This window comes from Chiloscyllium plagiosum, unplaced genomic scaffold, assembly GCF_037043375.1.
Source record: "Chiloscyllium plagiosum isolate Xiang-an unplaced genomic scaffold, Cpla_swu_hap1 HiC_scaffold_21, whole genome shotgun sequence".
In the NCBI taxonomy this organism is placed as follows: Eukaryota; Metazoa; Chordata; class Chondrichthyes; order Orectolobiformes; family Hemiscylliidae; genus Chiloscyllium; species Chiloscyllium plagiosum.
The window spans coordinates 60124270-60196358 of record NW_028270159.1 but is presented as its reverse complement, the minus strand read 5'-3'; positions in this window follow the sequence as shown (position 1 = coordinate 60196358).

The following is a 72089-nucleotide window of genomic DNA, read 5'->3' as shown; positions in this document are numbered from 1 at the left end:
ATACACAGATACTCCTATACACACACATACACAGATACTCCTATACACACACACACACACACACACACAGATACTCCTATACATACACACACACACAGATACTCCTATACATACACACACACACAGATACTCCTATACACACACACAGACAGATACTCCTATACACAACACACACTCCTATACACACACACAAACAGATACTCCTATACACACACACACACTCGTTTGCACACACACACACACAAAGATACACCTATACACACTCACACACAGATACTCCTATACACACACACACGCAGATACTCCTATACACACACACACGCAGATACTCCTATACACACACACACGCAGATACTCCTATACACACACACAAAGATATTCCTATACACACACACATACTCCTATACACACACACACACATACTCCAATATACACACACACACATACTCCTATACACACACACACACATACTCCTATATACACACACACACTCCTATACACACACACAGACGCACACATACTCCTATATACGCGCACACACACACACATACTCTACGCGCACACACACACACAGATACTCTTCACACACACAGATACTCCTATACACACACACACAGATACTCCGAGACACACACACACACACAGATACTCCTATACACACACACACAGATTCTCCTATACACACACACACATATACTCCTATACACACATATACACATATACTCCTATACACACACATGCACAGATACTCCTATACACACACATACACAGATACTCCTATACACACACACACAGATACTCCTATACATACACACACACAGATACTCCTATACACACACAGATACTCCTATACAGACACACGCACACACACAGATACTCCTATACACACACACACAGATACTCCTATACACACACACGCACAGATTCTCCTATACACACACACACACACACACAGATACACCTATACACACACACACACAGATACACCTATACACACACACACACACACACAGATACACCTATACACACACACACAGATACACCTATACACACACACACACACACATACTCCTATACACACACTCACACACACACAGAAACTCCTATACACACACAGAGATACTCCTGCACTCACACACACGCACAGATACTCCTATACACACACACATACGCACAAATACTCCTATACACACACACATACACACAAATACTCCTATACACACACATACATACACACAGACACTCCTATACACACACAAACACTCCGATACACACACACACCAACAGATACTCCTATACACACACATACTCCTATGCACACACACACCCACAGATATTCCTATACACACACACACTCCTATACACACACACAGATACTCCTATACACACACACACACACACAGATACTCCTATACACACACACAGATACTCCTACAGACACACACACACAGATACTCCTCTCCACACACACACAGATACTCCTATACACACACACAGATACTCCTACAGACACACACACACAGATACTCCTATACACACACACGCACAGATAATCCTATACACACAGACACACTCCGAGACACACACACACACACAGATACTCCTATACACACACACACACAGATACTCCTATACACACTCACACACAGATACTCCTAGACACACACACTCACACAGATGCTCCTATACACACACACACCCACACAGATACTCCTATAAACACACACACACACACACACAGATACTCCTATACACACACACACACACACAGATACTCCTATACACACACACACACACACAGATACTCCTACACACACACACAGATACTCCTATTCACACACGCAGATACTCCTATATGCACACACACACACACTCCTACACACACACACAGATACTCCTATATACACACACACACAGATACTCCTATACACACAGATACTCCTACACACACACAGAGATACTCCTATACACACACACACACTCAGATACTCCTATACACACACAGATACTCCTATACACACCCATTCACACACACACACACACACAGATACTCCGATACACACACACCCACCCACACAGATACTCCTATACACACCCACAAACACACAGAAACTCCTATACAAACACACACAGATACTCCTACACACACACACACAGATAATCCTATCCACACACATACAGATACTCCTATACACACACACACACACACAGATGCTCCTATACACACACACAGATACTCCTATACACACCCACTCACACACACACACACACACAGATACTCCGATACACACACACACACACACACAGATACTCCTATACACACCCACAAACACACAGATACTCCTTTACAAACACACACACACATACACTCCTATACACACACACATACACTCCGATACACACGCACACATACACTCCTGTACACACACACACACGCAAACTCCTATACACACACACACTCCTATACACACACACACAGATACTCCTATACACACACCCACACCCACAGATACTCCTACAGACACACACACACAGATACTCCTATACACAAAAACTGATACTCCTATACAGACACACGCACACACACAGATACTCCTATAAACACACACACACACAGATACTCCTATACACACACACACACAGATACTCCTATACACGCACAGACAGATACTCCGATACACACACACACACACACTCCTATACACACACACAAACAGATACTCCTATACACACACAGATACTCCTATACAGACACACGCACACACACAGATACTCCTATACACACACACACACACACAGATACTCCTATACACACACACACAGATACTCCTATACACACACACAGACAGATACTCTTATACACAAACACACACTCCTACACACACACAAACAGATACACCTATACACACACACAGATACACCTATTAGCACACACACACATACTCCTATACACACACTCACACACACACACTCCTATACACACACTCACACACACACAAAGATACTCCTATACACACACACAGATACTCCTACACTCACACACACACAGATACTCCTATACACACACACATACACACAAATACTCCTATGCACACACACACACACACACAGATACACCTATACACACACACAGATACACCTATTAGCACACACACACATACTCCTATACACACACTCACACACACACACTCCTATACACACACTCACACACACACAAAGATACTCCTATACACACACACAGATACTCCTACACTCACACACACACAGATACTCCTATACACACACACATACACACAAATACTCCTATACACTCACACATACACACAGATACTCCTATACACACACACACATACTCCTATGCACACACACATACTCCTATACACACACACACACAGATACTCCTATACACACACATACACAAATACTCCTATACACACACATACACAGATACTCCTATACACACACACACACACACACACAGATACTCCTATACATACACACACACAGATACTCCTATACATACACACACACACAGATACTCCTACACATACACACACACACAGATACTCCTACACATACACACACAAACAGATACTCCTATACACACACAGATACTCCTATACAGACACACGCACACACACAGATACTCCTATACACACACACACACACACAGATACTCCTATACACACACACACAGATACTCCTATACACACACACAGACAGATACTCTTACACACAAACACACACTCCTACACACACACAAACAGATACTCCTATACAGACACACACACTCCTATGCACACACACACACAAAGATACACCTATACACACTCACACACAGATACTCCTATACACACACACACGCAGATACTCCTATACACACACACACGCAGATACTCCTATACACACATACACACACACACACACATACTCCTATACACACACACACGCAGATACTCCTATATGCACACACAGACACACTCCTACACACACACACAGATACTCCTATACACACACACACACACAGATACTCCTATACACACACACACACAGATACTCCTATACACAATCACACACAGATACTCCTAGACACACACACTCACACAGATACTCCTATACACACACACACACCCACACAGATACTCCTATACACACACATACTCCTATGCACACACACACACAGAGATATTCCTATACACACACACACTCCTATACACACACACAGATACTCCTATACACACACACACACACACAGATACTCCTATACACACACACAGATACTCCTACAGACACACACACACAGATACTCCTCTCCACACACACACACAGATACTCCTATACACACACACACAGATACTCCTACAGACACACACACACAGATACTCCTATACACACACACACACAGATAATCCTATACACACAGACACACTCCGAGACACACACACACACACAGATACTCCAAAACACACACACACAGATACTCCTATACACACTCACACACAGATGCTCCTAGACACACACACCCACACAGATACTCCTATAAACACACAAACACACACACAGATACTCCTATACACACACACACACACACAGATACTCCTATACACACACACACACACAGATACTCCTCTACACACACACACACACACAGATACTCCTATACACACACACACACACAGATACTCCTACACACACACAGATACTCCTATTCACACACGCAGATACTCCTATATGCACACACACACACACTCCTACACACACACAGATACTCCTATATACACACAGACACAGATACTCCTATACACACAGATACTCCTACACACACACACAGATACTCCTATACACACACACACACACTCAGATACTCCTATACACACACAGATACTCCTATACACACCCATTCACACACACACACACACACACAGATACTCCGATACACACACACCCACCCACACAGATACTCCTATACACACCCACAAACACACAGAAACTCCTATACAAACACACACAGATACTCCTACACACACACACAGATAATCCTATCCACACACATACAGATACTCCTATACACACACACACACACACACACAGATACTCCTATACACACACACAGATACTCCTATACACACCCACTCACACACACACACACACACACAGATACTCCGATACACACACACACACACACACAGATACTCCTATACACACCCACAAACACACAGATACTCCTTTACAAACACACACACACATACACTCCTATACACACACACATACACTCCGATACACACGCACACATACACTCCTATACACACACACACACGCAAACTCCTATACACACACACACTCCTATACACACACACACAGATACTCCTATACACACACCCACACCCACAGATACTCCTACAGACACACACACACAGATACTCCTATACACAAACACTGATACTCCTATACAGACACACACAGATACTCCTATAAACACACACACACACAGATACTCCTATACACACACACACACAGATACTCCTATACACGCACAGACAGATACTCCTATACACACACACACACACTCCTATACACACACACAAACAGATACTCCTATATACGCACACACTCCTATGCACACACACACACACACACAGATACACCTACACACACACACAGATACACCTATTAGCACACACACACATACTCCTATACACACACTCACACACACACACTCCTATACACACACTCACACACACACAAAGATACTCCTATACACACACACAGATACTCCTACACTCACACACACACAGATACTCCTATACACACACACATACACACAAATACTCCTATACACTCACACATACACACAGATACTCCTATACACACACACACATACTCCTATGCACACACACATACTCCTATACACACACACGCACAGATACTCCTATACACACACACACACAGATACTCCTATACATACACACACACAGATACTCCTATACATACACACACACACAGATACTCCTACACATACACACACACACAGATACTCCTACACATACACACACAAACAGATACTCCTATACACACACAGATACTCCTATACAGACACACGCACACACACAGATACTCCTATACACACACACAGATACTCCTTTACACACACACAGATACTCCTATACACACACACAGACAGATACTCCTATACACACACACACACTCCTATACACACACACAAACAGATACTCCTATACACACACACACTCCTATGCACACACACACACACAAAGATACACCTATACACACTCACACACAGATACTCCTATACACACACACACGCAGATACTCCTATACACACACACACGCAGATACTCCTATACACACACACACACACACACAGATACTCCTATACACACACACACGCAGATACTCCTATATGCACACACACACACACTCCTACACACACACACAGATACTCCTATACACACACACACACACACAGATACACCTATACACACACACACACAGACACTCCTATAAACACACACACACAGATACTCCTATACACACACAACACACACACACAGATACTCCTATACACACACACACACAGATACTCCTATACACACACACACACAGATACTCCTATACACACACACACAGATACTCCTATACACACACACAGATACTCCTATACACACACATACACAGATACTCCTATACACACACATACACAGATACTCTTATACACACACACACACACACACACACACAGATACTCCTATACATACACACACACACAGATACTCCTATACATACACACACACAGAGATACTCCTACACATACACACACAAACAGATACTCCTATACACACACAGATACTCCTATACAGACACACGCACACACACAGATACTCCTATACACACACACACACAGATACTCCTATACACACACACACAGATACTCCTATACACACACAAAGACAGATACTCCTATACACACACACACACTCCTATACACACACACAAACAGATACTCCTATACGCACACACACACTCGTTTGCACACACACACACACAAAGATAGACCTATACACACACACACACAGATACTCCTATACACACACACACGCAGATACTCCTATACACACACACAAAGATATTCCTATACACACACACATACTCCTGTACACACACACACACACATACTCCAATATATACACACACACATACTCCTATACACACACACACACATACTCCTATATACACACACACACTCCTATACACACAGACAGACGCACAGATACTCCTATATACGCGCACACACACACACATACTCTTCGCGCACACACACACACAGATACTCTTCACACACACAGATACTCCTATACACACACACACAGATACTCCGAGACACACACACACACACAGATACTCCTATACACACACACACAGATACTCCTATACGCACACACACAGATACTCCAATACACACACAAACAGATACTCCTATACACACACATACACAGATCCTCCTATACACACACATACACATATACTCCTATACACACATATACACATATACTCCTATACACACACATGCACAGATACTCCTATACACACACATACACAGATACTCCTATACACACACACACACACAGATACTCCTATACATACACACACAGATACTCCTATACACACACAGATACTCCTATACAGACACACGCACACACACAGATACTCCTATACACACACACACAGATACTCCTATACACACACACGCACAGATACTCCTATACACACACACACACACAGATACACCTATACACACACACACACAGATACACCTATACACACACACACACACACACAGATACACCTATACACACACACACAGATACACCTATACACACACACACACATACTCCTATACACACACTCACACACACACAGATACTCCTATACACACACACAGATACTCCTGCACTCACACAGACACAGATACTCCTATACAAACACACACATACGCACAAATACTCCTATACACACACACATACACACAAATACTCCTATACACACACATACATACACACAGACACTCCTATACACACACAAACACTCCGATACACACACACACCAACAGATACTCCTATACACACACATACTCCTATGCACACACACACACACAGATATTCCTATACACACACACACTCCTATACACACACACAGATGCTACTAGACACACACACACACAGATACTCCTATACACACACACACACAGATACTCCTATACACACCCACTCTCACACACACACAGATACTCCGATACACACACCCACACAGATACTCCTATACACACACACACACACACACACAGGTACTCCTATACAAACACACACACACATACACTCCTATACACACACACACACAAACTCCTATACACGCACACACACAGATACTCCTATACACACACACACAGATACTCCTATACACACACACACAGATACTCCTATACACACACACAGACAGATACTCCTATACACACACACACACTCCTATACACACACACAAACAGATACTCCTATACACACACACACACTCGTTTGCACACACACACACAAAGATACACCTATACACACTCACACACAGATACTCCTATACACACACACACGCAGATACTCCTATACACACACACACGCAGATACTCCTATACACACACACACGCAGATACTCCTATACACACACACAAAGATATTCCTATACACACACACATACTCCTATACACACACACACACATACTCCAATATACACACACACATATACTCCTATACACACACACACACACATACTCCTATATATACACACACACTCCTATACACACACAGACGCACACATACTCCTATATACACGCACACACACACAGATACTCTTCGCGCACACACACACACAGATACTCTTCACACACACAGATACTCCTGTACACACACACACACAGATACTCCGAGACACACACACACACACAGATACTCCTATACACACACACACAGATACTCCTATACACACACACACACACACACTCCTATACACACACACACAGATACTCCTATACACACACACACAGATACTCCTATACACACACATACACATATACTCCTATACACACATATACACATATACTCCTATACACACACATGCACAGATACTCCTATACACACACATACACAGATACTCCTATACACACACACACACAGATACTCCTATACATACACACACACAGATACTCCTATACACACACAGATACTCCTATACAGACACACGCACACACACAGATACTCCTATACACACACACACAGATACTCCTATACACACACACGCACAGATACTCCTATACACACACACACACACAGATACACCTATACACACACACACACAGATACACCTATACACACACACACACACACAGATACACCTATACACACACACACACACAGATACACCTATACACACACACACACACACATACTCCTATACACACACTCACACACACACAGATACTCCTATACACACACACAGATTCTCCTGCACTCACACACACACAGATACTCCTATACACACACACACATACGCACAAATACTCCTATACACACACAATACACACAAATACTCCTATACACACACATACATACACACAGACACTCCTATACACACACAAACACTCCGATACACACACACACCAACAGATACTCCTATACACACATACTCCTATGCACACACACACACACAGATATTCCTATACACACACACACTCCTATACACACACACAGATGCTCCTACACACACACACACAGATACTCCTATACACACACACACACACACAGATACTCCTATACACACCCACTCACACACACACACAGATACTCCGATACACACACCCACACAGATACTCCTATACACACATACACACACACACAGGTACTCCTATACAAACACACACACACATACACTCCTATACACACACACACACAAACTCCTATATACACACACAGATACTCCTATACACACACACTCCTATACACACACACAGATACTCCTATACACACACACACACAGATACTCCTATACACACACAGATACTCCTATACACACACACAGATACTCCAATACACACACACACAGATACTCCTATACATACACACACACAGATACTACTATACATACACACACACACAGATACTCCTTTCCACACACACACACACACAGATACTCCTACACACACACACAGATACTCCTACACACACACAGAGATAATCCTATCCACACACACAGAGATACTCCTATCCACACACACACTCCTATACACACACACAGATACTCCTATACACACACACACACAGATACTCCTATACACACACACACAGGTACTCCGATACACACACACGCACACACACATACACTCCTATACACACACACACACAAACCCCTATACACACACAGATACTCCTTTCCACACACACACACACACACACACACACTCCTATACACATACACACAGATACTCCTATACACACACACAGATACTCCTATACACACACAGAGATACTCCTACAGACACACACACACACAGATACTCCTACACACACACACACACACACAGATACTCCTATACACACACACAGATACTCCTACAGACACACACACACAGATACTCCTATACACACACACACACAGATAATCCTATACACACAGACACACTCCGAGACACACACACACACAGATACTCCTATACACACTCACACACAGATACTCCTAGACACTCACACTCACACAGATACTCCTATACACACACACACACCCACACAGATACTCCTATAAACACACACACACACACACACAGATACTCCTATACACACACACACACACACACTCCTATACACACACACAGATACTCCTATACACACACACACACAGATACTCCTATACACACACAGATACTCCTATACACACACACAGATACTCCAATACACACACACACAGATACTACTATACATACACACACACACAGATACTCCTTTCCACACACACACACACACAGATACTCCTACACACACACACAGATACTCCTACACACACACACAGAGATAATCCTATCCACACAAACAGAGATACTCCTATCCACACTCACACTCCTATACACACACACAGATACTCCTATACACACACACACACAGATACTCCTATACACACACACACAGATACTCCGATACACACACACGCACACACACATACACTCCTATATACACACACACACAAACTCCTATACACACACAGATACTCCTTTCCACACACACACACACACACACACACTCCTATACACATACACACAGATACTCCTATACACACACACAGGTACTCCTATACACACACAGAGATACTCCTACAGACACACACACACACAGATACTCCTACACACACACACACACACAGATACTCCTATACACATACACAGATACTCCTACAGACACACACACACAGATACTCCTATACACACACACACACAGATAATCCTATACACACAGACACACTCCGAGACACACACACACACAGATACTCCTATACACACTCACACACAGATACTCCTAGACACTCACACTCACACAGATACTCCTATACACACACACACACCCACACAGATACTCCTATAAACACACACACACACACACAGATACTCCTATACAGACACACACACACACAGATACTCCTATACACACACACACACACAGATACTCCTATACACACACACACAGATACTCCTACACACACACACAGATACTCCTATTCACACACGCAGATACTCCTATATGCACACACACACACTCCTACACACACACACAGATACTCCTATACACACACACACAGATACTACTATACACACAGATACTCCTTCACACACACACAGATACTCCTATACACACACACACACACTCAGATACTCCTATACACACACAGATACTCCTATACACACCCAATCACACACACACACACACACACAGATACTCCGATACACACACACACACCCACACAGATACTCCTATACACACCCACAAACACACAGAAACTCCTATACAAACACACACAGATACTCCTACACACACACACACAGATAATCCTATCCACACACATACAGATACTCCTATACACACACACACACACACACAGATACTCCTATACACACACACACAGATACTCCTATACACACCCACTCACACACACACACACAGATACTCCGATACACACACACACACACACAGATACTCCTATACACACCCACAAGCACACAGATACTCCTATACAAACACACACACACATACACTCCTATACACACACACATACACTCCTATACACATACACTCCTATACACACACACACACGCAAACTCCTATACACACACACACTCCTATACACACACACACACAGATACTCCTATACACACACCCACACCCACAGATACTCCTACAGACACACACACACAGATACTCCTATACACAAACACTGATACTCCTATACAGACACACGCACACACACACATACTCCTATAAACACACACACACACAGATACTCCTATACACACACACACACAGATACTCCTATACACGCACAGACAGACACTCCTACACACACACACACTCCTATACACACACACAAACAGATACTCCTATATACGCACACACTCCTATGCACACACACACACTCACACACACACAGATACTCCTATACACACATACACAGATACTCCGAGACACACACACACACACATAGATACTCCTATACACACACACAGATACTCCTATACACACACACAGATACTCCTATACACACACACACAGATACTCCTATACACACACATACACAGATACTCCTATACACACACATACACATATATTCCTATACACACATATACACATATACTCTTATACACACACATGCACAGATACTCCTATGCACACACATACACAGATACTCCTATACATTCACAGACACAGATACTCCTATACACACACAGATACTCCTATACAGACACACGCACAAACACAGACACTCCTATACACACACACACAGATACTCCGAAACACACACACGCACAGATACTCCTATACACACACACACACACACACAGATACACCTATACACACACACACACAGATACACCTATACACACACACACACACAGATACACCTATACACACACACACAGATACACCTATACACACACACACACATACTCCTATACACACACTCACACACACACAGATACTCCTATACACACACACAGATACTCCTGCACTCACACACACACACAGATACTCCTATACACACACACATACGCACAAATACTCCTATACACACACACATACACACAAATACTCCTATACACACACACATACACACAGATACTCCTACACACTCACAAACACTCCGATACACACACACACCAACAGATACTCCTATACACACACATACTCCTATGCACACACACACACACAGATATTCCTATACACACACACACACACACTCCTATACACACACTCACACACACACAGATACTCCTATACACACACACACCCAGATACTCCTTTACACACACACACACACACACAGATACTTTTATACATGCACACACACACACGCAGATACTCCTATATGCACACACACACACACACTCCTACACACACACACAGATACTCCTACACACACACACACACACACAGATACTCCTATACACACACACACAGATACTCCTATACACACTCACACACAGATACTCCTAGACACACACACTCACACAGATACTCCTATACACACACCCACACCCACACAGATACTCCTATAAACACACACACACACACAGATACTCCTATACACACACACACACACACACACACACACAGAGATACTCCTATACACACACACACACACACAGATACTCCTACACACACACACACACACAGATACTCCTATACACACACACACACAGATACTCCTATACACACACACACAGATACTCCTATACACACACACAGATACTCCTATACACACACATACACAGATACTCCTATACACACACACACACACACACACACAGATACTCCTATACATACACACACACACAGATACTCCTATACATACACACACACACAGATACTCCTATACACACACACACAGATACTCCTATACACACACACAGACAGATACTCCTATACACAACACACACTCCTATACACACACACAAACAGATACTCCTATACACACACACACACTCGTTTGCACACACACACACAAAGATACACCTATACACACTCACACACAGATACTCCTATACACACACACACACGCAGATACTCCTATACACACACACACGCAGATACTCCTATACACACACACACGCAGATACTCCTGTACACACACACAAAGATATTCCTATACACACACACATACTCCGAAACACACACACACACATACTCCAATATACACACACACACATACTCCTATACACACACACACACATACTCCTAAATACACACACACACTCCTATACACACACACAGACGCACACATACTCCTATATACGCGCACACACACACACATACTCTTCGCGCACACACACACACAGATACTCTTCACACACACAGATACTCCTATACACACACACACACAGATACTCCGAGACACACACACACACAGATACTCCTATACACACACACACAGATTCTCCTATACACACACACACATATACTCCTATACACACATATACACATATACTCCTATACACACACATGCACAGATACTCCTATACACACACATACACAGATACTCCTATACACACACACACAGATACTCCTATACATACACACACACAGATACTCCTATACACACACAGATACTCCTATACAGACACACGCACACACACAGATACTCCTATACACACACACACAGATACTCCTATACACACACACGCACAGATACTCCGAGACACACACACACAGATACACCTATACACACACACACACAGATACACCTATACACACACACACACACACAGATACACCTATACACACACACACAGATACACCTATACACACACACACACACATACTCCTATACACACACTCACACACACACAGATACTCCTATACACACACAGAGATACTCCTGCACTCACACACACACACAGATACTCCTATACACACATACATACGCACAAATACTCCTATACACACACACATACACACAAATACTCCTATACACACACATACATACACACAGACACTCCTATACACACACAAACACTCCGATACACACACACACCAACAGATACTCCTATACACACACATACTCCTATGCACACACACACACAGATATTCCTATACACACACACACTCCTATACACACACACAGATACTCCTATACACACACACACACACACACAGATACTCCTATACACACACACAGATACTCCTACAGACACACACACACAGATACTCCTCTCCACACACACACACAGATACTCCTATACACACACACAGATACTCCTACAGACACACACACACAGATACTCCTATACACACACACACACAGATAATCCTATACACACAGACACACTCCGAGACACACACACACACACACAGATACTCCTATACACACACACACACAGATACTCCTATACACACTCACACACAGATACTCCTAGACACACACACTCACACAGATGCTCCTATACACACACACACCCACACAGATACTCCTATAAACACACACACACACACACAGATACTCCTATACACACACACACACACACAGATACTCCTATACACACACACACACACACAGATACTCCTATACACACACACACACACAGATACTCCTACACACACACACAGATACTCCTATTCACACACGCAGATACTCCTATATGCACACACACACACACTCCTACACACACACACAGATACTCCTATATACACACACACACAGATACTCCTATACACACAGATACTCCTACACACACACACAAATACTCCTATACACACACACACACTCAGATACTCCTATACACACACAGATACTCCTATACACACCCATTCACACACACACACACACACAGATACTCCGATACACACACACCCACCCACACAGATACTCCTATACACACCCACAAACACACAGAAACTCCTATACAAACACACACAGATACTCCTACACACACACACACAGATAATCCTATCCACACATATACAGATACTCCTATACACACACACACACAGATGCTCCTATACACACACACAGATACTCCTATACACACCCAATTACACACACACACACACACAGATACTCCGATACACACACGCACACACACAGATACTCCTATACACACCCACAAACACACAGATACTCCTTTACAAACACACACACACATACACTCCTATACACACACACATACACTCCGATACACACGCACACCTACACTCCTATACACACACACACACGCAAACTCCTATACACACACACACTCCTATACACACACACACAGATACTCCTATACACACACCCACACCCACAGATACTCCTACAGACACACACACACAGATACTCCTATACACAAACACTGATACTCCTATACAGACACACGCACACACACAGATACTCCTATAAACACACACACACACAGATACTCCTATACACACACACACACACACACACAGATACTCCTATACACGCACAGACAGATACTCCGATACACACACACACACACTCCTATACACACACACAAACAGATACTCCTATATACGCACACACTCCTATGCACACACACACATATACAGATACTCCTATACACACACACACACAGATGCTCCTATACACACACACAGATACTCCTATACACACCCAATCACACACACACACACACACACAGATACTCCGATACACACACGCACACACACAGATACTCCTATACACACCCACAAACACACAGATACTCCTTTACAAACACACACACACATACACTCCTATACACACACACATACACTCCGATACACACGCACACATACACTCCTATACACACACACACGCAAACTCCTATACACACACACACTCCTATACACACACACACAGATACTCCTATACACACACCCACACCCACAGATACTCCTACAGACACACACACACAGATACTCCTATACACAAACACTGATACTCCTATACAGACACACGCACACACACAGATACTCCTATAAACACACACACACACAGATACTCCTATACACACACACACACACACACAGATACTCCTATACACGCACAGACAGATACTCCGATACACACACACACACACACTCCTATACACACACACAAACAGATACTCCTATATACGCACACACTCCTATGCACACACACACACACACACACACACACAGATACACCTATACAAACACACAGATACACCTATTAGCACACACACACATACTCCTATACACACACTCACACACACACACTCCTATACAAACACTCACACACACACAAAGATACTCCTATACACACACACAGATACTCCTATACACACACCCACACCCACAGATACTCCTACAGACACACACACACAGATACTCCTATACACAAACACTGATACTCCTATACAGACACACGCACACACACAGATACTCCTATATACACACACACACACAGATACTCCTATACACACACACACACACACACAGATACTCCTATACACGCACAGACAGATACTCCGATACACACACACACACACTCCTATACACACACACAAACAGATACTCCTATATACGCACACACTCCTATGCACACACACACACACACACACACACAGATACACCTATACACACACACAGATACACCTATTAGCACACACACACATACTCCTATACACACACTCACACACACACACTCCTATACAAACACTCACACACACACAGATACTCCTATACACACACACATACACACAAATACTCCTATACACTCACACATACACACAGATACTCCTATACACACACACACATACTCCTATGCACACACACATACTCCTATACACACACACACACAGATACTCCTATACACACACATACACAGATACTCCTATACACACACATACACAGATACTCCTATACACACACACACACACACACAGATACTCCTATACATACACACACACAGATACTCCTATACATACACACACACACAGATACTCCTACACATACACACACACACAGATACTCCTACACATACACACACAAACAGATACTCCTATACACACACAGATACTCCTATACAGACACACGCACACACACAGATACTCCTATACACACACACACAGATACTCCTATACACACACACAGATACTCCTATACACACACACAGAGAGATACTCCTATACACACACACACACTCCTACACACACACAAACAGATACTCCTATACACACACACACACTCCTATGCACACACACACACACAAAGATACACCTATACACACTCACACACAGATACTCCTATACACACACACACACAGATACTCCTATACACACACACAGATACTCCTATACACACACATACACAGATACTACTATACACACACATACACAGATACTCCTATACACACACACACACACACACACAGATACTCCTATACATACACACACACACAGATACTCCTATACATACACACACACACAGATACTCCTATACACACACACACAGATACTCCTATACACACACACAGACAGATACTCCTATACACAACACACACTCCTATACACACACACAAACAGATACTCCTATACACACACACACACTCGTTTGCACACACACACACACAAAGATACACCTATACACACTCACACACAGATACTCCTATACACACACACACACGCAGATACTCCTATACACACACACACGCAGATACTCCTATACACACACACACGCAGATACTCCTATACACACACACAAAGATATTCCTATACACACACACATACTCCTATACACACACACATACTCCAATATACACACACACACATACTCCTATACACACACACACACATACTCCTATATACACACACACACTCCTATACACACACACAGACGCACACATACTCCTATATACGCGCACACACACACACATACTCTTCGCGCACACACAGATACTCTTCACACACACAGATACACCTATACACACACACACACAGATACTCCGAGACACACACACACACACACAGATACTCCTATACACACACACAGATTCTCCTATACACACACACACATATACTCCTATACACACATATACACATATACTCCTATACACACACATGCACAGATACTCCTATACACACACACACACAGATACTCCTATACATACACACACACAGATACTCCTATACACACACAGATACTCCTATACAGACACACGCACACACACAGATACTCCTATACACACACACACACACACAGATACACCTATACACACACACGCACAGATACTCCTATACACACACACACACACACAGATACACCTATACACACACACACACAGATACACCTATACACACACACACACACAGATACACCTATACACACACACACAGATACACCTATACACACACACACACACACATACTCCTATACACACACTCACACACACACAGATACTCCTATACACACACAGAGATACCCCTGCACTCACACACACACACAGATACTCCTATACACACACACATACGCACAAATACTCCTATACACACACACATACACACAAATACTCCTATACACACACATACATACACACAGACACTCCTATACACACACAAACACTCCGATACACACACACACCAACAGATACTCCTATACACACACATACTCCTATGCACACACACACACACAGATATTCCTATACACACACACACTCCGATACACACACACAGATACTCCTATACACACCCAATCACACACACACACACACAGATACTCCGATACACACACACACACACACAGATACTCCTATACACACCCACAAACACACAGATACTCCTTTACAAACACACACACACATACACTCCTATACACACACACATACACTCCGATACACACGCACACATACACTCCTATACACACACACACACGCAAACTCCTATACACACACACACTCCTATACACACACACACAGATACTCCTATACACACACCCACACCCACAGATACTCCTACAGACACACACACACAGATACTCCTATACACAAACACTGATACTCCTATACAGACACACGCACACACACAGATACTCCTATAAACACACACACACACAGATACTCCTATACACACACACACACACACACAGATACTCCTATACACGCACAGACAGATACTCCGATACACACACACACACACTCCTATACACACACACAAACAGATACTCCTATATACGCACACACTCCTATGCACACACACACACACACACACACAGATACACCTATACACACAAACAGATACTCCTATATACGCACACACTCCTATGCACACACACACACACACACACACAGATACTCCTATACACACACACACAGATACTCCTATACACACACACGCACAGATACTCCTATACACACACACACACACACACAGATACTCCTATACACACACACAGATACTCCTACAGACACACACACACAGATACTCCTCTCCACACACACACACAGATACTCCTATACACACACACAGATACTCCTACAGACACACACACACAGATACTCCTATACACACACACACACAGATAATCCTATACACACAGACACACTCCGAGACACACCCACACCCACACAGATACTCCTATACACACACACACACAGATACTCCTATACACACTCACACACAGATACTCCTAGACACACACACTCACACAGATGCTCCTATACACACACACACCCACACAGATACTCCTATAAACACACACACACACACACAGATACTCCTATACACACACACACACACAGATACTCCTATACACACACACACACACACAGATACTCCTACACACACACACACACACAGATATTCCTACACACACACACAGATACTCCTATTCACACACGCAGATACTCCTATATGCACACACACACACACTCCTACACACACACACAGATACTCCTATATACACACACACACAGATACTCCTATACACACAGATACTCCTACACACACACACAGATACTCCTATACACACACATACACACTCAGATACTCCTATACACACACAGATACTCCTATACACACCCATTCACACACACACACACACACAGATACTCCGATACACACACACCCACCCACACAGATACTCCTATACACACCCACAAACACACAGAAACTCCTATACAAACACACACAGATACTCCTACACACACACACACAGATAATCCTATCCACACACATACAGATACTCGTATACACACACACACACAGATGCTCCTATACACACACACAGATACTCCTATACACACCCACTCACACACACACACACACAGATACTCCGATACACACACACACACACACACACAGATACTCCGATACACACACACACACACACACACAGATACTCCTATACACACCCACAAACACACAGATACTCCTTTACAAACACACACACACATACACTCCTATACACACACACATACACTCCGATACACACGCACACATACACTCCTATACACACACACACACGCAAACTCCTATACACACACACACTCCTATACACACACACACAGATACTCCTATACACACACCCACACCCACAGATACTCCTACAGACACACACACACAGATACTCCTATAAACACACACACACACAGATACTCCTATACACACACACACACACACAGATACTCCTATGCACGCACAGACAGATACTCCGATACACACACACACACACTCCTATACACACACACAAACAGATACTCCTATATACGCACACACTCCTATGCACACACACACACAGATACACCTATACACACACACAGATACACCTATTAGCACACACACACATACTCCTATACACACACTCACACACACACACTCCTATACACACACTCACACACACACAAAGATACTCCTATACACACACACAGATACTCCTACACTCACACACACACAGATACTCCTATACACACACACATACACACAAATACTCCTATACACTCACACATACACACAGATACTCCTATACACACACACACATACTCCTATGCACACACACATACTCCTATACACACACACACACAGATACTCCTATACACACACATACACAGATACTCCTATACACACACATACACAGATACTCCTATACACACACACACACACACACAGATACTCCTATACATACACACACACAGATACTCCTATACATACACACACACAGAGATACTCCTACACATACACACACACACAGATACTCCTACACATACACACACAAACAGATACTCCTATACACACAAAGATACTCCTATACAGACACACGCACACACACAGATACTCCTATACACACACACACACAGATACTCCTATCCACACACACACAGATACTCCTATACACACACACAGACAGATACTCCTATACACACACACACACTCCTATACACACACACACACACAAAGATACACCTATACACACTCACACACAGATACTCCTATACACACACACACGCAGATACTCCTATACACACACACACGCAGATACTCCTATACACACACACACACACACACAGATACTCCTATACACACACACACGCAGATACTCCTATATGCACACACACACACACTCCTACACACACACACAGATACTCCTATACACACACACACACACAGATACTCCTATACACACACACACACAGATACTCCTATACACAATCACACACAGATACTCCTAGACACACACACTCACACAGATACTCCTATACACACACACACACCCACACAGATACTCCTATACACACACATACTCCTATGCACACACACACACAGAGATATTCCTATACACACACACACTCCTATACACAAACACAGATACTCCTATACACACACACACACACACACACAGATACTCCTATACACACACACAGATACTCCTACAGACACACACACACAGATACTCCTCTCCACACACACACACAGATACTCCTATACACACACACAGATACTCCTACAGACACACACACACAGATACTCCTATACACACACACACACAGATAATCCTATACACACAGACACACTCCGAGACACACACACACACACAGATACTCCAAAACACACACATACACAGATACTCCTATACACACTCACACACAGATACTCCTAGACACACACACCCACACAGATACTCCTATAAACACACAAACACACACACAGATACTCCTATACACACACACACACACACACACAGATACTCCTATACACACACACACACACACAGATACTCCTATACACACACACACACACAGATACTCCTATACACACACACACACACAGATACTCCTACACACACACACAGATACTCCTATTCACACACGCAGATACTCCTATATGCACACACACACACACTCCTACACACACACAGATACTCCTATATACACACACACACAGATACTCCTATACACACAGATACTCCTACACACACACACAGATACTCCTATACACACACACACACACAGATACTCCTATACACACACAGATACTCCTATACAGACACACGCACACACACAGATACTCCTATACACACACACACAGATACTCCTATACACACAAACACACAGATACTCCTATACACACACACACACACACACACAGATACACCTATACACACACACACACACACACACAGATACACCTATACACACACACAAAGATACACCTATACACACACACACACACATACTCCTATACACACACTCACACACACACAGATACTCCTATACACACACAGAGATACTCCTGCACTCACACACACACACAGATACTCCTATACACACACACATACGCACAAATACTCCTATACACACACACATACACACAAATACTCCTATACACACACATACATACACACAGACACTCCTATACACACACAAACACTCCGATACACACACACACCAACAGATACTCCTATACACACACATACTCCTATGCACACACACACACACAGATATTCCTATACGCACACACACTCCTATACACACACACAGATACTCCTATACACACACACACACACACAGATACTCCTATACACACACACAGATACTCCAACAGACACACACACACAGATACTCCTCTCCACACACACACACAGATACTCCTATACACACACACAGATACTCCTACAGACACACACACAGATACTCCTATACACACACACACACAGATAATCCTATACACACAGACACACTCCGAGACACACACACACACACACAGATACTCCTATACACACACACACACACAGATACTCCTATACACACTCACACACAGATACTCCTAGACACACACACTCACACAGATGCTCCTATACACACACACACCCACACAGATACTCCTATAAACACACACACACACACACAGATACTCCTATACACACACACACAGATACTCCTATACACACACACACACACACAGATACTCCTACACACACACACACACAGATACTCCTACACACACACACAGATACTCCTATTCACACACGCAGATACTCCTATATGCACACACACACACTCCTACACACACACAGATACTCCTAAAACACACACACACAGATACTCCTATACACACAGATACTCCTACACACACACACAGATACTCCTATACACACACACACACACTCAGATACTCCTATACACACACAGATACTCCTATACACACCCATTCACACACACACACACACACACAGATACTCCGATACACGCACACCCACCCACACAGATACTCCTATACACACCCACAAACACACAGAAACTCCTATACAAACACACACAGATACTCCTACACACACACACACAGATAATCCTATCCACACACATACAGATACTCCTATGCACACACACACACACACACAGATGCTCCTATACACACACACAGATACTCCTATACACACCCACTCACACACACACACACACACAGATACTCCGATACACACACACACACACACACTGATACTCCTATACACACCCACAAACACACAGATACTCCTTTACAAACACACACACACATACACTCCTATACACACACACATACACTCCGATACACACGCACACATACACTCCTATACACACACACACACGCAAACTCCTATACACACACACACTCCTATACACACACACACAGATACTCCTATACACACACCCACACCCACAGATACTCCTACAGACACACACACACAGATACTCCTATACACAAACACTGATACTCCTATACAGACACACGCACACACACAGATACTCCTATAAACACACACACACACAGATACTCCTATACACACACACACACACACAGATACTTCTATACACGCACAGACAGATACTCCGATACACACACACACACACTCCTATACACACACACAAACAGATACTCCTATATACGCACACACTCCTATGCACACACACACACACACACACAGATACACCTATACACACACACAGATACACCTATTAGCACACACACACATACTCCTATACACACACTCACACACACACACTCCTATACACACACTCACACACACACAAAGATACTCCTATACACACACACAGATACTCCTACACTCACACACACACAGATACTCCTATACACACACACATACACACAAATACTCCTATACACTCACACATACACACAGATACTCCTATACACACACACACATACTCCTATGCACACACACATACTCCTATACACACACACACACAGATACTCCTATACACACACATACACAGATACTCCTATACACACACACACACACACACACAGATACTCCTATACATACACACACACAGATACTCCTATACATACACACACACAGAGATACTCCTACACATACACACACACACAGATACTCCTACACATACACACACAAACAGATACTCCTATACACACACAGATACTCCTATACAGACACACGCACACACACAGATACTCCTATACACACACACACACACAGATACTCCTATACACACACACACAGATACTCCTATACACACACACAGACAGATACTCCTATACACACACACACACTCCTACACACACACAAACAGATACTCCTATACACACACACACACTCCTATGCACACACACACACACAAAGATACACCTATACACACTCACACACAGATACTCCTATACACACACACACGCAGATACTCCTATACACACACACACGCAGATACTCCTATACACACACACACACACACACACACACAGATACTCCTATACACACACACACGCAGATACTCCTATATGCACACACACACACACTCCTACACACACACACAGATACTCCTATACACACACACACACACACACAGATACTCCTATACACACACACACACAGATACTCCTATACACAATCACACACAGATACTCCTAGACACACACACTCACACAGATACTCATATACACACACACACACCCACACAGATACTCCTATACACACACATACTCCTATGCACACACACACACACACAGATATTCCTATACACACACACACTCCTATACACACACACAGATACTCCTATACACACACACACACACACAGATACTCCTATACACACACACAGATACTCCTACAGACACACACACACAGATACTCCTCTCCACACACACACACAGATACTCCTATACACACACACAGATACTCCTACAGACACACACACACAGATACTCCTATACACACACACACACACAGATAATCCTATACACACAGACACACTCCGAGACACACACACACACACAGATACTCCAAAACACACACATACACAGATACTCCTATACACACTCACACACAGATACTCCTAGACACACACACCCACACAGATACTCCTATAAACACACAAACACACACACAGATACTCCTATACACACACACACACACACACACATACTCCTATACACACACACACACACACAGATACTCCTATACACACACACACACAGATACTCCTATACACACACACACACACAGATACTCCTATACACACACACACAGATACTCCTATACACACACACAGACAGATACTCCTATACACACACACACACTCCTACACACACACAAACAGATACTCCTATACACACACACACACTCCTATGCACACACACACACACAAAGATACACCTATACACACTCACACACAGATACTCCTATACACACACACACGCAGATACTCCTATACACACACACACGCAGATACTCCTATACACACACACACACACACACAGATACTCCTATACACACACACACGCAGATACTCCTATATGCACACACACACACACTCCTACACACACACACAGATACTCCTATACACACACACACACACACACAGATACTCCTATACACACACACACACAGATACTCCTATACACAATCACACACAGATACTCCTAGACACACACACTCACACAGATACTCATATACACACACACACACCCACACAGATACTCCTATACACACACATACTCCTATGCACACACACACACACACAGATATTCCTATACACACACACACTCCTATACACACACACAGATACTCCTATACACACAAACACACACACAGATACTCCTATACACACACACAGATACTCCTACAGACACACACACACAGATACTCCTCTCCACACACACACACAGATACTCCTATACACACACACAGATACTCCTACAGACACACACACACAGATACTCCTATACACACACACACACACAGATAATCCTATACACACAGACACACTCCGAGACACACACACACACACAGATACTCCAAAACACACACATACACAGATACTCCTATACACACTCACACACAGATACTCCTAGACACACACACCCACACAGATACTCCTATAAACACACAAACACACACACAGATACTCCTATACACACACACACACACACACACATACTCCTATACACACACACACACACACAGATACTCCTATACACACACACACACAGATACTCCTATACACACACACACACACAGATACTCCTACACACACACACAGATACTCCTATTCACACACGCAGATACTCCTATATGCACACACACACACACTCCTACACACACACAGATACTCCTATATACACACACACACAGATACTCCTATACACGCAGATACTCCTACACACACACACAGATACTCCAGTACACACACACACACTCAGAAACTCCTATACACACACAGATACTCCTATACACACCCATTCACACACACACACACACAGATACTCCGATACACACACACCCACCCACACAGATACTCCTATACACACCCACAAACACACAGAAACTCCTATACAAACACACACAGATACTCCTACACACACACACAGATAATCCTATCCACACACATACAGATACTCCTATACACACACACACACACAGATACTCCTATACACACACACAGATACTCCTATACACACCCACTCACACACAGATACTCCGATACACACACACACACACACAGATACTCCTATACACACCCACAAACACACAGATACTCCTTTACAAACACACACACACATACACTCCTATACACACACACATACACTCCGATACACACGCACACATACACTCCTATACACACACACACACGCAAACTCCTATACACACACACACTCCTATACACACACACACAGATACTCCTATACACACACCCACACCCACAGATACTCCTACAGACACACACACACAGATACTCCTATACACAAACACTGATACTCCTATACAGACACACGCACACACACAGATACTCCTATAAACACACACACACACAGATACTCCTACACACACACACACACAGATACTCCTATACACGCACAGACAGATACTCCTATACACACACACACACTCCTATACACACACACAAACAGATACTCCTATATACGCACACACTCCTATGCACACACACACACACACACAGATACACCTATACACACACACAGATAGACCTATTAGCACACACACACATACTCCTATACACACACTCACACACACACACTCCTATACACACACTCACACACACACAAAGATACTCCTATACACACACACAGATACTCCTACACTCACACACACACAGATACTCCTATACACACACACATACACACAAATACTCCTATACACTCACACATACACACAGATACTCCTATACACACACACACATACTCCTATGCACACACACATACTCCTATACACACACACACAGATACTCCTATACACACACACACACAGATACTCCTATACATACACACACACAGATACTCCTATACATACACACACACACAGATACTCCTACACATACACACACACACAGATACTCCTACACATACACACACAAACAGATACTCCTATACACACACAGATACTCATATACAGACACACGCACACACACAGATACTCCTATACACACACACACACACAGATACTCCTATACACACACACAGATACTCCTATACACACACACAGACAGATACTCCTATACACACACACACACTCCTATACACACACACAAACAGATACTCCTATACACACACACACTCCTATGCACACACACACACACACAAAGATACACCTATACACACTCACACACAGATACTCCTATACACACACACACGCAGATACTCCTATACACACACACACGCAGATACTCCTATACACACACACACACACAGATACTCCTATACACACACACACGCAGATACTCCTATATGCACACACACACACACTCCTACACACACACACAGATACTCCTATACACACACACACACACACAGATACTCCTATACACACACACACACAGATACTCCTATACACAATCACACACAGATACTCCTAGACACACACACTCACACAGATACTCCTATACACACACACACACAGATACTCCTATAAACACACACACACACACACAGATACTCCTATACACACACACACACACACAGATACTCCTATACACACACACACACACACACACACAGATACTCCTATGCACACACACACACAGATACTCCTATACACACACACACACAGATACTCCTATACACACACACAGATACTCCTATACACACACACAGATACTCCTATACACACACATACACAGATACTCCTATACACACACATACACAGATACTCCTATACACACACACACACACACACACACAGATACTCCTATACATACACACACACACAGATACTCCTATACATACACACACACACAGATACTCCTACACATACACACACAAACAGATACTCCTATGCACACACAGATACTCCTATACAGACACACGCACACACACAGATACTCCTATACACACACACACACACAGATACTCCTATACACACACACACAGATACTCCTATACACACACACAGACAGATACTCCTATACACACACACACACTCCTATACACACACACAAACAGATACTCCTATACACACACACACACTCGTTTGCACACACACACACACAAAGATACACCTATACACACACACACAGATACTCCTATACACACACACACGCAGATACTCCTATACACACACACAAAGATATTCCTATACACACACACATACTCCTGTACACACACACACACACATACTCCAATATACACACACACACATACTCCTATACACACGCACACACACATACTCCTATATACACACACACACTCCTATACACACACACAGACGCACACATACTCCTATATACGCGCACACACACACACATACTCTTCGCGCACACACAAACACAGATACTCTTCACACACACAGATACTCCTATACACACACACACAGATACTCCGAGACACACACACACACACACAGATACTCCTATACACACACACACAGATACTACTATACGCACACACACAGATACTCCAATACACTCACACACAGATACTCCTATACACACACACACGCAGATACTCCTATACACACACACACGCAGATACTCCTATACACACACACACACACAGATACTCCTATACACACACACACGCAGATACTCCTATATGCACACACACACACACTCCTACACACACACACAGATACTCCTATACACACACACACACACACAGATACTCCTATACACACACACACACAGATACTCCTATACACAATCACACACAGATACTCCTAGACACACACACTCACACAGATACTCCTATACACACACACACACAGATACTCCTATAAACACACACACACACACACAGATACTCCTATACACACACACACACACACAGATACTCCTATACACACACACACACACACACACAGATACTCCTATGCACACACACGCACAGATACTCCTATACACACACACACACAGATACTCCTATACACACACACAGATACTCCTATACACACACACAGATACTCCTATACACACACATACACAGATACTCCTATACACACACATACACAGATACTCCTATACACACACACACACACACACACAGATACTCCTATACATACACACACACACAGATACTCCTATACATACACACACACACAGATACTCCTACACATACACACACAAACAGATACTCCTATGCACACACAGATACTCCTATACAGACACACGCACACACACAGATACTCCTATACACACACACACACACAGATACTCCTATACACACACACACAGATACTCCTATACACACACACAGACAGATACTCCTATACACACACACACACTCCTATACACACACACAAACAGATACTCCTATACACACACACACACTCGTTTGCACACACACACACACAAAGATACACCTATACACACACACACAGATACTCCTATACACACACACACGCAGATACTCCTATACACACACACAAAGATATTCCTATACACACACACATACTCCTGTACACACACACACACACATACTCCAATATACACACACACACATACTCCTATACACACGCACACACACATACTCCTATATACACACACACACTCCTATACACACACACAGACGCACACATACTCCTATATACGCGCACACACACACACATACTCTTCGCGCACACACAAACACAGATACTCTTCACACACACAGATACTCCTATACACACACACACAGATACTCCGAGACACACACACACACACACAGATACTCCTATACACACACACACAGATACTACTATACGCACACACACAGATACTCCAATACACACACAAACAGATACTCCTATACACACACATACACAGATACTCCTATACACACACATACACATATACTCCTATACACACATATACACATATACTCCTATACACACACATGCACAGATACTCCTATACACACACATACACAGATACTCTTATACACACACACACACAGATACTCCTATACATACACACGCACAGATACTCCTATACACACACAGATACTCCTATACAGACACACGCACACACACAGATACTCCTATACACACACACACAGATACTCCTATACACACACACGCACAGATACTCCTATACACACACACACACACAGATACACCTATACACACACACACACACAGATACACCTATACACACACACACACACAGATACACCTATACACACACACACACACACATACTCCTATACACACACTCACAAACACACAGATACTCCTATATACACACACACAGATACTCCTGCACTCACACACACACAGATACTCCTATACACACACACATACGCACAAATACTCCTATACACACACACATACACACAAATACTCCTATACACACACACATACACACAGATACTCCTATACACACACAAACACTCCGATACACACACACACCAACAGATACTCCTATACACACACATACTCCTATGCACACACACACACAGATATTCCTATACACACACACACACACACACACTCCTATACACACACTCACACACACACAGATACTCCTATACACACACACACACACAGATATTCCTATACATGCACACACACACACACAGATACTCCTATACACACACACACACACACAGATACTCCTACACACACACACAGATACTCCTATACACACACACACAGAGAGATACTCCTATATACACAGATACTCCTACACACACACACAGATACTCCTAAACACACACGCAGATACTCCTATATGCACACACACACACTCCTACACACACACACAGATACTCCTATACACACACACACACAGATACTCCTATACACACAGATACTCCTACACACACACACAGATACTCCTACACGCAAACACACACACACACAGATAATGCTATCCACACACACAGAGATACTCCTATACACACATACACTCTTATACACACACACACAGATACTCCTATACACACACACAGATACTCCTATATACACACACACACACAGATACTCCTATACACACCCACTCACACACACACACACAGATACTCCGATACACACACCCACACAGATACTCCTATACACACTCACACACACACACACAGGTACTCCTATACAAACACACACACACATGCACTCCTATACACACACACAAACTCCTATACACACACACAGATACACCTATACACACACACACACACACACTCCTATACACACACACACAGATACTCCTATACACACACACACACACAGATACTCTTATACACACACAGATACTCCTATACACACACACACAGATACTCCAATACACACGCACACACAGATACTCCTTTACATACACACACACAGATACAACGATACATACACACACACACAGATACTCCTAAAAATACACACACACACACACAGATACTCCTACACACACACACAGATACTCCTACACACACACACAGAGATAATCCTATCCACACACACAGAGATACTCCTATCCACACACACACTCCTATACACACACACAGATACTCCTATACACACACACACACACACAGATACTCCTATACACACACACTCACACACACACACAGATACTCCTATACACACACAGACAGGTACTCCTATACACACCCACTCACACACACACAGATACTCCGATACACACACGCACACACACATACACTCCTATACACACACACACACAAACCCCTATACACACACAGATACTCCTATACACACACTCACACACACAGATACTCCTATACACACACACAGATACGCCTGCACTCACACACACACAGATACTCCTATACAAACACACACATACGCACAAATACTCCTATACACACACACATACACACAAATACTCCTATACACACACATACATACACACAGACACTCCTATACACACACAAACACTCCGATACACACACACACCAACAGATACTCCTATACACACACGTACTCCTATGCACACACACTCACACAGATATTCCTATACACACACACACTCCTATACACACACACATATGCTCCTACACACAGACACACACAGATACTCCTATACACACACACACACACAGATACTCCTATACACACCCACTCACACACACACACAGATACTCCGATACACACACCCACACAGATACTCCTATACACACACACACACACACAGGTACTCCTATACAAACACACACACACATACACTCCTATACACACACACACACAAACTCCTATACACGCACACACACAGATACTCCTATACACACACACACACACAGATACTCCTATACACACACACACAGATACTCCTATACACACACACAGACAGATACTCCTATACACACACACACACTCCTATACACACACACAAACAGATACTCCTATACACACACACACACTCGTTTGCACACACACACATACACAATGATACACCTATACACACTCACACACAGATACTCCTATACACACACACAAAGATATTCCTATACACACACACACACTCCTATGCACACACACACACACACACACACACAAAGATACACCTATACACACTCACACACAGATACTCCTATACACACACACAAGCAGATACTCCTATACACACACACACGCAGATACTCCTATACACACACACAAAGATATTCCTATACACACACACATACTCCTATACACACACACACACATACTCCAATATACACACACACACATACTCCTATACACACACACACACACATACTCCTATATACACACACACACTCCTATACACACACAGACGCACACATACTCCTATATACGCGCACACACACGCACATACTCTTCGCGCACACACACACACACAGATACTCTTCACACACACAGATAGTCCTATACACACACACACACAGATACTCCGAGACACACACACACACACAGATACTCCTATACACACACACACAGATACTCCTATACACACACACACACACACACTCCTATACACACACACCCAGATACTCCTATACACACACACACAGATACTCCTATACACACACATACACATATACTCCTATACACACATATACACATATACTCCTACACACACACATGCACAGATACTCCTATACACACACATACACAGATACTCCTATACACACACACACAGATACTCCTATACATACACACACACAGATACTCCTATACACACACAGATACTCCTATACAGACACACGCACACACACAGATACTCCTATACACACACACACAGATACTCCTATACACACACACGCACAGATACTCCGATACACACAGACACACACAGATACACCTATACACACACACACACACAGATACACCTATACACACACACACAGATACACCTATACACACACACATACTCCTCTGCACACACTCACACACACACAGATACTCCTATACACACACACAGATACTCCTATACACACACACACAGATACTCCTATACACTGACACACACACAGATACACCTATACACACCCACTCACACACACACACACAGATACTCCGATACACACACCCACACAGATACTCCTGTACACACACACACACACACACAGGTACTCCTATACAAACACACACACACATACACTCCTATACACATTCACACAAACTCCTATACACACACACAGATACTCCTATACACACACACACACACACACACTCCTATACACACACACACAGATACTCCTATACACACACACACACACAGAGATACTCTTATACACACACAGATACTCCTATACACACACACACAGATACTCCAATACACACGCACACACAGATACTCCTTTACATACACACACACAGATACTACTATACATACACACACACACAGATACTCCTATACACACAGATACTCCTACACACACATACAGATACTCCTACACGCACACACACACACACAGATAATGCTATCCACACACACAGATACTCCTATACACTGACACACACACAGATACTCCTATACACACACACAGATACTCCTATACACTGACACACACACAGATACTCCTATACACTGACACACACACAGATACTCCTATACACACCCACTCACACACACACACACAGATACTCCGATACACACACCCACACAGATACTCCTGTACACACACACACACACACACAGGTACTCCTATACAAACACACACACACATACACTCCTATACACATTCACACAAACTCCTATACACACACACAGATACTCCTATACACACACACACACACACACACACTCCTATACACACACACACAGATACTCCTATACACACACACACAGATACTCCAATACACACGCACACACAGATACTCCTTTACATACACACACACAGATACTACTATACATACACACACACACAGATACTCCTAAACATACACACACACAGATACTCCTACACACACACACACAGATACTCCTACACACACACACAGAGATAATCCTATCCACACACACAGAGATACTCTTATACACACACAGATACTCCTATACACACACACACAGATACTCCAATACACACGCACACACAGATACTCCTTTACATACACACACACAGATACTACTATACATACACACACACACAGATACTCCTAAACATACACACACACAGATACTCCTATACACACACACACAGATACTCCTATACACACACACACACACACACAGATACTCCTATACACACACACACAGATACTCCTATACACACCCACTCAAACACACACACAGATACTCCGATACACACACGCACACACACATACACTCCTATACACACACACACACAAACACCTATACACACACAGATACTCCTATACACACACACACACACGCACACAGATACTCCTATAAACACACACACACACACACACAGATACTCCTATACCCACACACACACACAGAGATACTCCTATACACACACACACAGATACTCCTATACACACACACACAGATACTCCTATACACACACACAGATACTCCTATACACACACACAGATACTCCTATACACACACATACACAGATTCTCCTATACACACACATACACAGATACTCCTATACACACACACACACAGATACTCCTATACATACACACACACAGATACTCCTATACATACACACACACAGATACTTCTATGCATACACACACAAACAGATACTCCTATACACACACAGATACTCCTATACAGACACACGCACACACACAGATACTCCTATACACACACACACACAGATACTCCTATACACACACACACAGATACTCCTATACACACACACAGACAGATACTCCTATACACACACACACACTCCTATACACACACACAAACAGATACTCCTATACACACACACACACACTCCTATGCACACACACACACACACACAAAGATACACCTATACACACTCACACACAGATACTCCTATACACACACACACGCAGATACCCCTATACACACACACACGCATATACTCCTATATACACACACAAAGATATTTCTATACACACACACATACTCCTACACACACACACACACATACTCCAATACACACACACACACATACTCCTCTACACACGCACACACACATATACTCCTATATACACACACACACACACTCCTATACACACACAGACACACACATACTCCTATATACGCGCACACACACACACATACTCTTCGCGCACACACACACACAGATACTCTTCACACACACACACACAGATACTTCTATACACACACACACACACAGATACTCCTATACACACACACACAGATACTCCTGTACACACACACAGATATTCCTATACACACACACACAGATACTCCTATACACACACACACAGATACTCCTATACACACACACACAGATTCTCCTATACACACACATACACAGATACTCCTATACACACACATACACATATACTCCTATACACACACATACACATATACTCCTATACACACACATGCACAGATACTCCTATACACACACATACACAGATACTCCTATACACACACACACACACAGATACTCCTATACATACACACATACAGATACTCCTATACACACACAGATACTCCTATACTGACACACGCACACACACAGATACTCCTATACACACACACGCACAGATACTCCTATACACACACACAGACAGATGCTCCTATACACACACACACACGCCTATACACACACACAAACAGATACTCCTATACACACACACACACTCCTATGCACACACACACACACAGATACACCTATACACACACACACACACACACACACAGATACACCTATACACACACACACAGAGATACACCTATACACACACACACACACAGATACACCTATACACACACACACACACACATACTCCTATACACACACACAAACAGATACTCCTATACACACACACACACTCCTATGCACACACACACACACACAGATACACCTATACACACACACACACACACACACAGATACACCTATACACACACACACAGAGATACACCTATACACACACAAACACACAGATACTCCTATATACACACACACAGATCCTCCTGCACTCACACACACACAGATACTCCTATACACACACACATACGCACAAATACTCCTATACACACACACATACACACAAATACTCCTATACACACACACATACACACAGATACTCCTATACACACACAAACACTCCGATACACACACACACCAACAGATACTCCTATACACACACATACTCCCATGCACACACACACACAGATATTCCTATACACACACACACACACACACTCCTATACACACACTCACACACACACAGATACTCCTATACACACACACACACACACACACAGATATTCCTATACATGCACACACACACACACAGATACTCCTATACACACACACACACACACAGATACTCCTACACACACACACAGATACTCCTATACACACACACACACAGAGAGATACTCCTATATACACAGATACTCCTACACACACACACAGATACTCCTAAACACACACGCAGATACTCCTATATGCACACACACACACTCCTACACACACACACAGATACTCCTATACACACACACACACACAGATACTCCTATACACACAGATACTCCTACACACACACACAGATACTCCTACACGCACACACACACACACACAGATAATGCTATCCACACACACAGAGATACTCCTATACACACATACACTCTTATACACACACACACAGATACTCCTATACACACACACAGATACTCCTATATACACACACACACACAGATACTCCTATACACACCCACTCACACACACACACACAGATACTCCGATACACACACCCACACAGATACTCCTATACGCACTCACACACACACACACAGGTACTCCTATACAAACACACACACACATGCACTCCTATACACACACACAAACTCCTATACACACACAGATACTCCTATACACACACACACACACACACTCCTATACACACACACACAGATACTCCTATACACACACACACAGATACTCTTATACACACACAGATACTCCTATACACACACACACAGATACTCCAATACACACGCACACACAGATACTCCTTTACATACACACACACAGATACAACGATACATACACACACACACAGATACTCCTAAAAATACACAAACACACACAGATACTCCTACACACACACACAGATACTCCTACACACACACACAGAGATAATCCTATCCACACACACAGAGATACTCCTATCCACACACACACTCCTATACACACACACAGATACTCCTATACACACACACACACACACACAGATACTCCTATACACACACACACAGATACTCCTATACACACCCACTCACACACACATACAGATACTCCGATACACACACGCACACACACATACACTCCTATACACACACACACACAAACCCCTATACACACACAGATACTCCTATACACACACACACCCACACAGATACTCCTGTAAACACACACACACACAGATAATCCTATACACACACAGATACTCCTATACACACACACACACACACAGATACTCCTATACACACACACAGATACTCCTATACACACACACAGATACTCCTATACACACACATACACAGATACTCCTATACACACACATACACAGATACTCCTATACACACACACACACAGAGATACTCCTATACATACACACACACACAGATACTCCTATACATACACACACACACAGATACTTCTATACATACACACACAAACAGATACTCCTATACACACACAGATACTCCTATACAGACACACGCACACACACAGATACTCCTATACACACACACAGACACAGATACTCCTATACACACACACAGATACTCCTATACACACACACAGACAGATACTCCTATACACACACACACACACTCCTATGCACACACACAAACAGATACTCCTATACACACACACACACTCCTATGCACACACACACACACACACACAAAGATACACCTATACACACTCACACACAGATACTCCTATACACACACACACGCAGATACTCCTATACACACACACGCAGATACTCCTATATACACACACAAAGATATTCCTATACACACACACATACTCCTATACACACACACACATACTCCAATACACACACACACACATACTCCTCTACACACACACACACACATATACTCCTATATACACACACACACACACTCCTATACACACACAGACACACACATACTCCTATATACGCGCACACACACACACATACTCTTCGCGCACACACACACACAGATACTCTTCACACACACACACACACAGATACTCCTATACACACACACACACACAGCTACTCCTATACACTCACACACAGATACTCCTGTACACACACACAGATATTCCTATACACACACACACAGATACTCCTATACACACACACACAGATACTCCTATACACACACATACACATATACTCCTATACACACACATACACATATACTCCTATACACACACATGCACAGATACTCCTATACACACACATACACAGATACTCCTATACACACACACACACACACAGATACTCCTATACATACACACACACAGATACTCCTATACACACACAGATACTCCTATACTGACACACGCACACACACAGATACTCCTATACACACACACGCACAGATACTCCTATACACGCACACGCACAGATACTCCTATACACACACACAGACAGATGCTCCTCTACACACACACACACTCCTATACACACACACAAACAGATACTCCTATACACACACACACACTCCTATGCACACACACACACACAGATACACCTATACACACACACACACACACACACAGATACACCTATACACACACACACAGAGATACACCTATACACACACACACACACAGATACACCTATACACACACACACACACACATACTCCTATACACACACTCACAAACACACAGATACTCCTATACACACACACACAGATACTCCTGCACTCACACACACACAGATACTCCTATACACACACACATACGCACAAATACTCCTATACACACACACATACACACAAATACTCCTATACACACACACATACACACAGATACTCCTATACACACACAAACACTCCGATACACACACACACCAACAGATACTCCTATACACACACATACTCCTATGCACACACACACACACAGATATTCCTATACACACACACACACACACTCCTATACACACACTCACACACACACTGATACTCCTATACACACACACCCAGATACTCCTTTACACACACACACACACAGATATTCCTATACACACACACACACACACAGATACTCCTACACACACACACAGATACTCCTATACACACACACACACAGAGATACTCCTACACACACACTCAGATACTCCTATACACACACACACACAGATACTCCTATACACACACACAGATACTACTATACACACACACACAGATACTCCTATACACACACACAGATACTCCTATATACACACACACACACAGATACTCCTATACACACCCACTCACACACACACACACAGATACTCCGATACACACACCCACACAGATACTCCTATACACACTCACACACACACACACAGGTACTCCTATACAAACACACACACACATGCACTCCTATACACACACACAAACTCCTATACACACACACAGATACACCTATACACACACACACACACACTCCTATACACACACACACAGATACTCCTATACACACACACACACACAGATACTCTTATACACACACAGATACTCCTATACACACACACACAGATACTCCAATACACACGCACACACAGATACTCCTTTACATACACACACACAGATACAACGATACATACACACACACACAGATACTCCTAAAAATACACACACACACACACAGATACTCCTACACACACACACAGATACTCCTACACACACACACAGAGATAATCCTATCCACACACACAGAGATACTCCTATCCACACACACACTCCTATACACACACACAGATACTCCTATACACACACACACACACACAGATACTCCTATACACACACACTCACACACACACACAGATACTCCTATACACACACACACAGGTACTCCTATACACACCCACTCACACACACACACAGATACTCCGATACACACACGCACACACACATACACTCCTATACACACACACACACAAACCCCTATACACACACAGATACTCCTATACACACACTCACACACACAGATACTCCTATACACACACACAGATACGCCTGCACTCACACACACACAGATACTCCTATACAAACACACACATACGCACAAATACTCCTATACACACACACATACACACAAATACTCCTATACACACACATACATACACACAGACACTCCTATACACACACAAACACTCCGATACACACACACACCAACAGATACTCCTATACACACACGTACTCCTATGCACACACACTCACACAGATATTCCTATACACACACACACTCCTATACACACACACATATGCTCCTACACACAGACACACACAGATACTCCTATACACACACACACACACAGATACTCCTATACACACCCACTCACACACACACACAGATACTCCGATACACACACCCACACAGATACTCCTATACACACACACACACACACAGGTACTCCTATACAAACACACACACACATACACTCCTATACACACACACACACAAACTCCTATACACGCACACACACAGATACTCCTATACACACACACACACACAGATACTCCTATACACACACACACAGATACTCCTATACACACACACAGACAGATACTCCTATACACACACACACACTCCTATACACACACACAAACAGATACTCCTATACACACACACACACTCGTTTGCACACACACACATACACAATGATACACCTATACACACTCACACACAGATACTCCTATACACACACACAAAGATATTCCTATACACACACACACACTCCTATGCACACACACACACACACACACACACAAAGATACACCTATACACACTCACACACAGATACTCCTATACACACACACAAGCAGATACTCCTATACACACACACACGCAGATACTCCTATACACACACACAAAGATATTCCTATACACACACACATACTCCTATACACACACACACACATACTCCAATATACACACACACATACTCCTATACACACACACACACACATACTCCTATATACACACACACACTCCTATACACACACAGACGCACACATACTCCTATATACGCGCACACACACGCACATACTCTTCGCGCACACACACACACACAGATACTCTTCACACACACAGATAGTCCTATACACACACACACACAGATACTCCGAGACACACACACACACACAGATACTCCTATACACACACACACAGATACTCCTATACACACACACACACACACACTCCTATACACACACACCCAGATACTCCTATACACACACACACAGATACTCCTATACACACACATACACATATACTCCTATACACACATATACACATATACTCCTACACACACACATGCACAGATCCTCCTATACACACACATCCACAGATACTCCTTTCCACACACACACAGATACTCCTATACATACACACACACAGATACTCCTATACACACACAGATACTCCTATACAGACACACGCACACACACAGATACTCCTATACACACACACACAGATACTCCTATACACACACACGCACAGATACTCCGATACACACAGACACACACAGATACACCTATACACACACACACACACAGATACACCTATACACACACACACAGATACACCTATACACACACACATACTCCTCTGCACACACTCACACACACACAGATACTCCTATACACACACACAGATACTCCTATACACACACACACAGATACTCCTATACACTGACACACACACAGATACACCTATACACACCCACTCACACACACACACACAGATACTCCGATACACACACCCACACAGATACTCCTGTACACACACACACACACACACAGGTACTCCTATACAAACACACACACACATACACTCCTATACACATTCACACAAACTCCTATACACACACACAGATACTCCTATACACACACACACACACACACACTCCTATACACACACACACAGATACTCCTATACACACACACACACACAGAGATACTCTTATACACACACAGATACTCCTATACACACACACACAGATACTCCAATACACACGCACACACAGATACTCCTTTACATACACACACACAGATACTACTATACATACACACACACACAGATACTCCTATACACACAGATACTCCTACACACACATACAGATACTCCTACACGCACACACACACACACAGATAATGCTATCCACACACACAGAGATACTCCTATACACACATACACTCTTATACACACACACACAGATACTCCTATACACACACACAGATACTCCTATACACTGACACACACACAGATACTCCTATACACACCCACTCACACACACACACACAGATACTCCGATACACACACCCACACAGATACTCCTGTACACACACACACACACACACACAGGTACTCCTATACAAACACACACACACATACACTCCTATACACATTCACACAAACTCCTATACACACACACAGATACTCCTATACACACACACACACACACACACACTCCTATACACACACACACAGATACTCCTATACACACACACACAGATACTCCAATACACACGCACACACAGATACTCCTTTACATACACACACACAGATACTACTATACATACACACACACACAGATACTCCTAAACATACACACACACAGATACTCCTACACACACACACACAGATACTCCTACACACACACACAGAGATAATCCTATCCACACACACAGAGATACTCTTATACACACACAGATACTCCTATACACACACACACAGATACTCCAATACACACGCACACACAGATACTCCTTTACATACACACACACAGATACTACTATACATACACACACACACAGATACTCCTAAACATACACACACACAGATACTCCTATACACACACACACAGATACTCCTATACACACACACACACACACACAGATACTCCTATACACACCCACTCACACACACACACAGATACTCCGATACACACACGCACACACACATACACTCCTATACACACACACACACAAACACCTATACACACACAGATACTCCTATACACACACACACACACGCACACAGATACTCCTATAAACACACACACACACACACACAGATACTCCTATACCCACACACACACAGAGAGATACTCCTATACACACACACACAGATACTCCTATACACACACACACAGATACTCCTATACACACACACAGATACTCCTATACACACACACAGATACTCCTATACACACACATACACAGATACTCCTATACACACACACACACAGATACTCCTATACATACACACACACAGATACTCCTATACATACACACACACAGATACTTCTATGCATACACACACAAACAGATACTCCTATACACACACAGATACTCCTATACAGACACACGCACACACACAGATACTCCTATACACACACACACACAGATACTCCTATACACACACACACAGATACTCCTATACACACACACAGACAGATACTCCTATACACACACACACACACTCCTATACACACACACAAACAGATACTCCTATACACACACACACACACTCCTATGCACACACACACACACACACACAAAGATACACCTATACACACTCACACACAGATACTCCTATACACACACACACGCAGATACCCCTATACACACACACACGCATATACTCCTATATACACACACAAAGATATTTCTATACACACACACATACTCCTACACACACACACACACATACTCCAATACACACACACACACATACTCCTCTACACACGCACACACACATATACTCCTATATATACACACACACACACTCCTATACACACACAGACACACACATACTCCTATATACGCGCACACACACACACATACTCTTCGCGCACACACACACACAGATACTCTTCACACACACACACACAGATACTTCTATACACACACACACACACAGATACTCCTATACACACACACACAGATACTCCTGTACACACACACAGATATTCCTATACACACACACACAGATACTCCTATACACACACACACAGATACTCCTATACACACACACACAGATTCTCCTATACACACACATACACAGATACTCCTATACACACACATACACATATACTCCTATACACACACATACACATATACTCCTATACACACACATGCACAGATACTCCTATACACACACATACACAGATACTCCTATACACACACACACACACAGATACTCCTATACATACACACATACAGATACTCCTATACACACACAGATACTCCTATACTGACACACGCACACACACAGATACTCCTATACACACACACGCACAGATACTCCTATACACACACACAGACAGATGCTCCTATACACACACACACACGCCTATACACACACACAAACAGATACTCCTATACACACACACACACTCCTATGCACACACACACACACACAGATACACCTATACACACACACACACACACACACACAGATACACCTATACACACACACACAGAGATACACCTATACACACACACACACACAGATACACCTATACACACACACACACACACATACTCCTATACACACACACAAACAGATACTCCTATACACACACACACACTCCTATGCACACACACACACACACAGATACACCTATACACACACACACACACACACACAGATACACCTATACACACACACACAGAGATACACCTATACACACACAAACACACAGATACTCCTATATACACACACACAGATCCTCCTGCACTCACACACACACAGATACTCCTATACACACACACATACGCACAAATACTCCTATACACACACACATACACACAAATACTCCTATACACACACACATACACACAGATACTCCTATACACACACAAACACTCCGATACACACACACACCAACAGATACTCCTATGCACACACACACACAGATATTCCTATACACACACACACACACACACTCCTATACACACACTCACACACACACAGATACTCCTATACACACACACACACACACACAGATATTCCTATACATGCACACACACACACACAGATACTCCTATACACACACACACACACACAGATACTCCTACACACACACACAGATACTCCTATACACACACACACACAGAGAGATACTCCTATATACACAGATACTCCTACACACACACACAGATACTCCTAAACACACACGCAGATACTCCTATATGCACACACACACACTCCTACACACACACACAGATACTCCTATACACACACACACACACAGATACTCCTATACACACAGATACTCCTACACACACACACAGATACTCCTACACGCACACACACACACACACAGATAATGCTATCCACACACACAGAGATACTCCTATACACACATACACTCTTATACACACACACACAGATACTCCTATACACACACACAGATACTCCTATATACACACACACACACAGATACTCCTATACACACCCACTCACACACACACACACAGATACTCCGATACACACACCCACACAGATACTCCTATACGCACTCACACACACACACACAGGTACTCCTATACAAACACACACACACATGCACTCCTATACACACACACAAACTCCTATACACACACAGATACTCCTATACACACACACACACACACACTCCTATACACACACACACAGATACTCCTATACACACACACACAGATACTCTTATACACACACAGATACTCCTATACACACACACACAGATACTCCAATACACACGCACACACAGATACTCCTTTACATACACACACACAGATACAACGATACATACACACACACACAGATACTCCTAAAAATACACAAACACACACAGATACTCCTACACACACACACAGATACTCCTACACACACACACAGAGATAATCCTATCCACACACACAGAGATACTCCTATCCACACACACACTCCTATACACACACACAGATACTCCTATATACACACACACACACACACAGATACTCCTATACACACACACACAGATACTCCTATACACACCCACTCACACACACATACAGATACTCCGATACACACACGCACACACACATACACTCCTATACACACACACACACAAACCCCTATACACACACAGATACTCCTATACACACACACACCCACACAGATACTCCTGTAAACACACACACACACAGATAATCCTATACACACACAGATACTCCTATACACACACACACACACACAGATACTCCTATACACACACACAGATACTCCTATACACACACACAGATACTCCTATACACACACATACACAGATACTCCTATACACACACATACACAGATACTCCTATACACACACACACACAGAGATACTCCTATACATACACACACACACAGATACTCCTATACATACACACACACACAGATACTTCTATACATACACACACAAACAGATACTCCTATACACACACAGATACTCCTATACAGACACACGCACACACACAGATACTCCTATACACACACACAGACACAGATACTCCTATACACACACACAGATACTCCTATACACACACACAGACAGATACTCCTATACACACACACACACACTCCTATGCACACACACAAACAGATACTCCTATACACACACACACACTCCTATGCACACACACACACACAAAGATACACCTATACACACTCACACACAGATACTCCTATACACACACACACGCAGATACTCCTATACACACACACGCAGATACTCCTATATACACACACAAAGATATTCCTATACACACACACATACTCCTATACACACACACACATACTCCAATACACACACACACACATACTCCTCTACACACACACACACACATATACTCCTATATACACACACACACACACTCCTATACACACACAGACACACACATACTCCTATATACGCGCACACACACACACATACTCTTCGCGCACACACACACACAGATACTCTTCACACACACACACACACAGATACTCCTATACACACACACACACACAGCTACTCCTATACACTCACACACAGATACTCCTGTACACACACACAGATATTCCTATACACACACACACAGATACTCCTATACACACACACACAGATACTCCTATACACACACATACACATATACTCCTATACACACACATACACATATACTCCTATACACACACATGCACAGATACTCCTATACACACACATACACAGATACTCCTATACACACACACACACACACAGATACTCCTATACATACACACACACAGATACTCCTATACACACACAGATACTCCTATACTGACACACGCACACACACAGATACTCCTATACACACACACGCACAGATACTCCTATACACGCACACGCACAGATACTCCTATACACACACACAGACAGATGCTCCTCTACACACACACACACTCCTATACACACACACAAACAGATACTCCTATACACACACACACACTCCTATGCACACACACACACACAGATACACCTATACACACACACACACACACACACAGATACACCTATACACACACACACAGAGATACACCTATACACACACACACACACAGATACACCTATACACACACACACACACACATACTCCTATACACACACTCACAAACACACAGATACTCCTATACACACACACACAGATACTCCTGCACTCACACACACACAGATACTCCTATACACACACACATACGCACAAATACTCCTATACACACACACATACACACAAATACTCCTATACACACACACATACACACAGATACTCCTATACACACACAAACACTCCGATACACACACACACCAACAGATACTCCTATACACACACATACTCCTATGCACACACACACACAGATATTCCTATACACACACACACACACACTCCTATACACACACTCACACACACACTGATACTCCTATACACACACACCCAGATACTCCTTTACACACACACACACACAGATATTCCTATACACACACACACACACACAGATACTCCTACACACACACACAGATACTCCTATACACACACACACACACAGAGATACTCCTATACACACAGATACTCCTACACACACACACAGATACTCCTAAACACACACGCAGATACTCCTATATGCACACACACACACTCCTACACACACACACAGATACTCCTATACACACACACACACAGATACTCCTATACACACAGATACTCCTACACACACACAGATACTCCTACACGCACACACACACACACACACAGATAATGCTATCCACACACACAGAGATACTCCTATACACACATACACTCTTATACACACACACACAGATACTCCTATACACACACACACAGATACTCCTATACACACACACACACACAGATACTCCTATACACACCCACTCACACACACACACAGATACTCCGATACACACACCCACACAGATACTCCTCTACACACACACACACACACACACAGGTACTCCTATACAAACACACACACACATGCTCTCCTATACACACACACACACACAAACTCCTATACACACACACAGATACTCCTATACACACACACACTCCTATACACACACACACAGATACTCCTATACACACACACACACACAGATACTCTTATACACACACAGATACTCCTATACACACACACACAGATACTCCAATACACACGCACACACAGATACTCCTTTACATACACACACACAGATACTACTATACATACACACACACACAGATACTCCTAAACATACACACACACGCAGATACTCCTACACACACACACAGATACTCCTACACACACACACAGAGATAATCCTATCCACACACACAGAGATACTCCTATCCACACACACACTCCCATACACACACACAGATACTCCTATACACACACACACACACACAGATACTCCTATAGACACACACACAGATACTCCTATACACACCCACTCACACACACAGATACTCCGATACACACACACGCACACACACATACACTCCTATACACACACACACACAAACCCCTATACACACACAGATACTCCTTTACACACACACACACTCTCCTATACACACACAGAGATATTCCTACAGACACACACACACACAGATACTCCTATACACACACACACACAGATACTCCTATACACACACACAGATACTCCTACAGACACACACACACAGATACTCCTATACACACACACACACAGATAATCCTATACACACAGACACACTCCGAGACACACACACACACACACAGATACTCCTATACACACACACACACACAAATACTCCTATACACACTCACACACAGATACTCCTAGACACACACACTCACACAGATACTCCTATACACACACACACACCCACACAGATACTCCTATAAACACACACACACACACACAGATACTCCTATACACACACACACACACACACACAGATACTCCTATACACACACACAAACACAGATACTCCTATACACACACACACACACACAGATACTCCTATACACACACACACACACAGATACTCCTACACACACACACAGATACTCCTATTCACACACGCAGATACTCCTATATGCACACACACACACTCCTACACACACACACAGATACTCCTATACACACACACACACAGATACTCCTATACACACAGATACTCCTACACACACACACAGATACTCCTATACACACACACACACACTCAGATACTCCTATACACACACAGATACTCCTATACACACCCATTCACACACACACACACACACACACACAGATACTCCGACACACACACACACCCACACAGATACTCCTATACACACCCACAAACACACAAAAACTCCTATACAAACACACACAGATACTCCTACACACACACAGATAATCCTATCCACACACATACAGATACTCCTATACACACACACACACACACAGATACTCCTATACACACACACACAGATACTCCTATACACACCCACTCACACACACACACACACACAGATACTCCGATACACACACACACACCCACACAGAGACTCCTATACACACCCACAAACACACAGATACTCCTTTACAAACACACACACACATACACTCCTATACACACACACATACACTCCTATTCACACACACACATACACTCCTATACACACACACACACGCAAACTCCTATACACACAAACACTCCTATACACACACACACAGATACTCCTATACACACCCCCACACACACAGATACTCCTACAGATATACACACACAGATACTCCTATACACACTCACACACAGATACTCCTAGACACACACACTCACACAGATACTCCTATACACACACACACACCCACACAGATACTCCTATAAACACACACACACACACACAGATACTCCTATACACACACACACACACAGATACTCCTATACACACACACACACACACACAGATACTCCTATACACACACACACACAGATACTCCTACACACACACACAGATACTCCTATTCACACACGCAGATACTCCTATATGCACACACACACACTCCTACACACACACACAGATACTCCTATACACACACACACACAGATACTCCTATACACACAGATACTCCTACACACACACACAGATACTCCTATACACACACACACACACTCAGATACTCCTATACACACACAGATACTCCTATACACACCCATTCACACACACACACACACACACACACAGATACTCCGACACACACACACACCCACACAGATACTCCTATACACACCCACAAACACACAAAAACTCCTATACAAACACACACAGATACTCCTACACACACACAGATAATCCTATCCACACACATACAGATACTCCTATACACACACACACACACACAGATACTCCTATACACACACACACAGATACTCCTATACACACCCACTCACACACACACACACACACACAGATACTCCGATACACACACACACACCCACACAGAGACTCCTATACACACCCACAAACACACAGATACTCCTTTACAAACACACACACACATACACTCCTATACACACACACATACACTCCTATACACACACACACATACACTCCTATACACACACACACACGCAAACTCCTATACACACACACACTCCTATACACACACACACAGATACTCCTATACACACCCCCACACACACAGATACTCCTACAGATATACACACACAGATACTCCTATACACAAACACTGATACTCCTATACAGACACACGCACACACACAGATACTCCTATAAACACACACACACACTCCTATACACACACACAAACAGATACTCCTATATACGCACACACTCCTATGCACACACACACACACACACACACACAGATACACCTATACACACACACACACAGATTCACCTATAAACACACACACACATACTCCTATACACACACTCACACACACACACTCCTATACACACACTCACACACACACAGATACTCCTATACACACACACACAGATACTCCTACACTCACACACACACAGATACTCCTATACACACACACATACACACAAATACTCCTATACACACACACATACACACAGATACTCCTATACACACACACACATACTCCTATGCACACACACACACACAGATACTCCTATACACACACACACACATACTCCTATACGCACACACACACACACATACTCCAATACACACACACACACACACACAGAGATACGCCTGTACACACACACACACACACAGAGATACTCCTACACCCACACACAGATACTCCTATACACACACACACCCAGATACTCCTTTACACACACACACACAGATACTCCTATACATGCACACACACACACAGATACTCCTATATGCACACACAAACACACTCCTACACACACACACACAGATTCTCCTATAAACACACACACACACAGATACTCCTATACACACTCACAGATACTCCTACACACACACACAGATACTCCTACACACACACACAGATAATCCTAACCACACACACAAAGATACTCCTATCCACTCACACACTCCTATACACACACACACAGATACTCCTATACAAACACACACACACACACACACACAGATACTCCTATACACACACACACACAGATACTCCTATACACACCCACTCACACACACACACACAGATACTCCGATACACACACACGCACACACACATACACTCCTATACACACACACACACAAACTCCTATACACACAATGATACTCCTATACACACACACACACCTATACACACACACACAGATACTCCAATACATACACACAGATACTCCTATACACACACACAGATATTCCTACAGACACACACACACAGATACTCCTATACACACACACACACAGATACTCCTATACACACACACAGATGCTCCTACAGACACACACACACAGATACTCCTATACACACACACATACTCCTATACACACACACACACACACACACAGATAATCCTATACACACAGACACACTCCGAGACACACACATACACACACAGATACTCCTATACACACACACACAGATACTCCTATATACACACACACACAGATACTCCTATACACACACACCCACAGATACTCCTAGACACACACGCTCACACAGATACTCCTATACACACACACACACCCACACAGATACTCCTATACACACACACACACACAAATACTCCTATACACACCCACAAACACACAGATACTCCTATACAAACACACACAGATACTCCTACACACACACAGAGATACTCCTAGACACACCCACTCACACACACACACACACAGATACTCCGATACACACACACACACACCCACACAGATACTCCTATACACACCCACAAACACACAGATACTCCTATACAAGCACACACACACATACACTCCTATACACACACACATACACTCCTATATACACACACACATACACTCCTATACACACACACACAGCCACACAGATACTCCTATACACACACACACACACAGATACTCCTATACACACACACACAGATACTCCTATACACACACATACACACACACACACACAGATACTCCTATACACACACACACAGATACTCCTATACACACACACAGATACTCCTATACAAACACACACAGAGATACTCCTATACACACACACACAGATACTCCTATACACACACACAAATACTCCTATACACACACACAGATACTCCTATACACACACATACACATATACTCCTATACACACACATACACAGATACTCCTATACACACACACACAAAGATACTCCTATACATACACACACACACAGATACTCCTATACACACACAGGTACTCCTATACAGACACACGCACTCACACAGATACTCCTATACACACACACAGATACTCCTATACACACACACGCACAGATACTCCTATACACACACACAGACAGATACTCCTATACACACACACACACTCCTATACACACACACAAACAGATACTCCTATACACACGCACACACACACACACAGATACACCTATACACACACACACACAGATACACCTATACACACACACATACTCCTATACACACACTCACACACACACAGATACTCCTATACACACACACACAGATACTCCTGCACTCACACACACACACAGATACTCCTATACACACACACATACGCACAAATAGTCCTATACACACACACATACACACATATACTCCTATACACACACACATACACACAGATACTCCTATACACACACAAACACTCCGATACAAACACACACCAACAGATACTCCTATACACACACATACTCCTATGCACACACACAAACAGATATTCCTATACACACACACACTCCTATACACACACTCACACACACACATATACTCCTATACACACACACACCCAGATCATCCTTTACACACACACACACAGATACTCCTATACACACACACACACACACAGATACTCCTACACACACACACAGATACTCCTATTCACACACGCAGATACTCCTATGTGCACACACACACACACACTCCTACACACACACACAGATACTCCTATACACACACACACACAGATACTCCTATACACACAGATACTCCTACACACACAAACAGATACTCCAATACACACACACACAGATACCCCTATACATACACACACACACAGATACTACTATACATACACACACACAGATACTCCTTTCCACACACACACACACACAGAGATACTCCTATCCACACACACACTCCTATACACACACACAGATACTCCTATACACACACACACAGAGATACTCCTATACACGCACACACACAGATACTCCTATACACACCCACTCACGCACACACAGATACTCCGATACACACACACGCACACACACATACACTCCTATACACACACACACACAAACCCCTATACACACACAGATACTCGTTTCCACACACACACACACACACACACTCCTATACACACACACACAGATACTCCTATACACACACACAGATACTCCTATACACACACAGAGATACTCCTACAGACACACACACACAGATACTCCTATATACACACACACACAGATACTCCTATACAGACACAGATACTCCTACAGACACACACACACAGATACTCCTATACACACACACACACTCCTATACACACACACACAGATGATCCTATACACACAGACACACTCCGAGACACACACACACACACACAGATACTCCTATACACACACACACACAGATTCTCCTATACACACTCACACACAGATACTCCTAGACACACACACTCACACAGATACACCTATACACACACACACACAGATACACCTATACACACACACATACTCCTATACACACACTCACACACACACAGATACTCCTATACACACACACACAGATACTCCTGCACTCACACACACACACAGATACTCCTATACACACACACATACGCACAAATAGTCCTATACACACACACATACACACATATACTCCTATACACACACACATACACACAGATACTCCTATACACACACAAACACTCCGATACAAACACACACCAACAGATACTCCTATACACACACATACTCCTATGCACACACACAAACAGATATTCCTATACACACACACACACACTCCTATACACACACTCACACACACACAGATACTCCTATACACACACACACCCAGATCATCCTTTACACACACACACACAGATACTCCTATACACACACACACACACACAGATACTCCTACACACACACACAGATACTCCTATTCACACACGCAGATACTCCTATATGCACACACACACACACACTCCTACACACACACACAGATACTCCTATACACACACACACACAGATACTCCTATACACACAGATACTCCTACACACACACACAGATACTCCAATACACACACACACAGATACCCCTATACATACACACACACACAGATACTACTATACATACACACACACAGATACTCCTTTCCACACACACACACACACAGAGATACTCCTATCCACACACACACTCCTATACACACACACAGATACTCCTATACACACACACACAGAGATACTCCTATACACGCACACACAGATACTCCTATACACACCCACTCACGCACACACAGATACTCCGATACACACACACGCACACACACATACACTCCTATACACACACACACACAAACCCCTATACACACACAGATACTCGTTTCCACACACACACACACACACACACTCCTATACACACACACACAGATACTCCTATACACACACACAGATACTCCTATACACACACAGAGATACTCCTACAGACACACACACACATATACTCCTATATACACACACACACAGATACTCCTATACAGACACAGATACTCCTACAGACACACACACACAGATACTCCTATACACACACACACACTCCTATACACACACACACAGATGATCCTATACACACAGACACACTCCGAGACACACACACACACACAGATACTCCTATACACACACACACACAGATTCTCCTATACACACTCACACACAGATACTCCTAGACACACACACTCACACAGATACTCCTATACACACACACACACCCACACAGATACTCCTATAAACACACACACACAGATACTCCTATACACACACACACACAGACAGATACTCCTATACACACACAAACACACACAGATACTCCTATACACACACACACACACACAGATACTCCTATACACACACACAGAACTCCTATACACACACACACACACAGATACTCCTATACACACACACACAGATACTCCTATACACACACACAGATACTCCTATACACACACATACACAGATACTCCTATACACACACATACACAGATACTCCTATACACACACACAGATACTCCTATACATACACACACACACAGATACTCCTATACATACACACACACACAGATACTCCTATACATACACACACAAACAGATACTCCTATACACACACAGATACTCCTATACAGACACACGCACACACACAGATACTCCTATACACACACACACACAGATACTCCTATACACACACACACAGATACTCCTATACACACACACAGACAGATACTCCTATACACACACACACACTCCTATACACACACACAAACAGATACTCCTATACACACACACACACTCCTATGCACACACACACACACAAAGATACACCTATACACACTCACACACAGATACTCCTATACACACACACACACAGATACTCCTATACACACGCACACGCAGATACTCCTATATACACACACACGCAGATACCCCTATACACACACACAAAGATATTCCTATACACACACACATACTCCTATACACACACACACACAGATACTCCTATACACACACACACACACACAGATACTCCTATACACACACACACAGATACTCCTATACACACACCCAGATACTCCAATACACACACACACACATACTCCTATACACACACACAAACACATACTCCTATATACACACACATACACACTCCTATACACACACACAGACGCACACATACTCCTATATACGCGCACACACACACACATATTCTTCGCGCACAGACACACACACAGATACTCTTCACACACACACACACACACACAGATACTCCTATACACACACACACAGATACTCCTATACACACACACACACATAGATACTCCTATACACACACACACAGATACTCCTATACACACACACACAGATACTCCTATACACACACATACACAGATACTCCTATACACACACATACACATATACTCCTATACACACATATACACATATACTCCTATACACACACATGCACAGATACTCCTATGCACACACATACACAGATACTCCTATACATACACACACGCAGACACTCCTATACATACACACACACAGATACTCCTATACACACACACACACTCCGATACACACACACAAACAGATACTCCTATACACACACACACAGATATTCCTATACACACACACGCACAGATACTCCTATACACACACACACACAGATACACCTATACACACACACACAGATATACCTATACACACACAAACACACACAGATACACCTATACACACACACACACACATACTCCTATACACACACTCACACACACACAGATACTCCTGCATTCACACACACACACAGATACTCCTATACACACACACATACACACAAATACTCCTATACACACACACATACACACAAATACTCCTATACACACACACATACACACAGATACTCCTGCACACACACAAACACTCCGATACACACACACACCAACAGATACTCCTATACACACACATACTCCTATGCACATACACACACACAGATATTCCTATACACACACACACACAGTCCTATACACACACTCACACACACACAGATACTCCTATACACACACACACCCAGATACTCCTTTACACACACACACACACAGATACTCGTATACATGCACACACACACAGATACTCCTATACACACACACACACAGACACAGATACTCCTACACACACACACAGATACTCCTATACACACACGCAGATACTCCTATATGCACACACACACACTCCTACACACACACACAGATACTCCTATACACACACGCACACACAGATACTCCTATACACACAGATACTCCTACACACACATACAGATACTCCTACACGCACACACACACACACAGATAATGCTATCCACACACACAGAGATACTCCTATACACACACACACTCTTATACACACACACACAGATACTCCTATACACTCCCACTCACACACACACACAGATACACCGATACACACACCCACACAGATACTCCTATACACACACACACACAGGTACTCCTATACAAACACACACACACATACACTCCTATACACACACACACACAAACTCCTATACACACACGCACAGATACTCCTACACACACACACACACACACACACACTCCTATACACACACACACAGATACTCCTATACACACACACACACAGATACTCCTATACACACACAGATACTCCTATACACACACACACAGATACTCCAATACACACACACACACAGATACCCCTATACATACACACACACACAGATACTACTATACATACACACACACAGATACTCCTTTCCACACACACACAGATAATCCTATCCACACACACAGAGATACTCCTATCCACACACACACTCCTATACACACACACAGATACTCCTATACACACACACACACAGAGATACTCCTATACACGCACACACACAGATACTCCTATACACACCCACTCACACACACACACAGATACTCCGATACACACACACGCTCACACACATACACTCCTATACACACACACACACACAAACCTCTTTTCACACACAGATACTCCTTTCCACACACACACACACACACTCCTATACACACACACACAGATACTCCTATACACACACACACAGATACTCCTATACACACACAGAGATACTCCTACAGACACACACACACAGATACTCCTATACACAAACACACAGATACTCCTATACACACACAGATACTCCTACAGACACACACACACAGATACTCCTATACACACACACACTCCTATACACACACACAGATGATCCTATACACACAGACACACTCCGAGACACACACACACACACAGATACTCCTATACACACACACACACAGATACTCCTATACACACTCACACACAGATACTCCTAGACACACACACTCACACAGATACTCCTATACACACACACACACCCACACAGATACTCCTATAAACACACACACACACACACACACAGATACTCCTATACACACACACACACAGACAGATACTCCAATACACACACAAACACACACAGATACTCCTATACACACACACACACACACACAGATACTCCTATACACACACACACACACACAGAACTCCTATACACACACACACACACAGATACTCCTATACACACACACACAGATACTCCTATACACACACACAGATACTCCTATACACACACATACACAGATACTCCTATACACACACATACACAGATACTCCTATACACACACACAGATACTCCAATACATACACACACACACAGATACTCCTATACATACACACACACACAGATACTCCTATACATACACACACAAAGAGATACTCCTATACACACACAGATACTCCTATACAGACACACGCACACACACAGATACTCCTATACACACACACACACAGATACTCCTATACACACACACACAGATACTCCTATACACACACACAGACAGATACTCCTATACACACACACACACTCCTATACACACACACAAACAGATACTCCTATACACACACACACAGATACTCCTATACATACACACACACACACACAGATACTCCTATACATACACACACAAACAGATACTCCTATACACACACAGATACTCCTATACAGACACACACACACACAAAGATACACCTATACACACTCACACACAGATACTCCTATACACACACACACGCAGATACTCCTATACACACAGACACGCAGATACTCCTATATACACACACACGCAGGTACCCCTATACACACACACAAAGATATTCCTATACACACACACATACTCCTATACACACACACACACAGATACTCCTATACACAAACACACACAGATACTCCTATACACACACACACAGATACTCCTATACACACACCCAGATACTCCAATACACACACACACACATACTCCTATACACACACACAAACACATACTCCTATATACACACACATACACACTCCTATACACACACACAGACGCACACATACTCCTATATACGCGCACACACACACACATACTCTTCGCGCACACACACACAGAAACTCTTCACACACACACACACACACACAGATACTCCTATACACACACACACACACAGATACTCCTATACACACACACACAGATACTCCTATACACACATATACACATATACTCCTATCCACACACATGCACAGATACTCCTATGCACACACATACACAGATACTCCTATACATACACACACGCAGATTCTCCTATACACACACACACAGATACTCCTATACACACACATACACAGATACTCCTATACACACATATACACATATACTCCTATCCACACACATGCACAGATACTCCTATGCACACACATACACAGATACTCCTATACATACACACACGCAGATTCTCCTACACACACACACACACACAGATACTCCTATACACACACACACACAGATACTCCTATACACACACACACAGATACTCCTATACACACACATACACAGATACTCCTACCCACACACACACACACAGATACTCCTATACACACACACACACAGATACTCCTATACACACACACACAGATACTCCTATACACACACATACACAGATACTCCTATACACACACATACACATATACTCCTATACACACATATACACATATACTCCTATCCACACACATGCACAGATACTCGTATGCACACACATACACAGATACTCCTATACATACACACACGCAGATTCTCCTATACATACACACACACAGATACTGCTATACACACACAGATACTCCTATACAGACACACGCACACACAGACACTCCTATACACACACACACAGATATTCCTATACACACACACGCACAGATACTCCTATACACACACACACACAGATACACCTATACACACACACACACAGATACACCTATACACACACACACACACACACACACACACACACAGATACACCTATACACACACACACACACAGATACACCTATACACACACACACACACATACTCCTATACACACACTCACACACACACAGATACTCCTGCACTCACACACACACACAGATACTCCTATACACACACACATACGCACAAATACTCCTATACACACACACATACACACAAATACTCCTATACACACACACATACACACAGATACTCCTGCACACACACAAAAACTCCGATACACACACACACCAACAGATACTCCTATACACACACATACTCCTATGCACACACACACTCACAGATATTCCTATACACACACACACACACACACACTCCTATACACACACACACCCAGATACTCCTTTACACACACACACACAGATACTCCTATACATGCACACACACACACAGATACTCCTATACACACACACACACACACACAGATACTCCTACACACACACACAGATACTCCTATACACACACGCAGATACTCCTATATGCACACACACACACCCCTACACACACACACACAGATACTCCTATACACACACACACACAGATACTCCTATACACACAGATACTCCTACACACACATACAGATACTCCTACACGCACACACACACACACACAGATAATGTATCCACACACACAGAGATACTCCTATACACACATACACTCTTATACACACACACATAGATACTCCTATACACACACACACAGATACTCCTATACACACACACACACACAGATACTCCTATACACACCCACTCACACACACACACACAGATACTCCGATACACACACCCACACAGATACTCCTGTACACACACACACACACACACACAGGTACTCCTATACAAACACACACACACATACACTCCTATACACACACACACACAAACTCCTATACACACACACAGATACTCCTATACACACACACACACTCCTATACACAGACACACAGATACTCCTATACACACACACACACACAGATACTCTTATACACACACAGATACTCCAATACACACACACACAGATACTCCAATACACACACACACACAAACTCCTATACACACACACAGATACTCCTATACACACACACACACTCCTATACACACACACAAACAGATACTCCTATACACACACACACACACTCCTATGCACACACACACACAAAGATACACCTATACACACTCACACACAGATACTCCTATACACACACACACGCAGATACTCCTATACACACACACACGCAGATACTCCTATATACACACACAAAGATATTCCTATACACACACACATACTCCTATACACACACACACATACTCCAATACACACACACACACATACTCCTCTACACACACACACACACATATACTCCTATATACACACACACACACTCCTATACACACACAGACACACACATACTCCTATATACGCGCACACACACACACATACTCTTCGCGCACACACACACACACACACAGATACTCTTCACACACACACACAGATACTCCTATACACACACACACACACAGATACTCCTATACACACACACACAGATACTCCTGTACACACACACAGATATTCCTATACACACACACACAGATACTCCTATACACACACACACAGATACTCCTATACACACACGTACACAGATACTCCTATACACACACATACACATATACTCCTATACACACACATACACATACACTCCTATACACACACATGCACAGAAACTCCTATACACACACATACACAGATACTCCTATACACACACACACACAGATACTCCTATACATACACACATACAGATACTCCTATACACACACAGATACTCCTATACTGATACACGCTCACACACAGATACTCCTATACACACACACGCACAGATACTCCTATACACACACACGCACAGATACTCCTATACACACACACAGACAGAAGCTCCTATACACACACACACAGTCCTATACACACACAAACAGATACTCCTATACACACACACTCCTATGCACACACACACACACAGATACACCTATACACACACACACACACACACAGATACACCTATACACACACACAGAGATACACCTATACACACACACACACACAGATACACCTATACACACACACACACACACATACTCCTATACACACACTCACAAACACACAGATACTCCTATACACACACACAGATACTCCTGCACTCACACACACACAGATACTCCTATACACACACACATACGCACAAATACTCCTATACACACACACATACACACAAATACTCCTATACACACACACATACACACAGATACTCCTATACACACACAAACACTCCGATACACACACACACCAACAGATACTCCTATACACACACATACTCCTATGCACACACACACACACAAATATTCCTATACACACACACACACACACACACTCCTATACACACACTCACACACACACAGATACTCCTATACACACACACACCCAGATACTCCTTTACACACACACACACACAGATATTCCTATACATGCGCACACACACACACAGATACTCCTATACACACACACACACACACACACACAGATACTCCTATACACACAGATACTCCTACACACACACACAGATACTCCTAAACACACACGCAGATACTCCTACATGCACACACACACACTCCTACACACACACACAGATACTCCTATACACACACACACACACAGATACTCCTATACACACAGATACTCCGACACACACACACAGATACTCCTACACGCACACACACACACACACAGATAATGCTATCCACACACACAGAGATACTCCTATACACACATGCACTCTTATACACACACACACAGATACTCCTATACACACACACACAGATACTCCAATACACACACACACACAGATACTCCTATACACACCCACTCACACACACACACACAGATACACCGATACACACACCCACACAGATACTCCTATACACACACACACACACACACACAGGTACTCCTATACAAACACACGCACACATGCACTCCTATATACACACACACACACACACAAACTCCGATACACACACACAGATACTCCTATACACACACACACACACACTCCTATACACACACACACAGATACTCCTATACACACACACACACACAGATACTCTTATACAAACACAGATACTCCTATACACACACACACAGATACTCCAATACACACGCACACACAGATACTCCTTTACATACACACACACAGATACTACTATACATACAGACACACACAGATACTCCTAAACATACACACACACACACAGATACTCCTACACACACACACAGAGATAATCCTATCCACACACACAGAGATACTCCTATCCACACACACACTCCTATACACACACACAGACACTCCTATACACACACACAGATACTCCTGTAAACACACACACACACACACAGATAATCCTATACACACACACACACAGATACTCCTATGCACACACACACACACACACACAGATACTCCTATACACACACACAGATACTCCTATACACACACACAGATACTCCTATACACACACATACACAGATACTCCTATACACACACATACACAGATACTCCTATACACACACACACACACAGATACTCCTATACACACCCACTCACACACACACACAGATACTCCGATACACACACGCACACACACATACACTCCTATACACACACACACACAAACCCCTATACACACACAGATACTCCTATACACACACACACCCACACAGATACTCCTGTAAACACACACACACACACACAGATAATCCTATACACACACACACACAGATACTCCTATGCACACACACACACACACACAGATACTCCTATACACACACACAGATACTCCTATACACACACACAGATACTCCTATACACACACATACACAGATACTCCTATACACACACATACACAGATACTCCTATACACACACACACACACAGATACTCCTATACATACACACACACACAGATACTCCTATACATACACACACACAGATACTTCTATACATACACACACAAACAGATACTCCTATACACACACAGATACTCCTATACAGACACACGCACACACACAGATACTCCTATACACACACACACACACAGATACTCCTATACACACACACACAGATACTATTATACACACACACAGACAGATACTCCTATACACACACACACACTCCTATACACACACACAAACAGATACTCCTATACACACACACACTCCTATGCACACACACACACACACAAAGATACACCTATACACACTCACACACAGATATTCCTATACACACACACACGCAGATACTCCTATACACACACACACGCAGATACTCCTATATACACACACAAAGATATTCCTATACACACACACATACTCCTATACACACACACACACATACTCCAATACACACACACACACACATACTCCTCTACACACACACACACACATATACTCCTATATACACACACACACACACTCCTAGACACACAGATACTCCTATATACGCGCACACACACACATACTCTTCGCGCACACACACACACAGATACTCTTCACACACACACACACAGATACTCCTATACACACGCACACACACAGATACTCCTATACACACACACACAGATACTCCTGTACACACACACAGATATTCCTATACACACACACACAGATACTCCTATACACACACACACAGATACTCCTATACACACACATACACAGATACTCCTATACACACACATACACATATACTCCTATACACACACATACACATATACTCCTATACACACACATGCACAGATACTCCTATACACACACATACACAGATACTCCTATACACACACACACAGATACTCCTATACATACACACACACAGATACTCCTATACACACACAGATACTCCTATACTGACACACGCACACACATAGATTCTCCTATACACACACACGCACAGATACTCCTATACACACACACGCACATATACTCCTATACACACACACAGACAGATGCTCCTATACACACACACACACTCCGATACACACACACAAACAGATACTCCTATACACACACACACACTCCTATGCACACACACACACATAGATACACCTATACATACACACACACACACACACACACAGATACACCTATACACACACACAGAGATATACCTATACACACACACACACAGATACACCTATACACACACACACACACATACTCCTATACACACACACATACACACAAATACTCCTATACACACACACATACACACAGATACTCCTATACACACACAAACACTCCGATACACACACACACCAACAGATACTTCTATACACACACATACTCCTATGCACACACACACACACAGATATTCCTATACACACACACACTCCTATACACACACTCACACACACACAGATACTCCTATACACACACACACCCAGATACTCCTTTACACACACACAGATATTCCTATACATGCACACACACACACACAGATACTCCTATACACACACACACACACACAGATACTCCTACACACACACACAGATACTCCTATACACACACACACACACACAGAGATACTCCTATACACACAGATACTCCTACACACACACACAGATACTCCTAAACACACACGCAGATACTCCTATATGCACACACACACACTCCTACACACACACACAGATACTCCTATACACACACACACACAGATACTCCTATACACACAGATACTCCTACACACACACACAGATACTCCTACACGCACACGCACACACACACAGATAATGCTATCCACACACACAGAGATACTCCTATACACACATACACTCTTATACACACACACACAGATACTCCTATACACACACACACAGATACTCCTATACACACACACACACACACAGATACTCCTATACACACCCACTCACACACACACACACAGATACTCCGATACACACACCCACACAGATACTCCTATACACACACACACACAGGTACTCCTATACAAACACACACACACATGCACTCCTATGCACACACACACACACACAAACTCCTATACACACACACAGATACTCCTATACACACACACACACACACACACACACACTCCTATACACACACACACAGATACTCCTATACACACACACACACACAGATACTCTTATACACACACAGATACTCCTATACACACACACACAGATACTCCAATACACACGCACACACAGATACTCCTTTACATACACACACACAGATACTACTATACATACACACACACACAGATACTCCTAAACATACACACACACACAGATACTCCTACACACACACACAGATACTCATACACACACACACAGAGATAATCCTATCCACACACACAGAGATACTCCTATCCACACACACACTCCTATACACACACACAGATACTCCTATACACACACACACAAATACTCCTATACACACACACAGATACTCCTATACACACCCACTCACACACACACACAGATACTCCGATACACACACGCACACACACATACACTCCTATACACACACACACAAACCCCTATACACACACAGATACTCCTATACACACACACACCCACACAGATACTCCTGTAAACACACACACACACACACAGATAATCCTATACACACACACAGATACTCCTATACACACACACACACACACACACACACAGATACTCCTATACACACACACAGATACTCCTATACACACACACAGATACTCCTATACACACACATACACAGATACTCCTATACACACACATACACAGATACTCCTATACACACACACAGATACTCCTATACATACACACACACACAGATACTCCTATACATACACACACACACACAGATACTTCTATACATACACACACAAACAGATACTCCTATACACACACAGATACTCCTATACAGACACACGCACACACACAGATACTCCTATACACACACACACACACAGATACTCCTATACACACACACACAGATACTCCTATACACACACACAGACAGATACTCCTATACACACACACACACTCCTATATACACACACAAACAGATACTCCTATACACACACACACACTCCTATGCACACACACACACACACAAAGATACACCTATACACACTCACACACAGATACTCCTATACACACACACACGCAGATACTCCTATACACACACACACGCAGATACTCCTATACACACACACAC